A 72,089-nucleotide genomic window follows, 5' to 3' on the forward strand; every position below is an offset into this window, starting at 1 on the left:
AACATCCCTCCCTTCTTTTCATCAACCACACTACCTACGTTCCCATTGACACCAGGACACCTGGTACATATTCCTATACTGTATGTACTCAGATTCAGATTGCTGACAGATGTGCACACACCACCTCTGCTTGTGCAATCCGTTTACTGAAAACCCACTGCAGCAAAAGTCCCTGTCATTCCACTGTAAAACCATTCATAGTAGTTTCACAAGCTCTAAAGCCTTGTTAAAGTGTCAACCCGACAGTCAGAACGCTGGCCTGCTCTGTTATTGATATTACCAATAAGGCAAGAGTCCATAACAGGGGACAGACATAACCATTACACTATCAATTATTCATGTCCATTCTCCACATAAAAGCACTCAAGAAAAACCTACACATATTCTTAAGCCATTTCAATACACCACAGAATACATCACGATGAACAATCCTCTACTCCAAACCAATCCAGCAAAACATGCACATGATTCAAAACTCAATCTGTGAAGGAATTTCATCCAAATATGAGACTTTTTACAACCACTAGATGTCACTGAAGACACTTTCATGAGAGATTGGTTTGTCTATGTATCTATTATACAAATAGATTATAATCCATCTCAAATAAAATGTTTCTTTTAATTTAGTGTCATTGAACAATTCTACATTGAGAAACAAACTGATGGTGATGGCAATGACACTCACATTGGATGGGTGTTGTTGTTGCGCACTAACATTCTCAAACCACACTCAAACACACATTTTAAGGCAAAGGGAATTGTCAAGGCATTTCCAACAGCAATATTGCATAGCTAAGGCAGCATATAACCCCATACAGCAAATATTCACACATTTCATAATTATGTCTTGTTATATACACTATAAACACATATTTTTGCAAGTATACATATACATGTACAGTACCAGTCAAAAGTTTGGACACAGCTACTCATTCTAAGGTTTTTCTTTATTTTTTACTATTTTCTAAATTGTAGAATAATAGTGCTGACATCAAAACTATGAAATAACACATATGGAATCATGTAGTAACCAAAAAAGTTGGAAACATATATTTTATATTTGAGATTCTTCAAAGTAGCCACCCTTTGCCTTGATGAAGCTTTGCACACTCTTGGCATTCTCTTAACCAGCTTCATGAGTTATGCTTTTCCAACAGTTTTGAAGGAGTTCCCACATATGCTGAGGACTTGTTGGCTGCTTTTCCTTCACTCTGCTGTCCAACTCATCCCAAACCATCTCAATTGGATTGAGCTCAAGGGAATATGGAGGCCAGGTCATCTGATGAAGCACTCCATCACTCTCCTTGGTCAAATAGCCCTTACACAGTCTGGAGGTGTGTTTTGGGTCATTTTCCTGTTGAAAAACAAATGATAGTCCCACTAAGCGCAAACCAGATGCGGTTGGCGTATGGCTGCATAATGCTGTGGTAGCCATGCTGGTTAAGTGTACCTTGAATTCTAAATAAATCAACGGCAGTGTCACCAGCAAAGCACCCCCACACCATCACACCTCCTCCTCCATGCTTCATGGTGGGAACCACACATGCGGAGATCATCGTCTCACAAAGACACGGTGGCTGGAACCAAAAATCTCAAATTTGGACTCATCAGACCAAAGGACAGATTTCCACCGGTCTAATGCCCATTTCTCGTGTTTCTTGGCCCAAGCAAGTCTCTTCTTCTTATTGGTGTCCTTTAGTAGTGGTTTCTTTGCAGCAATTCGACAATGAAGGCCTGATTCACGCAGTCTCCTCTGATCAGTTGATGATGAGATGTGTCTGTTACTTGAACTCTGAAGCATTTATTTGGGTTGCAATTTCTGAGGCTGGTAACTCTACTGAACTTATCCTCTGCAGCAGAGGTAACTCTGGGTTTTCCTTTCCTGTGGCGGTCATCATGAGAGCCAGTTTCATCATAGCGCTTAATGGTTTTTGCGACTGCATTTGAAGAAACGTTCAAAGTTCTTGAAATGTCTGTATTGACTGACCTTCATGTCTTAAAGTAATGATGGACTGGGCGTTTCTCTTTGCTTATTTAAGCTGTTCTTGCCATAATATGGACTTGGTATTTTACCAAATAGGGCTATCTTCTGTATACCACCCCACCTTGTCACAACACAACTGATTGGCTCAAATGCATTAAGGAAAGAAATTCCACAAATTAACTTTTAACAAGGCACACCTGTTAATTGAAATGCATTCCAGGTGACTACCTCATGAAGCTGGTTGAAAGAAGAGTGTGCAAAGCTGTCATCAAGGCAAAGGGTGACTACTTCAAAGAATTTTAAATATAAAATATATTTTGATTTGTTCAACACTTTTTTGGTTACTACATGATTCCATATGTGTTATTTCATAGTTTTGATGTCTTCACTATTATTCTACAATGTAGAAAATAGTACAAATAAAGAAAAACCCTGGAATGAGTAGATGTGTCCAAACTTTTAACTGGCACTGTATATACACATGTACATATATATACACATTCATCCACTTAACGTAGTCTTTTGTACACATATTTTAGTGTTGATTTTCAAGTTGAGATAACTCTTGATCATTGGAAGTATGTTTCAGTGACAATGACATATGATCTTACTCTTGCCCCAGACTGCAGTTAACACATAAAACATAATGTGAAAAATACTACTTTGTATATTTCCACAATAAAAGCTCAAAAACTAATCAGAAGACATCACTCAATCACGGCCATGTGGATTGGCAGTGAGAAAGTGACATCATACATGTATGGCAATGAACAAGTCAGGATGCAGAGGGTTGGTGGGGGAAGGTGAGTAGCAGTGCACATATGGAATACGAAGTGTGTATAAAGCCCAAAGGACTGTTAGATGTGAACATTGTACAGTAAAGTATTGTAGAGTATTGTATTTATATATAAGTCCAATACAGATTAGATCTGTAAAGATGTCCACAGAAGGTGGGTGAGAAGCAGAGGGTGAGTGGCAGTATGGAGAATGAGAGAAAGTATCTGTTACAGCATGCTCTCTACACCAATATTTTGACAATCAAAGCAGACAGAGATGCTGTGGCATACACTGTCCACTAGAGGGAGCCAGTCCAGTTGACTTGATGATGATGCTAGTGATTCACTGCTCCTGCCTGGGGTTCTTTCCTCCCCCTCAGCCCTGGCACTTCTTCAGCGATGCATATAGCATGGGGCTTTCAAGACAGTGCCTGCTTTGTATTAGACACTTTATGATTGAACAAAGCATCCCCATATAATGACAATAAAAGCATTCAACTTAAACAATAGTTTTCGATTCGGGATCGATCCTTTGGTAATAAATAATTAGGCTTAGAGTGCAAAGAATAGAATTGGATTCTGAAACCCTGACCGTTATAGGTAGGAAACGGCCTGACTGCATGACAAAATGAGGGAGTGTGCGACATGCTCTATAAAAAAATAGTCTGTAGCCCGGTCTCCAGTCTATTTTAGACAGTAGTCAGTTTTCATTTGACAACAGACTCTTCTATATCAGCATCATCAGGATTAGTTAGTTGTGTGTTATATCCAGGCCTCAGTGTCCAAGCCGCTCTCTGACTCCACAGAGTAGGAGCGGTCCCTGTTACCCATGGCGGGGGAGCGGGACTGGGGGTGGATCAGGTCGGCAAAGGCCTGGTGCATAGCCTTGCGTGAGGGTGAATGGCCGTTGGAATGGGAGCTCTGAGGGGACTGTGGCGGGGTGGGCGTCTGGTGGGGAGTATGGTTGCCCCTGGCCTGAAGGTCTCTGTAGCTGACTGGGGTGGGGATACGTGACGGGCTGTTCCCTGGCCGGTTGTCTGTACGGGGTCTGATCCTGGGCCTCAGCTTGAGCTTGTAGATGGAGGGCACCCTGTCAGCCTTCTTCCCTGCCCTCTTGGGCCGGAAGACTACACCCCCATCAACAGCATCCTCATTGGCCAGGGGAGGTGGTGGGGGAGAGTACTCTGAGCGTGATTCACTCAGGCTGAAGCACATGGAGGAGCTCTCACTGGAGGAGTCTTCCTGGAAGGAGCAGTCCTCCGAGGGGGGCAGGGGGATGGGCGAGGGACAAGACTCTGGGGGAGGGAGGTCATCGTTGGGGTCTCCATCCTCCAGGTTGTAGGGGAAGCTTGGTTGGTGATCCTCCAGAGGGACATCTCCCTCAGGCCCTGAGCCCCAGCCCAGCTGACCCTGCTGGCTCTCCATCAGCACCTCTACGAGAGCACCACTGACATGGCCCCCCCCCATTCATGCTCCTGCGGTGGAAAGGAAGTTGTAAGGGGGCATGGCTGAGAGATATGCCCAGCTCCGAGTCTCTCCGGCCGGGCAAGGAGGACAGAAGCTCCCCTTCCTCTATGGAACTGGAGATGGCAGGGAGCTTCCTGAGACCTCCAACTCGCCCGCCCCAGTGCTCTGGTTCTGCGTGCCCACCGTTGGATAGTCCGCCAGGACTATGGCCATGCAGTGGGGCCAGGGTATCCTCCAGGCCTCCACAGGAACGTGGGTTAGTTCTTTTGGACTCCCGGAGGTCAGGCAGAACTCCTACCTTACCCCCCACGTTGAGTGAGGAGTTGGAGGAGTTGGAGGAGGAGTAGGCCGAGTCAGTGATGTTAGGGTCAGAAGAGGCAGGCGTGGGCAGGGTTTGGGGCCCAACCCCCTGCTGTGGGTGTGAAGAGGTGGGAAGCTGAAGGGTTCCCCCCCCTGTGGGTCTACTAGGCCCCCCTCTGCACTGCCCTGTGTTAGCCAGGAACTCAGCCTCGAAGCTGCGGTACAGGTCCTGCTCTTTCTGGGGGTCCAGGTTGGGCAGGATCTGGAAGTTATAGCCTAGCCCCTCCTCCTCAGGTTCCTGTCGCTCAGAGCTGGCCCACCCCCTGTGGCCATGCCCATTGGAGCGAGGGCCGTGGGAGGTTCGAGGGGAGCGGAGTCCATGCCCATGGTGGTGAGGGGAGCGGGGGGAGGAGGAGTGAGGAGACCGCCGGCCTGCCTGGGTGACTGTGGGCAGCAGCCTACTCCTCCCCACCGAGGGGGAGCGTGGAGCGGGGGGCCTGGGAGCCACTATAGTCTTCTTACTGAGGCTGCTGCTCTGAAGCCCTTTGATAGGTGAATTAGAGCAGGAGGACGATTGTCTCCTGGAGAAACCTCCATTGATTCTGGGGGAGGCGGGGGGCAGTTGTTTGGTCCTCAGCTCCTCTCGTCTGTCAGAGGATGGGGGCTGCGAGGCCCCGTGACGGGGAGAGGGTCCAGGGCTGGGATCGCTGGTCCGACTCCGGCTGGGCATCTTCCCCTGGCTGTGGGAGCGCAGGGCCTGGAGCCTGCGGGGACTTTCGGGCCCGAGAGAGCGGCCCCTCTCCCCACGGGTGCTCCTGAGTCCGTCAGAGGGGCCCTGTGGGGGGCTGGGTTTGAGGATGGAGGCAGGGGCAGGGCGATCCCGGGAGTGGCTGCGTGTGCGGGGCATTGGGGGGCGCAGAGATGGGACCTGTCCGCCTTCTCCAGGCCTATCGATTATATGCTTTCCCTCCTTCCTGTTAACCAGCAGCACCACCTCCTCTCCGGAGCGGCGGGTGCCCCCCAGAGAAAAGCGGCCTCCCCCTGTCCCTCCTCCTCCTCCCTTAGAGGAGGCTGTAGAGGAGTCGCTGTCCCCTGATAGACGGCGGGTCACTGGCAACAATGACGAGTCCTTAGACCTGCAGAACACAGAGGAAGACAGACAAGGAGTTAATTATAGTTGCAGTATCTTTGATTTATTTCTGGCCTGAAATTGTATCATTGGAATAAAATAAATATAACATTATATATTTTTTTACATTCATACTAGTTTGAGAAAAACAACTTGCTCAGACCCCATTCTCCAACCCAGCACACCATAGTGCCTATGCCTCACCCCACTCCCCTGGCCCAGAAAGGTTTATAGTAAACACCATCCACCTCCAGTCCATGATGGGATCTGTGACCTCCAGGGATCATGAGGAACCTCCCTGCAGGCTTCTGCTGCTGCCTACCCTGACGGACACACGTAGGGCCGGGTGCTTCTCAGAACATTGGGCTGGATCAGGCTCAGGGATTACAGGGAAGATGAGAGCAAGTGGGGGCAGGATTATAGGCCCTGTGGATTTACTGACCCCACACACATCCGCAGAGAGAGCTGCCTGCCCTGCTTTCCCAGAGCTCACCACACCACTCCACTGACACGCACCAGTGGGGCCCCTCAGGACAACATACCATCCAAGACAGGATACAACTAATGACTTACAGCAAGATAGAACACAATCAGTAGAGCTCTGTATCAGTGGCCAAAACAACAACCTGATAGACATGCCTTTCAGAATCATGTGCTCTCTGGTAATATCCTGTAAGAAGAATTAACTATATCCGCTTTCTTTACTGACATTCTTTATGTAACCACTTCTATAATGCTCTGTGAAACCAGAACAAACAATCAAGAAAAGATTATTGTACGTTATATAAACAGGGCAAAATAAATGAGTGACAAGGTTGAAATGTTAATCAAATATTGCCTTTTAATATAATGACGTAGGCAAACCAATATTGACTTAGGATGACTGCATTCTGACGGCTTGACATAACGAAGCACATGGTTTTTTCCCTCCCAGGTTAGCCCACCTGTGACCTACTTCCTAGGGGGAGCAGCAGGGCCTAGGGGTGCAACAGTTGTCAGTCAGATTAACCCTTATCTAGTCTGGTGCACTTGGAGGTGTCGACCTTGAAGGGGTTAACCTGTCCCGAGGCCTGTTGCCGTGACGCCGGGCCTGAGCCATCACTCACTCCGGATACTGAGCCACTCATTGGCCGGGAGCCAAAGTAAACGAGCCCACAGCCCTTAATTGTGTTGAACAATGCCTTCTCCACACACTGATGTATGAGGGAGGTATGTGAGACCAACTCAACGGGACCTTATGTGGAGAGCTGAGGGAATGCATTCTCTTTACTATCCAGAAAATAGTTTTATAGCCGATGAAATCCAGTACTCTGACTGTCATGCCACTTCAGTGAGAGACATCAGCAGAAAAAAAGGAGAGGCATGTTTTTCCTCTAGTATAGTCGACATGTAGACTAATTCAATCCATCAGCTCCGGGCCTTGGAGAGAGAACAGAAACATCACCAACAGCAACACTGTTGGATGTTGAATCCCATCCGAATTCAGACAGTCATTAGTGTAATTAACAGAACCACAGGAGAGGAAGGAGGAGAGGGGGAAGAGGGGGGCAGGGGAAGTGAAAGTGAGGGGGAGGGAAGGAGGACAGGGGAAGAGGGGGAGTGAGGCGACAGCAGCAATCAAGGTGTGTGCCCAGTCTAGCCACCAGGAGGCAGAGTGGAACGGCCGGGATGGCAGGACAGTGTCAGCGCAATGTTTCATTGGAATGTCACCTGAGATTAGGAAAATCCCTCTGCCTTGTATAATCTGTTGCTTCCCAGTTTTTTGTGCTGTGTTGTGCTGTGCTGTGCTGTGCTTGTGCTGTGCTGTGCTGTGCTATGCGTGTGTATATATGTGGTTAAAAGTGGATCAGTGCTGGTGATGCAGACAAAGACGAAGTGTCATTAGCACAACACACACACACAGTCACTCACTCACCTGACAGGGTTGAAGTGGCGGGGTTCTGAGCGTTCCCGCGGTGGTCGTGGTAACAGGGGGGTGCGTCCTGCGTTTGAGTCGAGCTCTGTGGGGAGGGAGGGGTGGTGGGAGCGGCCAGGCCTGGTGGAGGAGGAGGGGGTACATGATGAAGGCTCCAGGCCCTGGGTGCGTCTGTCAGGGGGCTTATATGGGGCAATGCCCTCGTTACGCCAGTGTGGGCCTGGGCTGGTGGAGCGGGAGGAGTGGGCGCTGGAGGACTTGCTGTGGGCACCCTGCCCGCTGGCTTTGGCCTGGTGGTACCGGTGAGCTGCAGGGAACAAGCACAGGAAACCACAATATTAGTAGAGGCATAGGTTATATACCATGGAGAACCAGAACAACTGTGCAGATGACTCTGGCATCAGACAGACAAGTCAGTATAGAAATAGAATAGATCCAGGGTGGATCCAAGGATCAACATAGCAGAGCACACATTGCAACAGCCCCTCACAACTGGTGGCAGTCACAGCGCATATGCATGTCTTATGACTGCAGGAGATGAAGCAACTGATGCAATCAGATGAATGATTTAAGGCATGATCTTGACTTTGGTGTAGGGTAGGCCTACAGCTCATAAAAACCTGGAGACCTGTAAAAACCCTTTCATACGAGTTCATGGGTTAGAAATGCAACACCAAGCATTAATTCAGCCCCAGTCAGTTGTCCAGACACAAGGCCACTGACATCATTGGTCTGGCAGCAGTGTGGACTCATGGAGAAAGAAGAGCTCTTCTACCCACAGCACAGAGTAACACCAGCCCCAGGCCTGGCTATCACACACGAGGGTAAACATTAACTGATATGAATGGTTATAGCCGCCGTCATGTCATGTTTATGACAGCGTGATGAGGGCTTTATGAGTGAAGTGTAGTGTTGTCTGAAAGGACCATTGACATGATATTGAATGAGGTAGCACTATGGTTGCACTGTGGTAGCACTATGGTAACACTATGATAGCATTATGGTATGACTATGATAACACTGTGATAGCACTGTGGTTGCATTGTGTAAGCACTGTGGTAGCACTATGGTAACATTATTATGGCATTATGGTAGCAATATGATAACACTGTGGTAGCACTGTGATAGCATTGTGGAAGCACATTTATTTTTTAGATTTTTTTGAAATTCACCTTTATTTAACCAGGTAGGCTAGTTGAGAACAAGTTCTCATTTACAACTGTGACCTGGCCAAGATAAAGCAAAGCATTGCGAAAAACAACAACATAGAGTTACACATGGATTAAACAAAACATACGGTCAATAACACAATACAAAAAAAGTGTATATACAGTGTGTGTAACTTAGGTAAGATAAGGAAGGTAAGGCAATAAATAGGCCATAGTGGTGAAATAATTACAATTTAGCAATTAAACATTCTAGTGATAGATGTGCAGAAGATGAATGTGCAAGTAGAAATACTGGGGTGCAAAGGAGCAAACAATATATATAAATAACAACAGTATGGGGATGAGGTAGTTGGATTGGCTATTTACAGATGGGCAATGTACAGGTGCAGTGATCTGTGAGCTGCTCTGACAGCTGGTGCTTAAAGTTAGTGAGAGAGATATGAGTCTCCAGCTTCTGTGATTTTTGCAATTCGTTCCAGTCATTGGTAGCAGAGAACTGGAAGGAAAGGCAGCCAAAGGAGGAATTGGCTTTGAGGGTGACCAGTGAAATATAGCTGCTGGAGCACATGCTACTGGTGGGTGCTGCTATGGTGACCAGTGAGCTGAGATAAGGCAGTGCTTTATCTAGCAAAAAATTGCACTGTGGTAGCACTATGGTCACAAGACGCTACGGTCACAAGACGCAGGCCTCCTAATTGTCCCTATAATTTCTAAGCAAACAGCTGGAGGCAGGGCTTTCTCCTATAGAGCTCAATTTTTATGGAATGGTCTGCCTACCCATGTGAGAGACGCAGACTCGGTCTCAACCTTTAAGTCTTTATTGAAGACTCATATTTTCAGTAGGTCCTATGATTGAGTGTAGTCTGGCCCAGGAGTGTGAAGGTGAACGGAAAGGTACTGGAGCAACAAACCGCCCTTGCTGTCTCTGCCTAGCCGGTTCCCCTCTCTCCACTGGGATTCTTTGCCTCTAACCCTATTACAGGGGCTGAGTCACTGGCTTACTGGTGCTCTTCCATGCCGTCCCTAGGAGGGGTGCGTCACTTGAGTGGGTTGAGTCACTGACATGGTCTTCCTGTCTTGGTTGGCGCCCCCCTTGGGTTGTGCCGTGGCGGAGATCTTTGTGGGCTATACTCGGCCTTGTCTCAAGATGGTAAGTTGGTGGTTGAAGATATCCCTCTAGTGGTGTGGGGGCTGTGCTTTGGCAAAGTGGGTGGGGTTATATCCTGCCTGTTTGGCCCTGTCTGGGGGTATCATCGGATGGGGCCACAGTGTCTCCTGACCCCTCCTGTCTCAGCCTCCAGTATTTATGCTGCAGTAGTTTATGTGTCGGGGGGCTAGGGGGCTAGTTTCTCCTAGCCACCGTGCTTCTACACCTGCATTGCTTGCTGTTTGGGGGTTTAGGCTGGGTTTCTGTACAGCACTTTGATATATCAGCTGATGTAAGAAGGGCTATATAAATACATTTGATTTGATTTATAGATGACCTGGAGCCAGTGGGTTTGGCGACGAATATGAAGCGAGGGCCAGCCAACGAGAGCATACAGGTCGCAGTGGTGGGTAGTATATGGGGCTTTGGTGACAAACCGATGGCACTGTGATAGACTGCATCCAATTTGCTGAGTAGAGTGTTGGAGGCTATTTTGTAAATTACATCGCCGAAGTCAAGGATCGGTAGGATAGTCAGTTTTACGAGGGTATGTTTGGCAGCATGAGTGAAGGATGCTTTGTTGCGAAATAGGAAGCCGATTCTAGATTTAATTTTGGATTGGAGATGCTGTCACAACTTCCACCAAAGTCGGTTCCTCTCCTTGTTCGGGCGGCGTTCGGCGGTCGGCGTCACCGGTCTTCTAGCCATCGTCGATCCACTTTTCATTTTCCATTTGTTCTGTCTTGTTTTCCTACACACCTGGTTCTCATTTCCCTCCTTAAGTGTTGTGTATTTAACCCTCTGTTCCCCCCATGTCTTTGTTTGGAATTGTTTGTTTGTAAGTGCTTGTGCACATGTTTACTGGTGCGCATCGGGTTTATTACCCATGTCGATTATTTCTTTATGCCGTTGGTTTTGAAATTAAACTGCTCCGACAATTACCTAGTTCTGCTCTCCTGCGTCTGTGTCACGACTACTGCCGAGGGTGGTTCCTCTCCCTGTTCGGGTGGCGCTTGGCGGTCGTCGTCACCGGCCTACTAGCTGCCATCGATCCCCGTTTCGTATTTCTGTTAGTTATGTCTTTATTAGTTGCACCTGTGTTCTATTAGGTAATTAGTGGTGTTATTTAAGGCCGCCTCTCCACCTGTTCTGTGTGCGGGCTAGTTACGTGTTTTCACTGTGTTTGTGTAGTGGATCGTGTTGTTGGACTTTGGGTTTTGTTTCGCCCTTTTGTGTTTGGGCATATTTTCTCTTCTGTGGTACTTATTAAATATATTGTACCAAACATTTTTCTGCCTCCTGCGCCTGACTCCACAGCCACGACGTCCAAGCGTTAGTCTGACTTCACTGCCACCAGTTACGCACCCCTTTCAGATGCTTAATGTGAGTCTGGAAGGAGAGTTTACAGTTTAACCAGACACCTAGGTATTTGTAGATGTCCACATATTCTAAGTCAGAACAAACCAGAGTAGTGATGCTGGACGGGCGGGCAGGTGCTGGTAGCAATCGGGTGAAGAGCATGCATTTAGTATTACTTGCATTTAAGAGCAGTTGGAGGCCACGGAAGGAGAGTTGTATGGCATTGAAGCTCGTCTGGATGTTAGTTAACACAGTGTCCAAAGGGCCAGAAGTATACAGAATGGCATCGTCTGCGTAGAGGTGGATCAGAGAATCACCAGCAGCAAGTGTGACATAATTGATGTATACAGAGAAAAGAGTCGGCCGGGAATTGAACCCTGTGGCACCCCCATAGAGACTGCCAGAGGTCCGGACAACAGGCCCTCCGATTTGACACACTGAACTCTATCTGAGAAGTAGTTGGTGAATGAGGTGAGGCAGTCATTTCAGAAACCAAGGCTGTTGAGTCTGCCGATAAGAATGTGGTGATTGACAGAGTCGAAAGCCTTGGCCAGGTCTATGAATACAGCTGCACAGTATTGTCTCTTATCGATGGAGGTTATGATATCGTTTAGGACCTTGAGCGTGGCTGAGGTGCACCTATGACCAGCTCGGAAACCAGATTGCATAGCGGAGAAGGTACAGTGGGATTCGAAATGGTCGGTGATCTGTTTGTTAACTTGGCTTTCGAAGACCTTAGAAAGGCAGGGTAGGATAGATATAGGTCTGTAGCAGTTTGGGTCTAGAGTGTCTCCCCCTTTGAAGAGGGGGATGACCGCTGCAGCTTTCCAATCTTTGGGGATCTCAGATGATACAAAAGAGAGGTTGAACAGGCTAGTAATAGGGGTTGCAACAATTTCGGCTGATCATTTTAGAAAGAGAGGGTCCAGAGTGTCTAGTCTTGTGATTTGTAGGGGTCCAGATTTTGCAGCTCTTTCAGAACATCAGCTATCTGGATTTGGGTGAAGGAGAAATGGGGGAGGCTTGGGCCTGTGGGGGGGGGGGGTGCAGGGCTGTTGACCAGGGTAGGGGTGGCCAGGTGGAAAGCATGGCCAGCCGTAGAAAAATGCTTATTGAAATTCTTGATTGTCGTAGATTTATTGGTGGTGACAGTGTTTCCTAGCCTCTGTGCAGTGAGCAGCTGGGAGGAGGTGCTCTTATTCGCCATAGACTTTACAGTGTCCTAGAACTTTTTGGAGTTTGTGCTGCAGGATGCACATTTCTGTTTGAAAAAGCTAGCCTTTGCTTTCCTGACTGCCTGTGTATATTGGTTCCTAACTTCCCTGAAAAATTGCATATCGCGGGGGCTATTCGATTCTAATGCAGTAGGCCACAGGATATTTTTGTGCTGGTCAAGGGCAGTCAGGTCTGGAGTGAACCACGGGCTATATCTGTTCCTGGTTCTACATTTTTTGAATGGGACATGCTTATTTAAGATGGTGAGGAAAGCACTTTTAAAGAATAACCAGGCATCTTCTACTGACGGAATGTGGTCAATATCCTTCCAGGATACCCGGGCCAGGTCGATTAGAAAGGCCTGCTCACTGAAGTGTTTTAGGGAGCATTTGACAGTGATGAGGAGTGGTTGTTTGACCGCAGACCCATTCCGGACGCAAGCAATGAGGCAGTGATCGCTGAGATCCTGGTTGAAGACAGCAGAGGTATATTTGGAGGGCAGGTTGGTTAGGATGATATCTATGAGGGTGCCTGTGTTTACGGATTTGGGGTTGTACCTGTGGTGGCACTAGTTTGGTTACAAGCTTTGGTTACTAGCTAGCAACCTTTTGAGTTTGGATCCCGTGATGCGGTTGGCATCAGTTGCTGGGACCACTGCTATCTGTCCAGGGTTCCTGCCGACCAAGGGTCTGGTGAGCTGCTTGGCGTAGCAGCTAGCCTAGCTGCCACTGTTAGCTGCCTATCAAGCTAGCAGGGTTTCCTTTAGGGCTTGAACGCAGCCCATGACACAGTTAGCCCTTGTGGCTGGGATCGCGGATTGTCCCAGGGTTGTGTCTGTCTAGATCCCTGCTGTTTTCTTCTGTTTCCATCTTCCCTGCAACCTGCCCTGTTTGGAACTGCAAGGAGTAACAGCGTAGCCTACATTGCTACCATGACAAAGACCAAGGCCGGTGAGGGTACCATTGAGGATAATGGTGTCTCTCTATCACAGGTGAAGGATCTTTTAAACAAACAAAAATAGTTCTACAAGCAGCTGTTACAACAACAAGAAAATTGTGTCCAAATACTGGTGGAGTCAACTAATAAAATAATGGACAACCTGACCAGAGAGGTCCAGGACCTGAAGAACAATTTGCAGTTCTCCCAGGGTCAGCTCGATAAGTTTAAACATGAAAATGGCAAGATGACAGCAATCTGTAAGTCATTGAGAGAGGACATCCGTTCTGTATATGAATCCATGATAACAATTACGGAGAAATCAGATTATCTCAAGGGACAAACAAGGCAGAACAAAATTGTTCGGAATTGCAGAATCTCCGCATGAGACCTGGACGGAGTCTGAGGACAAAGTGAGGGAAATTATTTCGGAGCAACTGAAGATGGACCACAGGAAGATTGATGTAGAGCATGCCCACAGGACTGGAAAAACCACCACTGGCCCAGTTGACAGGCCCAGGCCGATAGTGGTCAAGTTCCTGAGGTTCAAGGACAAGGTAGCTGTTCTGGAAAGAGCCAAGAACTTGAGAGGAACATACATCTTCTTCAACGAGGACTATCCTGAAGCTGTACACCAAGTGCTGCAAAAAAAGGCCTAGTTAAGCAAGAACAGAGTGGCACATCTTGCTCTTCATTGTAATCAGAGAGCTAATATAAATACTATGCATGCTAGTCTCTCTTGGCTAAGGGTAAAGGAGAGACTGACTGCATCACTTATTTTTATAAGATACATGAATGTGTTCCAAATTGTTTGTACACTCAACTTACAGCACTGACACACATACTTACCCCACCAAACATGCCACCAGAGGTCTTTTCACAGTCACCAAATCCAGAACAAATTCAAGAAACCGTACAGTATTATATCAAGCCATTATTGTATGGAACTCCCTTCCATCTCATATTGCTCAAATGAATAGCAAACCTGGTTTCAAAAACAGCTGATGGGGATCCTAATAAAATATCAATACCACTATGGTAGCAATGTGGTAACACTATGCTAGCACTGTTGTAACACTATGGTAGCACTATGGTAGTGTAACCGATGTGAAATGGCTAGTTAGTTAGCGGTGGTGCGCGCTAATAGCATTTCAGTCAGTGACGTCACTCGCTCTGAGACTTGAAGTAGGGTTTCCCCTTGCGTTGCAAGGGCCGCGGCTTTTGTGGCGCGATGGGTAACGATGCTTCGTGGGTGTCAGTTGTTGATGTGTGCAAGGGTCCCTGGTTCGAGCCCGGGTTGACTGTGGAAACACTATGGTAAGACTGTGGTAGCACTGTGGTAAGACTATGGTAGCACTGTGGTAACACTGTGGTAAGACTATGGTAACTTTGTGGTAACACTATGGTAACACTATGGTAACACTGTGGTAAGACTATGGTAGCACTGTGGTAACACTGTGGTAAGACTATGGTAACTTTGTGGTAACACTATGGTACCACAGTGTGAGCTGTATAACTCCTGACCTGAGTTGTATCAGATAAGCGGTTCAAATGGATACAATTGTAAAACAATTGTGAACCGTGCAGACTGACCAGAATTAGATACAATGCAGTACAATATAATACAATACAACTCAGTGACTATAAAGGGTAATGGGCTGGTTGTTTTGGTAGAGGTGACCTCACCGAAGGCGGCACAGCGGCAGGGGTCATGCTTGTCCAGATAGTGTTCTAATGTGTCCCATCCCCCGCCCACACGCACCATCACATGAGTACGAAGGACCTGAGGAGAGAGAGAGAGAGAGAAAGGAGACAAGGTTACAACCCTGAGAAACATGGCATCAATTCACAAATTCACTCTCATAATAAAGACTAGAGGGAGACTAAATACTATGAAGCTTAGCACACACGTACAAAGCCAGACCCTGCATACACACACACAACCGCTCGCACACACACACTGTTTAAAAAAACTAAAGTGATGTTTAAACCCAGTGACACGGTGCGATACCACACAGACTGCAGATCAAGTCAATAGATATGTAAATCCAACAAGTGGGGCAGAATGCTGAGTGCTTGGCCTGGAGTCCCTCCCCCTTCCCCAAAAATGACGTAACACTCCCATCAGATGCACCCCTGCCAGTGCCCATGCCTCCGCCTCCTCCCACATGACCCCCCAGCTGCCGCCATTATGAGCACTGTTCATCGCCATGCCAACACACAATTAAAAAGAGAGGGGAGAAGAATAAAGACTGCTATGAAAGACACTCCTTTTCTCTCCCTCTCAGCTGGCGTAACCATGCTTTTAGAGGGGGGGTGAATTAGCATTGTAACAACTCATCCTGCCCCTCCTCTCTTCTACAATTTCAGCTAGAAAAGAGGAGAGGGGGTTGAGCGAGAGAAGAGAGGGGGAAAGAAGAGAGGAGAGGGGGTTTTTCATTGAGGCAAACAGACCCAGAGCATGAAGCCCAGACAGAGTCTCTTTCTCTCTGTCTCTCTCTTTCCCCTGCAGGCAGATGCATTCCTCACAGCAGGGAGAGAGAGGCTGTATATTTAGCTTGATGTGAAAGTCCTGTGGATGCAGCCTTGCCAGCCTGCCTCCTCTCTGGGTTGTGTAGTCACTGCTGCCAGCCACATGTTTCATTCAGGGGCTGGGCCCGTGTCTCTGTGGCCAAGCCAGGCAGGGTGAGCTGGATATTGCGGGGAGCCATACTGCACTAAATCACGTGGCCATGCAAGGCCTCCCACACTAACTCAGGACAGGACACAGCCCACAGTGATCTGGTCCCAACACTGCTCCTGATCTTCCACCTGTCCTTTGCTGCTCTTCAACATGCAAAACAGCTGTCCTCTGCCTTCCTTCTTTTCTAGCTCTAGTCCTTTACTGCTGCCACTCTACTCCTGAAACTTTTGGTCTTGTTCCCAGCAGAGAGGCTATGTGTTGGTAAACTGTTGGCCTATTGTCTATTGTCTGGTCCACTAGTGGTGTCCCACTATGCCTGACCCAACCTCTGTGCATTATACGGATTAGTTGATTCCCTGGAACCAGTGATGCTCCAGCCCTCTGCCTCAGCAGCCACTCCATCAGTGATGGGGTATCCCACACGCCACAACTCCATAGAGCCAACCCCTGTTTCTATGCCAACGGCGAACAGAGACTCCTTGTAATCACGATGGAAGTGGAATAAACCAATTCCCTCCCAAATCAGGCTTGAAGTTTTAAGCTCATGGCCAGCTGACACTGTACTACAACCCCAAGCACCCTTCTCTTGAACATGGACGACCTCCCTGGGGGAGTCCGCCCCAGTCACTCTCCTCCATTTATTTATCCCCCTTTTTCCCCTCACTTCCTCCCTCTCTCCTACCCCTCATCTTCTAGCCTGCACTCTTAGTCAGGCTTTGGCAGCTGAATGGGGCCTGTTGGCTTTGATGGTGGCAGCCAGCAGGCTAGCTTCCTCCCTGCAGATAAATATGGAAGCGTGTTGGCTGGGCTGCACTAGTGGCTGCTGGGGGATATGTATAATCACATCACTGTCCTCCTCAGTGAGTGTAGGAGAATGCGGAGACAGTTCTCTGTTAATCTGACAGAGAAATGGATCCTACATACAATCTCCAGACAGGCTTTACACTAAGATGTGTGACACGCTTCAACTACTACACTTGAGTTTAACACTTTACCTGCTTCAAAAGCCACTACACTTTAGTTTTAACACTTTACCTGCTTCAAAAGCCACTACACTTTAGTTTTAACCCTTTATTTGCTTCCAACAAAGCCACGGCACTAAAGTTAACACTTTTACGTTATCTGCTTCCAAAACAGCCACTACACTATAACATACTGTACAAGTAAGACCCTACTAAAACTGGCACTCCACTACATACCATACAGCCAAACACACAGTCAGTCATCCAATCTTTAAGAAACTTTTAACAGAAACATCTCACTGAGGTGTCAAAGCATACCACAGATCCGAACATACACACTGTGCTTTTAACTGACCTACATGACTAGCCATTTTAAACTCGGGGAAAGTTTGAGCTGCTCAAAAGAAGAGTGGAAATTTTGAGAGCATTGGGAAGTAAGGCAGACATCCTGGAAATGCATACGATTTGGACTGGCATCCGCTGAGTCCATTAATTGGGCGGAGGTACATGGGAAGTAAGAAACAGAATCGATCTATCTGGCAGGCAGCCTTCCTGCAGGCAGAGGCCCGGAGGGCAAGATAAAGTTGCAGTGGCGACACCAGGCAGAGCCCAGACTGAGGCACAGCCTAGCAGAAGCAAGTAGCAGAACAGGCCAGATAAGGGCCCGTACAGGAAATGACCCAAGATTCTATTTGTGTCTGGCTGGGCCAGCGTGTATGGGAGTTGGGAGGTCTGGGCCAGCGTGTATGGAGTTGGGAGGTCTGGGCCAGCCAGTACGGAGGTACCAAGAGGCAGAGCAGTGCACTGGGAATAGGTCAGATCAGTGCAGATTATAAACAATATGCAGCCTGGACTGGGGAGAGTGAGATCACTGTAATACTGTCGTTCAGGGGACATTGATTATATCTACAGAATAGTTGGTTTGTTTGGCCCTGTTCTGGTTTTCCTTGCAGCAACAAATTTAGCTAAATATACACACTGCATGCCTCCATTGTAATACTGTGTAAGCAGTCATCACAACAGCAGCATATGAAAATTTGACAATCTAATTTCTCCTGGGCATAATATTTGCATTTATTCAAAATATTAACTGTAGCCTACTATTAAACTGCAATGCAATCTAAGTGATATTAGAGTAATCCAAAGTCACGTCCATGAGCTGTGAAAAAGACAAAGAACCTATTTATGTACTCTTGGACTGTGTAAAGGTGCAATGGTTAACCTGGTTGGTTAACCTGGTTACTAATGCATCCACAGGTTTAAGACGTACTCACACATGCATGCACACACGCAGACACACACACACTACACTCAAGGCCGATTGTTGACTATTCTTATGGTCTGGTTTAGTGGATGGGGTTGATGTTGATGGTCGGTTCATACCCGTATGAAGATCAGAGCGCTGGAGTCTCCCACTTTGTATTTCCCTTCAGACACCTTTGTCATGGGGAACTGGGCGGGGCAGGAGCAGTGGCCCAGGATCTCCCGCACCTACAGAGACATAACAGAACCCTGGTTACCACCCACAGCCAACGAAACATGACACTGCACATTCACATAGCTACAGAAAGGAACAACAGGCATAAACTGTTCATTCTCTGTTCAACCTTCCGTCATTTCAACTCTTCCTATGACATCATGCTTACTCATATCCATGACAAAATCCCCTCTGGTCCTGAGCTCTCTGTGTGTGTGTGTCAACAGTACAGTGATTATATTACATCAGGGTGAGACATGGCTAGCCCTGGCTGTCTGTGCAGAGCAGAGGTCCCTCTGAGTACCTGTGTAATGGAGGGCCCATCTCTCCCTGCCTCACCAAATATTTCCTCATCTGCCTGGAACGCTTAGTCCAGCTCATTGCTGCGGTGCAAAAAGTCATAAAAGGCACACAAATAAACATTACAGCACGCACACGCACAAACACACACAAACACACACACACTGCTGTGAAGACCTCCGGACTGCAGCAATAAGGTGAGGCCCTAACTAAAGCCAGAGGGATGACGTTCATTTGAGTCTGTGGTTCCAGATGCGTTTTGGGTTGAGAGAGACACGCTCCGGTACTGTACTGTGCAGTTGGGGTTGCTTATTTAGCACATTGGAGTCAGACAGAACTCTAGGGTGGGGCGAGAGAGGCCTGTGTTGTGTGGGCTCTCTCTCTCGCCTGGGATTGGCCAGCTTTGATGATATTCTTGGCAGCTCTCTCAGACAAAGGCGTGTGCACACTTGTCGACCGAGAGAAAGAGAGACAAACAACATCACAGAGGACAAAAATAGGCGAGCTGAGCAAGGACAAAGAAACAGGGACTCCTGTACTCCATATGTACTGTATATACATCAGCAAATCAATTAAATCAAATGTTATTCGTCACATGCTTCGTAAACAACAGATGTAGACTACTTACAGTCCCAACAATGCAGAGAAAGCACATGTACAGTACAAACACAAACACAGTGAAACAAGGGAAAGGCTCTCAGTAGTCTCCCAAGGAATTAATCACATTAAGAACATAAATCAGATGAAGAGAGATTGAATTAGATCAAAATAGATGAAATGTGAGACTGCCAGGTATCGATTGAAGACAGTTACCATCCATGTACAGGATATATTTAGCTGGAGGCAGTAACAATGTTGCAGGCAATGTTCCTTCTAAACAGTGTTCCCTCTAAACTGTGTGCATGCGTGGGTGTGCAGTAGCCCAGAGACTGCTGCGCAGCTCCCCAGGACTGCCACGCAGAGCGCAGAAGAAATATCAGCCCATGGAAAGAAGCAAGAGATTGAACTTCAGTCAACTTTCTAGAGTTTTCCCTGTTAGTTAACACTATCAACGTTTCCCTTTACTGTGGGAATTGTGATCGAATCAACGCAATACTAGCCACTTTCAATGCAACATACCGAAACAAAAACTACGCAAGAGATTTTGTTGTAGGCAGAACGCATGCTATCTCTTCTGCTCCAGCCCTGTGGTCATAGCTAGGCTCACCCAAAATCATTTATGGGGTGCTGTACAGCTCCCACCAGACTATTGTAGCTCTCTACCCTTACTGTGTATTGTGGTAGCTGTTCTATACAGTCTCCGGTTACTAGTATATTAGTTCATTTGATGAATCCGTAATTAGCATAAGAAATATTTTATATTTATTTGTTTTATACATTTTCTTCACATTCTGAGCTGAGAGAACACCGCATCACCATGATGCTGGGCATGCATGACTTCTCCTCTTGTGGAGCTGAACTACAAGTAGAAGATGGTCATGACCTGTGCCCCACCTGCCTAGGTGTTGGCCACCTGCGTGAAGCCCTTTCTGACCCCTGCATTAACTGCGCCATCCTGCCTGTGAAGGTGAGGGAAGCGTGGCTAGCCAGAGTTGAGGGCCTGGTTATCAAATATAATTTACCAGCGTCAGACATTGTTTGCCAGGACCCACCCAGGTCTACCGAAAGAGGGAAACCCCACAAAGCCGATGGCGCCCCCCTTGTAAAAACATAAGAGCTTCACTCGTGAAGGTCGATTCCTTATCCTCTGAGATAGAGCAGCTAAAAACACTTTTGCGTTCCTTCAAGCCCCCTGAGTCGGGGCCCTCTAGCACTTCCTTCAGACATGGGGGACGCAACAGAGGACTCAGATAGCCGTGATGATGACCTGCTACCCACTCAGGCAGCCAACCGGCACTTTAGTGACCAGGATGATGACACACCCAACATGGTGAAGGAGGTGCCAACCAGTGTTGTGGACCCCTTCAGTCTGAATGCTAAAGATGGGTCAGAGGAGTCCTTCCGAGGCTCTGATCACACAGAGTCAGAAGAAAGCTATGCCTCACTACGCGCTGTCCTACGTGCGGCCTTTGCTAGGCTAGAGCTTGATGACCCTCAAGCCACAGCCCCTGCAACTAACCCGTTCTTAAAGAAGGCCCCGGCAGCTAACCCATTCTTAAAGAAGGCCCCGGCAGCTAACCCGTTCTTAAAGAAGGCCCCGGCAGCTAACCCGTTCTTAAAGAAGGCCCCGGCAGCTAACCCGTTCTTTAAGGCGGCCCCTGCAGCTAACCCGTTCTTTAAGGCTGCCCCTGCAGCTAACCCGTTCTTTAAGGCTGCCCCTGCAGCTAACCCGTTCTTTAAGGCTGCCCCTGCAGCTAACCCGTTCTTTAAGGCGGCCCCGGCAGCTAACCCGTTCTTTAAGGCGGCCCCGGCAGCAAACCCGTTCTTTAACTTCTCTAGGGTAGGGGGCAGTATTTTGACGTCCGGATGAAGAAGGTGCCCTGAGTAAACTGCCTGCTACTCAGTCCCAGAAGCTAAGATATGCATCTCATTAGTAGATTTTGATAGAAAACACTCTGAAGTTTCTAAAACTGTTTGAATGATGTCTGTGAGTATAACAGAAGTCATATGGCAGGCAAAACCTGAGAAAAAATCCAACCAGGAAGTGTGGAAATCTGAGGTTTGTAGTTTTTCAAGTGATTGCCTATCCAGTATACAGTGTCTGTGGGGTCATTTTGCACTTCCTAAGGCTTCCACTAGATGCCAACAGTCTTTACGTTCGATGAGCGTTGTTTCATGCTTCTACTGTGAATGGGGAGAGAATAAGAGCATATGGAGTCAGATGACTGAGAAAATGACATGAGCTCAATCACGCGTTAGCTGTGTTCCTTTTCTTTTTTGAAGACAAAGGAATCGTCTGGTTGGAATATTATGGAAGATTTATGATGAAAACATCCTAAAGATTGATTCTATACATCGTTTGACATGTTTCTACAAACTGTAGTATAACGTTTTTGACTTTTCGTCTGGACTTAGTAAGCGTGTGCCTTGCATTTGGAATAGTGAACCTAACGCGCAAACAACATTTACATTTACATTTAAGTCATTTAGCAGACGCTCTTATCCAGAGCGACTTACAAATTGGTGCATTCACCTATAATATACAGTAGAACAACCACTTTACAATAGTGCATCTAAATCTTTTAAGGGGGGGGGGGTTAGAAGGATTACTTTATCCTATCCCAGGTATTCCTTAAAGAGGTGGGGTTTCAGGTGTCTCCGGAAGGTGGTGATTGACTCCGCTGTCCTGGCATCGTGAGGGAGCCAGGACAAAACAAAATTGAGGTATTTGGACATAAAGGTGAACTTTATCGAACAAAACAAACATTTATCCTGGGAGTGCATTCTGATGAAGATCATCAAAGGTAGGTGAATATTTATAATGTAAATTTTGTCATTTCTGTTGACTCCAAAATGGCGGGTATCTGTATGGCTTGTTTTGATATCTGAGCGCTGTACTCAGATTATTGCAAAATTTGCTTTCGCCGTAAAGCTTTTTTGAAATCTGACACAGCGGTTGCATTAAGGAGGAGTGTATCTATAATTCTTTGAAAAACAGTTGAATATTTTATCAACATTTATGATGAGTATTTCTGTAAATTGATGTGCTCATTCACCGGAAGTTTTGGGAGGCAAAACATTTCTGAACATTACACGCCAATGTAATTTTTTTTATATATATAAATATGAACTTTATCGAGCAAAACATACATGTATTGTGTAACATGAAGTCCTATGAGTGCCATCTGATGAAGATCATCAAAGGTTAATGATTAGTTTTAGCTGTATTTCTGGTTTTTGTGACGCCTCTCCTTGCTTGGAAAATGGCTGTGTGGTTTTTCTTGTCCTAACATAATCTAATGTTATGCTTTCGCCGTAAAGCCTTTTTGAAATCGGACAATGTGGTTGGATTAACGAGAAGTGTATCTTTAAAATGGGATATAATTGTTGTATGTTTGAGAAATTTGAATTATGAGATTTTTGTTGTTTTGAATTTGGCGCCCTGTTATTTCACTGGCTGTTGGCGAGTGTGTCCCACATACCCCAGAGAGGTTAAGAAGGCCCTGGCAGCTACACTGTTCAGTGTGCCACTTTCACCGGCTTTTCTTACGGAGCTTCAGAGATGCTAGGCCGACCCGCAGGCTCTCGCCCACCATGGCAAGGACAATGGGACGATATCTGCCATGCGCGACGCAAAACAATACGGGCTGAACCATATGCCTAAGGTAGATGAATGCATAGCAGAGCCGATGCTCTCCCCAGATGAAGCCCTGAAGGATGATGCCCGCTGCCCCAGACCTCAGATGTGCTACTGTCACGGGCCTATGACACAGCAGCCCGTATAACCCGCATTGGGAACTCTCTCTCAGTGCTCATGCTAGCACAGAACAGGATGCTCCAGCCGGACCACCCAGACCTGGACCTCTGCAAACTGACTGACTCATCTCTTCAAGCGTTTGCGTTCATTACCAGAGAGCTAGGCAGACTGATGTCCACCCTTGTTGTGACTGGTCGCAAGGTCTGGCTCGCCCAAACCCCAATGTCTGATGACTCCAGACGGACGCTGAGAATGCTCCCAGTGGTCCCTGGACTGCTCTTCGCCCCCCTGGCTGAGCGGGCTCATCGAACGTAGAAAACAGCTGAGTCAGGCTACACCGCTGTGGAACCCAAAGCCCAGAAACCAGGCATCAAAGAGTCGTGGCAGAGGGAGGATTGACACGCGTGAACCTCGCCGCTCTCACTCGGCCCTGCCCTACACACGCCCTTGGTCCTACCACCAGCCTAACACAGGTGCTCGCCAGCCCCAGACGGCGATGCAGCCACCCCCCAAACACCCAAAAGGCCGGGGCCGTGGTCAGCACCCCCCCCCCAACCTCACAAACAGGCGTGGAGGGCAGAAACTGAATGGCGGGGGTTGGCCGTTGACCAATTTACCCAGCAGCACCTGACCTACTGGGCATCCCACTCCTCAGACCCATGTGTGGTGATAACCCGCTCACAATGGTACAGGCTGCAGTTCCGATGCCGGCCCCCACCATTCTCATGGATCAGAATGACTTCAGTCACAGAACCCCTGAAAGCTTGCACCCTCAACCAGGAGATTACATCTCTTCTGGAGAAGGCCACAATCACGAGTAAAAGCATCAGAACAGCAAGATGGCTTTTACTCAACCTATTCCCTGGATCCGAAGAAAGACGGAGGCTTTCATCCAGTTCTGGATTTAAAATGGTTCAATGTTTTCCTAAAAGTTCTCCCCTTTCACATGTTGCAGATGGTTGACATTCTCCAGACAGTAGCCGTAGGGGAATGGTTCATGTAAAGGATGCTTACTTTCACGTTCCTGTGTTACCGGAACACAGGCGTTTTCTACGGTTCACCTTCCAGGGCCATGCATACCAGTTTGCGGTATTACCCTTTGGTCTCTCCCTGGATCCTTGCGTCTTTGCAAGATGCGTGAGCGCAGCCCTGAGCTCCTTCCACCTACAGGGGATCAAGATCCTTCCTTAAATCGGCGACTGGCTCATCTGCACCTCCTCTTGCGAGTGTGCGGCCCAGAGCACAGTGCTGACACTGACCCATGTCACCGCACTGGGTCTTCCCGTGAACAACGAAAAGAGCAACTTCAAACCAAGCCAAAAGGTCACCTTTATTGGCATGGCTCTGTACTCCCGCACTATGAGGGCACGTATAACACCTCTGCACGTTGACAGTATTCTTCTTCTGCAACAATTCCAGTTGAATGCATTGGTGAAGGTACAAACTTTCCAACAACTGATGGCCGGCTCGCGGTGGCCTCCACGGTGATACCATTAGGTCTGCTGTCTTTAAGGCCATTACAAGTGTGATTCAACGACCTCCGTTTGGACCCCCAGCAGAACAGAAACACCAAAATACAGGTGACAAGGGTGTGCTACTCTACTCTGCGGCCGTGGAGGAAGACAGGTGTCCATCTCAGATCAATTATGGCTAGGCTAGGCGGGAAGTAGTGATGACCGACACTTCACTAACAGGCTGGGGAGCAGTGTGGCAACACAGGTCTGTACGGGGAGAGTGGTGCCCCTGCTGGAGGAAAGAGCACATCAATGTACTAGAACTTCAGACAGTTTACCTAGTGCTGAATCACTTTCTGCCGGTTTTCAACCACAAACATTCCCTGATACGATCAGACAATACATAGATAGTGTTCCACATCAACCATCAAGGGGGAACGAGGTCTGTACGGTCCATACAGGTGGCCCAACAACTCTTGATGGAGACTTCACCCACAAGTAGTGAAGATAATATGGCAGCGGTTCGGAACAGCACATGTGGACCTGTTCGCCTCAGAGCAAAAATCCCACTGGTTCTCTCTGGCAGAGTCCAAGAGGCCCCTGGGCATGGACGCCTTAGCCCACACATGGCCAGAGGGCTTACTGTATGCTTTCCCTCCGACCCCCCTGATCTTAGCAACGCTGCAAAGGGTCTCTCAGGCTCAGCACAGACTGCTGCTTGTAGCCCCAAGATGGCCAGCGAGACCCTTGTTTCCAACCCTCCTTTTGGAGGGAGAGCCATGGCAGCTCCCTAACAGACAGGATCTGCTCTCACAGTTGTACGGCAGGATATGGCATCCCAGCCCAGACTAACTACAGCTATAGGTGTGGCCTCAGAAGAGCGATCCTGCTATTATTGAGACATTACATAACGCCAGAGCCTCATCGACCATGATGATGAATGCTGGTCGCTGGAAGCTGTTTCCCGAATGGTGCTCTACCAGGGCAGAGGAACCGGTGTCCTGCTTTGTACCTGTTATACTGAGCATCCTTCAGAAACTATTGGACTCCGGTCGCTCTGCCTCTACCTTGAAGGTGTACGCCTCAGCCATATTGGCTAACCATTTACGCATCGTTGGAAAATTGTCAGGGGCCCACTCGCTCATCTGACAATTCTTACAAGTTGTCCGCCGGCTGCATCCCCCTAGGGCCGTCTAGTATTGGAGGCTTTGACAAAACCTCCTTTCGAGCATACGGAGGAGCCGGACATAAAATGGTTCTCTCTGAAAACGGCTTTCCTCTTAGCTACGAAACGTGTGAGTGAGCTCCACGTGCTCTCTATGAGCCCTGTCTGACTACGATGGAAGGCAGACAACCTAGACGTGACTTTATGGCCCAATCCAGCCTTTTTGCCTAAGATTTCATCACCCCTTCACATCAATCAAGCCATCGAACTGGCGGCCTACTGCCCCCCTCCTTTCCAGAATACGGAGGAAGAGCGAGAAAATCTCCTGTGTCCAGTCCATTCCCTCAAACGCTATATGCAAGCCTCGGAGCACAACAGGAAGTTAGAACGAGATATGCGCAGCTGCTACCTGGTCGTCGCCCCGCATGTTCTCAAGATTTTACAAGGATAACGTCGCATCCTGACACACCATGGGCTCTGCCATTTTTCCAGTGGCACTGTTTAATCAGAGGTTAGTAGTGCTATTCCTCATGACCTTGTTGGTATGAGTCATCCATACTTTCAACCGTACTGACGGTCTGAAAGGTATGAAGTATAATGGAAGTTACAACTGTAACTATGGTTCTACGAATAACTGGATGAGCGTCAGTACTTTCCTGTCACTCGGAACCTTCTGGGCGATAAGATTCTCAGAGACAGGAGGGTGGTCTAACTTACGATTTTATATAAACCGCAGGGGACGTTCTCACACGCTGTCACATCACTGGCATGACTTTGTTGCTATTATTACTCGACCTGCGCGGAGCATGAGGGATTTAATCCATACTTTCAACAGGTATTCGTAACTTCAGATGCACTTGTTTTGAGATCAAAGCAAGAGCTGGATGTAGCCACGTCTGCACATTTTGTTCATATCTTTTGCTAGTTAGTGAGTTATTAGCCTAGTTATAGATAATTTGTAGTTGGCAGTAAAGGAGTGATTGATTCCTACAAGAGCACAAAACTTTTACATTTCTAAACACCTTTGAAAAGCTAGTCAGGTAAAGAGCTTTTTTTGTCTTAAAGGGGCAGTGTTGTATTTTGAGACAGGCTTGAATAAGTTAAGTAGCCAATAGACAGAGGGTAGCATAATTTGTATGATTCTCTATAATAATGGAATAATAATGCATTTTATTTTGTAAAGTGGTGTCTTGCATCAAACAACACAAGAACATTTTCAGTCACTTTCAGTCTTGTCTGAAGGACAAGTGGATTTTCACGCCCTGACCATAGAGAGCCCTTGGTTCTCTATGGTGTTGTAGGTCAGGGCGTGACTAGGGGGTGTTCTAGTCGATTATTTCTAGGTTTGGGTTTGAGTATGGTTCCCAATTAGAGGCAGCTGATTATCGTTGTCTCTAATTGGGAATCATACTTAAGGTGTCCCTGTTCCCACCTGCATTTGTGGGATATTGTTTTGTGTGAGTGCATTCAGCACCACGGTCGTTGTATGTTTATTGTTTTTTTGTTTAAGTTTTCACTGCAAATAAAGATGTGGAACTCAACACACGCTGCGCCTTGGTCTGTCCATTATCACGACCGTGACATGGATAAACAGTCATGTCAAGCCCTGCATGTTTTTTTTCAAAAGTCTCATGGAATGCAGGCCTATAATGAACACCACACATTAGCTGCTACTGTAGGCTGAATGATAGCTGTTCTATTTCCATGTTAAAATGTTACGGGATGCATTTTCTCCATTGTTTTTTTATGGTAGGCCACCCTGGCAGGCCTACATTATGGTCAAATAGCCACAGTAGCCTACTTGGCCATTGTTAAAACCTCTCTGGGGTATGTGGGACGCTAGCGTCCCACCTGCGGGACACACTCGCCAATAGCCAGTGAAATAACAGGGCGCCAAATTCAAAACAACAAAAATCTCATAATTCAAATTTCTCAAACACAACTATTATATCCCATTTTAAAGATACAATTCTTGTTAATCCAACCACACTGTCCGATTTCAAAAAGGCTTTACGATGAAAGCATAACATTAGATTATGTTAGGACAGCGCCGAGACAAGAAAAACCACACAGCCATTTTCCAATCAAGGAGAGGCGTCACAAAAACCAGAAATACAGCTAAAATTAATCACTAATATATATTTATATATAAAAAAAAATGTTTTACATTGGCGTGTAATGTTCAGAAATGTATTGCCTCCCAAAACTTCCGGTGAATGAGCACATCAATTTACAGAAATACTCATCATAAACGTTGATAAAATATTCAACTGTTACTCAAAGAATTATAGATACACTCCTCCTTAATGCAACCGCTGTGTCAAATTTCAAAAAAGCTTTACGGCGAAAGCAAATTTTGCAATAATCTGAGTACAGCGCTCAGACATCAAAACAAGCCATACAGACACCCGCCATTTTGGAGTCAACAGTCACAAATAACATTATAAATATTCACTTACCTTTGATGATCTTCATCGGAATGCACTCCCAGGAATCCCAGTTCCAGAATAAAATGTTTGTTTTGTTCGATAAAGTTCATCTTTATGTCCAAATACCTCCATTTTGTTCCCGCGTTCAGTGGAGTAATCCAAATGCACTGTGCTCGCGCAGTAAGTTCAGATGAAAAGTTTAAAAAAAAAGTTATATTACAGTTCGTAGAAACATGTCAAACGATGTACAGAATCAATCTTTAGGATGTTTTTATCATAAATCTTCCATAATATTCCAACCGGACGATTCCTTTGTCTTCAGAAATGAAAAGGAACACAGCTAACTCTCACGGGAGCGCGCGAGATTGAGCTCATGTCATTTTCTCAGTCATCTGACTCCATATGCTCTTATTCTCCCCCCATTCACAGTAGAAGCATGAAACAACGTTCTAAAGACTGTTGACATCTAGTGGAAGCCTTGGGAAGTGCAAAATGACCCCACAGACACTGTGTATTAGATAGGAAATCACTTGAAAAACTACAAACCTCAGATTTCCACACTTCCTGGTTGGATTTTTTCTCAGGTTTTTGCCTGCCATATTAGTTCTGTTATACTCACAGACATCATTCAAACAGTGTTAGAAACTTCAGAGTGTTTTCTATCCAAATCTACTAATGATATGCATATCCTACCTTCTGGGCCTGAGTAGCAGGCAGTTTACTACGGGCATGCTTTTCAGCCAGACATCAAAATACTGCCCCCTACCCAAGAGAGGTTAAAACTAACTGTAGACAGTAAACGCATGCTGGAAGTTACACAGAATTTTCACAATGTTCAAGTTTGCGCTCAGCAGACCTGAAATTTGCTCAGTGCCAAAAAACATTAGAGGGAACATTGGTTGCAGGTTATAACTGGCCACCGGTGGGGCTGTGCTCAGTGCTGAAAGTGGTGAATGGCTCATTTTCCAGATTATGGTTTATTCAGGAGATTTGGGAGATTTTTTTTCTTCCTAAAATAGCTATCTTTATTCCTCATACTAATTAAAGTGATGGTGGAATCAGTGCTAAGTCTACACATCTCACCTGCCTCCAAAGAAATACATGCTAAATCATTATCATTAGTCTCCCAGTCTTCCCGCTCTCTCTACTGTAGTCTCTTTCCAGTTTTCGTTCTCCCACTCTCCTTCTCCATTTGCCAGTCTATCAGTCCCTCTTCATCTCATTCTATCATTCGTCCTCAGTCTCTCACCGAGTCCCTCTTTCTTTCTCTAAGTCGTTTTTCACTAGGTAGACAAGCCCTCTTTGGAAAACCCCCATCCAGTGAGTTAATAGAAATATCAACCAGGTTACACACAGCCTTACAGTTTTTTATTTTTTATTTATTTTGTACAGCCTTTCAACTGTCTCTCCTTACTGCACCAGACAACACCTCCCATAACCCCTTTGGGCTTGTTTGCCTTCAGAGAAGGAGAAGAGGTTAGTGAGTTGAGATTTGTAAATATACAGTGAACATAACAACCCTGTTACAAAAAGATCATTCAAAGACACATGGTCTAAGACATTCCTCACTGTACTTGTTAACTCAATCAATGACACCATTGAGCTTTTTTGGTTAAATATTAGTTAACATAATTTAATATGCATTTCTGTGACAGCTGTGTTTCAGCAAAATCAAAAACGAACCTTGTACAACACAACAAGCTCAAAGATTCACTAAAACACACACTGTACACACACAAAAGTTTAAGATATTGAACAGTGCTGGGGGACACAAGGTCACACAGGAAGCTTGTGGAAATGGAACTGGAGTGATGTGTGACAGCTAGTGGATGAATTATGGAGATGAATTATGGAAAGAGAGAGAGAGAAAGAGAGAAAACCAATGCCCTACATCTGCAGCAAGAATCAGACAGCCCCACAGTACACCCCTATACTATGAAGGAATTCTGTAATCATCTCAAGCTGGAGAATGTTCATTATCTGGAGGGATGTTACGTAAACACAACAATCTGCTTTGTTCAGTCATGAACAACTAGAGAAAGTGTTGTGAAATTCAGATTAATTAGTGTTCCCTGGTTTGCCTTCGAACAGGGAGTATTTGCAGGATATATTTCCCCCCCTTTGATAATTGAGTCCACACACCATATCTGTGGTTTCTTATACTCCGCCTCCAACAGAGATTGAGGTAATCGACTCTTTATTGCCTTCCTTCCTGTCCTACATAGGGACGGAGGAAAGCGCAAGGTAGGCCATGGAGGAGATAAGGTGAGGGGTGAGGCTCGTCTAACCCCCAGAGACACACCATAGACATACGTAATTGGGACACAGAGGAAATGGGAGTGGGGGTGAGAGAGTGATTTGTGTATGTCAAAGTTCACTCTTCGGGTAATATTTTCAACAGTTTGGAATGTAGCAGTTATTGGCATGTGAAAGAAACTTTGACAGTTAATGACTGTCTAGCTGAGTTTTTAAATAAGAGTAATTGATTGTTCCTTTAGCCACAAAGCTTTGCAGTAGTTTGGTACATTGTGATTGACCACAGACGTGCTAATCTGCTTTTGCTTGTTTTTATGTTCAATAAAGGGATGACTGTGATGACTGTGTCCCAGCCTCAACAACAATCCAACTGAGTGATGTAACACCTTACACCATGGGATTTTATGTTTCAGGCATTTTCAGGGTTTGATTTCTGGCCCAGAAAGATAAAATCCTTGTGGAAATGGGAGAGTGAATAGATTATTTAACATAATGAGCAGCTCTGTAATAAATGGCATAAAAAAGAAGAACAGGAGGGACATTGTGTTAATCTGCTTCCTGCTGGGGGTCTCTAGAAATGACTGGACACGTCCCAACACAAACCATACAATCAGATGAGTAATGGAATCTTCTTCGAGTTGAATCTAGGCCACAGGGGGTTCTTGGCAGGGAGGAGCATATTTGGAACTTCAGGGAGGATTACTCTTTTAGCCTCTCACGTAACTCTGGACTAAAAACACTGGACACAGAAACCAGAACTTCTTATGCAATCCACTTTTCTCAAAAGACAAACAGTTGTGAGTGCAATCAAAGTACATTTAATTGGCCTTCTCAGCCAGCCATTTTTCTCCAATTGAGCCTAAATTATGCTGGACAGGTTAAGAAAAAATGTGCTCATCTAAATAGAAAGGACTAACCAAATGTTTGTGTTTACGGTGACGAAAGTGTGCTGTTGAACCAATACCCGGGGGGAAGCAGCACTGTTGGAGTGATCATGTACACCAAAAGGCTCCTCAACAGCTTCTACCACCAAGCCATAAGACTGCTGAACAATTCATAAAATTGCCACCGGACAATTTACATTGACCTCCCCCCCTTTTGTACACTGCTGCTACTCGCTGTTCGTTTATTATCTAGTCACTTCACCCCCACCTACATGTGCAGATTGCCTCAACTAGCATGTACCCCCACACACTGACTCGGTACCGATGCCCCCTGTATATAGCCTTGTTATTCTTATTCTTATTGTGTTACTTTTATTATTACTTTTTATTTTAGTCAACTTGGTAAATATTTTCTTCTTCTTGAATTGCACTGTTGGTTAAGGGCTTGTAAGTAAGCATTTCACGGTAAAGTGTACACTTGTTGTACTCGGCGCATGTGACAAAGTTTGATTTGATGTGGGTACTTGTAAGAACACTATTCCCTACTGTATGCTACACCAACAGACTAGACCAGCTGAGGATGGTGAGAACAGGGACTAAAAATGTCAACTAAAACCAAGAACATTTAGTTAAGGACTATGGAAAGAATGGCAACGCGGTTACTTAGAAATGAAGTGTACAATTATAATTTTCTTTATTTAGCTTCTTGGTCGATGCTGCAACCTTTATAAAAGCGATCATTCACAACAATAAACAGCTCTGTATTTTAGTAAGGTGAATTGTATTAGTAACGTTGCTTAATTAAGGGGGACGACCTACCTAGAATTTCAAGATAGGTTTCCCGAAAAAACCTATCTTTTGACCACATGCCAGCCCTTCTGCTTAGCGCTGTGTGACAAAATAAAAAACAAGTGTCTGGGGGAGGGGTTGAAACCAGGTGTCATAACAACACTGCACTGCCTCCATCTTAACACATCACATTGCCATGCAGAGGACACAGTGACAGACCTAGTATTACTGTATGTAACTGGATACTTTACAATTCAAACAGAAAAATGTTTATTCCTTGTTTATTCCTTGTGCAGAAATAGGAATGTGTATCTGACTTTAGGAGAAACTGACCATTTCAGAAACAGGGTTGGAGTAATTTCCAGTTCAAAATCAAATAAAGGAGGGATGCTTGAACTGGTTAGTTGTTCTGATCACCATCGAGGAGCCAGACCACTCTAATCTCAGTCCATAGCTTACTATGGAACAGTGCTTTATTATTTTGTCATCAGACTAGACTGTTGTCTGTTGTCAGCCAATGTTATACGAGTGACTGGCAATAGAAAGTGATTGGTGATTCTGACAGTCTACACCTGAGACTCCAGGCAAGGCTCAGCTGGGGGAGGTGCATCAAAACAAGACTACTCACCCAAACAAAAACACACATGAATGTTAAGCACGTGCACAAGTACACAGTTTCAACTGTAAATGTATCTAAACACTGCAATATTGACATATAACCAACACCAATCAGTGAAGTCAGCCCTTTGGTCTGTGTCCTGTCACATGATGGAGAGCAGAAGAGACAGAGGTCTGTTCTGTATTAGAGTCAGCTGAACGAATAAATCACCATAAAATGATAAAACACTTCGGGCCCAGTCAGTCTGCACACTGATCTCATGTAGAAAAGTATCCCAAGAAGTGTGTGTGTGTGTGTGACGCTGCAAACAGAAACAGAGACATGCTCTCCCAGCAAAGCCCATGAGCCTGACACACTGCAAGCCATGATGACCTACTTTTCCTCTTTCTCACCCTCCCTCTATCTTTCCCTGTGTGTAAAATTCATTAGTCGGGTGTAGCAGAGTGTACAGTAAAGACACTCCAGGCATACTATCTGTTGTTGTGTTTCTCCCGGTTTTCTGAATGCATGAACTGTACCATAAGTGGTTATACAGCAGCCCCCTCCCCCCCAGTGCCTGCTCCTCTTCCTGTGTCTACTCCCAGACCATCAGGGCCCATCAGACCATCTCAGTGTGAGATGACCGCCATAGATTACAGCGTTGGCATCACTGGAAGTCTCTTCCCTTCTCCTCTCCCCTGCCACCAACAAAGCATACTGTTTGTTGCCTTATCGTCTCCAAGGGAAGAAGTTGGGGGATGGGGGCTGTGGGGGGTAATTGTGTGTTTATGAAATAAACCAGAGGCCGAGTGTTGAAGCCTGAGGGTGAGGAGTAGAGACAAACAATTTTGCAGAAACAACGAGAGAGAGAGAGAGAGAGAGAGAGAGAGAGAGAGAGAGAGAGAGAGAGAGAGAGAGAGAGAGAGAGAGAGGGAGAAAGAAGCACAAAGGCATCCTTTTAAAACACAGGCAGAGCTCCCAGCGTCTGCCATTATTGTCCTTGAGGGTGCATGCTGGCCAGCAAAATGTATGTGTCGGTATGTGTGTGTAAAACCTGAATGTAGTAAGTGAATGTGCACCCCTAAGGTCTAAGGGCACTAAACTACTTCTATATATACTCTCATATTTGTTTTACTGGTACCGGGCTACCTTCAGATGAGTCTTGTGGGTGTCCGAGAACAAATAAAACGACATGTAGCTTACTATCGATGGTGGCTCATATTAGTGTGTAGCCCAAACTGTTTGGACGCTGCAGACAGAAGTTGGCAGATCGGCTGTACCGACTTCAGTCCCGTGACGCTTGTGGGGGTCGTAGAGCAAAACGGAAAACACCATCATGTTGGTGATGTTTCCATACAGGGGTCATATTAGTTTGTAGGCTAAACCGTTGAGAAGCTACCAATGTTTTCATGAGAAAACCAATTTTCAGGATGTCTCCTGGTCTGACAAACATCGATGTAGCTCTGCCACCTTCCACCGCAGATGTGGAAGGCTGACATCGGATTGAGACGCAGCCTATGCAAAAAACAGATTTCTATATTCAGATTTTGACGGTCATTTTTTTATTATGCTAATTTGATTTACGCGGGGACCGTTTTAATGGCTGTGTAAGTGCATTAGTGGCCAAGTATGTTTTATGTATGTGTTATTGTATATGAGCCTGTATTAGAGTTCTATGTTGGCCAATAACTCCAGGGCCAAAGTGCTTTCCAAGCCCACAGCTGAGAGAACAACACACTGCAGGTAGGCCTGTGACGGTAATTGAATAACTGTGTAACTGACAGTTATGAAAATAAAATAAGTGTCAAAACCGTTTAAATAGGCCTACATTCATTTTAGGATTTTTATTGTATTAACTTTATTTTCATGTAGATTAAATTTACCTAATAGTGGGAGTGTTTACTAATGATTATAAGAAATTGTTTAGCTAACTTAATCTGTCTATTAAACATTCTACATCTCCTCTTCAAAGTGTTCTTTGATGCAGGAACAGCTAATCTGCCAGATAGATGTGCAGGGGTGTAGAGCGCTATAGGCTAAGGCACTTCAGTAAAAAAAAAATGAATGTGTGGACTTTCTTTTATACAAATGCACATTTTCATTGCTTGCTAGTAAATAAATAGGTATTTAAAAAAAGTTTGGACTATTCATAAATTATTCAACAGCAGTCGACAAGTTTGTTATGGCTCTGAGGCTAATGTTCTGTCAAATGGACAATGCCCCAATCCTCTCCAACCTGGCATGGTATAATTTGATACTGAATCTTTTCTTAATTTATAGACTAATCAACGCTGATCAGGCACTGTCCTGGTCGATATGCCACCCTAGACAAGACAAAAAAAAATGACATCCTCCTATCCATGCAAAGTAGAATGAATAGCCTAGGCTATGTTAGCCCGCAATGCAATTTTATGAATGCCCATGTGGTAGCCTACCTTTTGAAAAACAGGCTATTTACCGTCAATCCCTGCCATTTGGTTACATTCATTTCTGTTAATGCATGTATTAAAGTGGATATATAGCCTCTAACATCCGTTCAATTGGCGAACTGGATGAGCTCCGTTCGAGACTATCCAATCAACGTGATCTGAAAAACTGTAACATCCTGTTTCTCAGAGTCGTGGCTTAAATATAACTCCGTTTTTTTTATATATCGGCAGGCAGGACAAAACCGCAGTGTCGGGGAAGCTCAGGGGAGGAGCTGTTGTTAACAACAGTTGGTGCGTGATTGCTAATATTAAGCAAATCTTGAGCTTCTGCTCGCCTGAGTTAGAATACCTCATGATTCTATACTATTTACCAAGAGCGTTTCATCTATATTTTTCGTAGCTGTCTGTTTACCACCAGAAACTGATATTTGCAGTAAAACCGCACTCAACATGCTGTATAGGTCCATAAGCAAACAAGTGGTGACTTAATGCAGGAAAACTGAAATCCGTTTTACCTCATTTCTACTAGCATGTCACCTGTGCACCAAGAGGTGAAAGCTCTAGATCACCTTTACACACAGAGATGCATACAAAGCTCTCCCTCACCCTCGACTTGGGAAATATGACCATAACTCCATCTTCCGGATTCCTGCTTACAAGCATAAACTCAAACAGGAAGTACCAGTAATGCGCTTAATACGGAAGTGGTCCAATTAAGTGCTTGCTAAGCTACAGAACTATTTCGCTAGCACAGACTGGAACATGCTCCGGGATTCAGCCCATGGCATTGAGGAGTTTACCACATCAGTCACCAGCTTCATTAATAAGTACATTGACGACATTGACCATATATACATATCCCAACCAGAAGCCATGGAATACAGACAACATCTGCACTGAGCTAAAGGATAGAGCTGCAGTTTCAAGGAGCGGGACACTAATCCGGATGCTTATGAGAAATCCTGCTATGCCCTTAGACAAACCATCAAACAGGCAAAGCGTCAATACAGGACCAAGATCGAATCCTACTACACCGGCCCTGATGCTCGTCGGATGTGGCAGGGCTTGCAAACTATCATGGATTACAAAGGGACGCAAGCCTACCAGACGAGCTAAATACTGAACCATGCATGAGAGCACCAGCTGTTCCGGACGACTGTGTGATCACGCTCTCCGTAGCCGATGTGAGTAAGACCTTTAAACAGGTTAACATTCACAAGGCCGCAGGGCCAGACGGATTACCAGGACGTGTAGTCAGAGAATGCGCTGACCAGCTGGCATGTGTCTTTACTGACATTTTCAACCTCTCCCTGACTCAGTCTGTAATACATAAATGTTTCAAGCAGACCACCATAGTCTCTGTGCCCAAGAACACCAGCGTAACCTGTCTAAATGGACTATCGCCCTGTAGCACTCACATCTGAAGCCATAAAATGCTTTGAAAGACTGGTCATGGCTCACATCATCATCATTCCAGACACCCTGGACCCACTCCAATTCATATACCATTCCAACAGATCCACAGATGGAATCTCTATTGCACTCCACACTGTCCTTTCCCAGCTTGACAAAAGGAACACCTACGTGAGAATGCTGTTCATTGATTACTGCTCTGTGGTCAACGCCATAGTGCCCTCCAAGCTAATCACTAAACTAAGGACCTGGGATTAAAAACCTCCCTCTACAACTGGATCATGGACTTCTTGATGGGCCGTCCCCAGGTACTATGGGCTAGCCAACAACAAATCCCCCACGCTAACTCTCAACACAGGAGCCATTCAGGGGTGCCTGCTTAGTCCCCTCCTGTACTCCCAGTTCACCCACTATTGTGTGGACGTGCATGACTCCAACACCATCATTAAGTTTGCAGACGACACGATAGTGTTAGGCCTGATAACCAATGAGAAAGTCTACACTGAGGTCAGAGACCTGGCAGTGTGGTGCCAGGACAACAACCGCTCCCTCAACGTCAGCAAGACAAAGGAGCTGATAGTGAACTACAGGAAACGGAGGGCCGAGCACGCATCCATCCATATCGACAGGGCTGTAATGGAGCAGGTCGAGAGCTTCAAGTTCCTCGGTGTCCACCTCACTAAGGAATTATCATGGTCCACGTCACTAAGGAATTATCATGGTCCACACACACACCAACACAGTCGTAAAGAGGACACGACAACACCTCTTCCCCCTCAGGAGGCTGAAAAGATTTGGCATGGGCCCTCAGATCCTCAAAAAGTTCTAAAGCTGCACCATTGAGAGCATCTTGACTAGCTGCATCACCACTTGGTTTGGCAACTGCTTGGCATCCAACTGCAAGGTGCTACAGAGTGCGTGAGGCCCAGCACATCACTGGGGCCTAGCTCCCTGCCATCCAGGACCTCTATACCAGGTGGTGTCAGAGGAAGACCCTAACAATTGTCAAAGACTCCAGCCACCCAAGTCATAGACTGTTCCCTTTGCTACCGCACGGCAAGCGGTACCGATGCACCAAGTCTGTAACCAACAGGACCCTGAACAGCTTCTACCCCCAAGCCATAAGACTGCTAAATAGTTAGTTAAATTGTTAGCCTGGGTAGCTATTGGTTATCTGATTTGACCCTTTTTGCACTAACTCTTTTGACTCATCAAATGCGCTGCTGTTACTTTTAAATGTCTATCCTGTTGCCTAGTCACTTTATCCCTATCTATATATACACATACATCATCTACTTCAATTACCTTGTACCCCTGCACATCGACTCGGGACTGGTACACCGTGTACAGTGCCGTGAAAAAGGATATGCCCCCTTTGTGATTTTCTCTATTTTTGCATATTTTTGATACTGAACATTATCCGATCTTCAACCAAAACCTAATATTAGATAAAGGGAATCTGAGTTTACAAACAACAACAAAAATATACTCATTTTATTTATTTAATTAACAAAGTTATGCAACACCCAATTCCCCTGTTTGAAAAACAAATTGACCCCTTACACTCAATAATTGGTTGTGCCACCTTTAGCTGCAATGACTCCAACCAAATGCATGAACTGCTTGTTTCAAGTCCTACCACAACATCTCAATTGGGATTAGGTTTGGACTTTGACTAGGCCATTCCAATACTTCAAATGTGTTGCTTTTTATCCATTTTCATGTAGACTTAATTGTGCGTTTTGGATCATTGTCTTGCTGCATGACCCTTCTGCACTTCAGCTCAGACGGATTGCCTGACATTCTCCAGTAGAATTCTCTGATACAGAGCAGAATTCATGGTTCCTTCTATAAGGCAAGTCGATCAGGTCCTGAGGCAGCAAAGCATCCCCAAACCATCACATTACCACCACCATGCTTGACCGTTGGTATGAGGTTCTTACTGTGCAGTATTTCGTTTTCGCCAGGCATAATGGGACACGTCGTCCAAAAAGTTGACTCAAGTTTGCCAAAAAGTACCTGGAAGCACCTGGATTATCATCAAGACTCTTAGAAGAATGTTCTATGGACAGATGAGTACAAATTTGAACTTTTTGGATGACATAGGTCCCATTATTCCTGATGGGGACAGCTATGCTATAATATGAAGACGAAAACGACAATCATTAAAATAGAAACAAATACATGCAACATGTCCATAGCCTATTTATCAGTGACGCTGAAACAGGAAAGGGCCTTCCCCAAACTGTCTAGAATGTCATTGTATGCTGTAGCATTAAGATCTCCCCTCACTGGAACTAAGGGGCCTAGCCCGAACCATGAAAAACAGACCCAGACCAATATTCCTCCTCCACCAAACTTTACAGTTGGCACTATGCATTGGGGCAGGTAGCGTATCCCTGGCATCCGCCAAACCCAGATCTGACCATCAGATGTTGAAGCGTGACCCATCATCCCAGAAAACGCATTTCCACTGCTCCAGAGTCCATTGGCGGCAAGCTTTACACCACTCCAGCCGACATTTGTCATTGCGCATGGTGATCTTAGGCTTGTGCGTGCCTGCTTGGCCATGGAAACCCATTTCATTAAGCTCCCGACTTACAGTTCCTGTGCTGACATTGCTTCCAGAGGCAGTTTGGAACTCAGTAGTAAGTGTTGCAACCGAGGACAGACCATTTTTACATGTTACGCACTTCAGCATTTGCCGGTCCCGTTCTGTGAGCTTGTGAGGCCTACCACTTCGCGGCTGAGCCGTTGTTGCTCCTAGACATTTTCACTTCATAATAACAGCACTTACAGTTGACCGGGGCAGCTCTAGCAGGGCAGAAATTTGACGAACTGACTTGTTGGAAAGGTGGCATCCTGAGCTCTTCAGTAAGGCCATTCCACTGCCAATATTTGTCTATGGAGATTGCATGGCTGTGTGCTCTATTTTATACACCTGTCAGCAACGGTGTGGCTGAAATAGCCAAATCCACAAATTGGAAGGAGTGTCCACATACTTTGTATATATAGTGTATCTTCACTTTTACTTAAGTATGACAATTGGGTACTTTTTCCACCACAAAGGGGAGGGTCAGCACAAAAAATATGGGGGGGGAGGGTGATGCACAACAGGGGGACCCAAGGCCACCCCCACTCACCAGAGTCATCATAATCACACTCTGACCACCAACAGAGGGAGGAAAAGAGAGACGTGTCATGGGTACATCAAATACAGCCTACAATAGGTCACAGTGCTACACAGTGTTGGACTTTAGCAATGTTACCAGGATTAGAAGTGTCTGTTGTGTCCTCTCTCTACAATCTCCCCCTAGTAGCCTCCAGTAGCTCCTCCTCCTCACAGCTCTCTGTTTCTCAGAGTTGGCCTCGCCCCATCTCCCTCTGGTCCGGTCCCAGCCGGCTGTCCGTCAGCCCCACCTCATCCCCCACCCCCTTCATTGGAACTAAGGAGCTTAGCCCGGATCATGAAAAACAGCCCCAGACCATTATTCTTCGTCCACCAAACTTGACAGTTGGCACTACGCATTCGGGCAGGTAGCATTCTCCTGACATCCGCCAAAACCTGATTTGTCCGTCTGACTGCCAGATGGTGAAGTGTGAATAATCACTCCAGAGAATGCTTTTCCACTGCTCCAGAGTCCAATGGCGGCGAGCTTTACATGACTCCAGCCGACGCTTGGCATTGCGCATGGTGATCTTAGGCTTGTGTGTGGCTGCTTGGCAATGGAAACTCATGTCATGAAGCTCCCAACAAACAGTTATTGTGCTGACGTTGCTTCCAGAGGCACTTTTGTACATACAGCACCAGTCAAATGTTTGGACACACCTACTCATTCAAGGGTTTTTCTTTATTTTTACCATCTTCTACATTGTAGAATAATAGTGAAGACATCAACATCATGAAATAACATATGGAATCATGTAGTAAAAAAAGTGTCAAACAAATCAAAATATATTTTATATCTGAGATTCTTCAAAGTAGCCACTCTTTGCCTTGATGACAGCTTTGCATTCTCTCAACCAGCTTCATGAGGTAGTCACATGGAATGCTCTTCCAACAGTCTTGAAGGAGTTCCACATATGCTGAGCACTTGTTGGCTGCTTTTTCTTCACTCTGCTTTTCCAACTCATCCCAAACAGTCTCAATTGGGTTGAGGTCGGGTGATTGTGGAGGCCAGGTCATCTGATGCAGCACTCCATCACCCTCCTTCTTGGTCAAATAGCCGTTACACAGCTTGGACGTGTGTTTTGGGTCATTGTCCTGTTAAAAAACAAATGATAGTCCCACTAAGCGCAAACCAGATGGGATGGCATATCACTGCAGAATGTTGTGGTAGCCATGCTGGTTAAGTATGCCTTGAATTCTAAATAAATTACAGATAGTTTCACCAGCAAAGCACCCCCACACCATCACACCTCCATGCTTCACAGTGGGAACCACACATGCGGAGATCATCCATTCACCTACTCTGCATCTCACAAAGACACGGCAGTTGGAACCAAAAATCTCAAATTTGGATTGCCCACCGGGCTAATGCCCATTGCTCGTGTTTCTTTGTCCAAGCAAGTCTCTTCTTATTGGTGTCCTTTAGTAGTGGTTTCTTTGCAGAAATTCGACCATGAAGGCCTGATTCACCCAGTTTCTTCTGAACAGTTGATGTTGCGATGTGTCAGTTACTTGAACACTGTGAGTTGCAATCTGAGGTGCAGTTAATTGCCGATTTCTGAAGCTGGTAACTCTAATTTCTATTTATTTATTTAATTTAACTAGGCAAGTCAATTAAGAACAAATTCGTATTTACAATGATGGCCTACCCCCGGCCATTCCCGGACCATGCTGGGCCAATTGTACGCCGCCCTATGGGACTCCCAATCACGGCCGAATGTGACACAGACTGGATTCGAACCAGGGACTGTAGTAAAACCTCTTGCAAGGAGATGCTGTGCCTTAGACCGCTGCATCACTCAATGAACTTATCCTCTGCAGCAAAGGTAACTCTGGGTCTAGGAAAGAAATTCCACAAGGCACACCTGTTAATTGAAATGCATTCCAGGTGACTACCTCATGAAGTTGGTTGAGAGAATACCAAGAGTATGCAAAGCTGTCAGCAAGGCAAAGGATGGCTACTTTGAAGAATTTCAAATATAAAATATATTTTGATTTCTTTAACACTTTTTTGGTTACTACATGATTCCATGTGTTATTTCATAGCTGTGATGTCTTCACTATTTTTCTACAATGTAAAAAATAGTCTAAATAAAGAAAAATCTTGTGTCCCCAAACTTTTGACTGGTACTGTATAGTGTATTTTTATTTTGACCCATTAATGTTGTGTCAATACGAAAATGCGACTGATCCTCTCCAACTTTGCCTTTCTTCATATGTTGATTAAGTAATAACCTGAATAATAATGAAATGCCATGATAATAAGGAAGTGTAATGGCTCGTTTCAAATAGGTTTTATTAAGAAGCATATCCATGTAAATAAGTGTACAAACAGAATTGTGACGTCCGTTTTGTTTTGCTTGACTGCACTGATCCACTGACGTCCACATCCAGGCAAGAAGCAACTTCCCAGGGAATGATCATCGTTTTCAGTCGCAATATTGATAAAATTAAGCCTGGATTGTTCTAAGGTAGTTAAGCCTAAGAGCTAGCTATGGTTCAGCTAAACGTCAGCATTCAGCTAACAGCCAGCACTGACCAAGATCAGCCGGAGAGCACACATTACACCGGTTACAATGTCTCTGCACTGGCTGCCTGTGAGTTTTAGAATACATTTGAAAGATTCTTCTATTGATTTTTAAAATCAACCCACGATTGTGCACCCCAAATACCTGTCAGACATACTTTTAAGTTCCGTACCCAGTAGGTACTTCAGGTCCTCTAGCATTGAGTTTTTGTAATTTTTTTTACCTCTTTTTCCTCCCCAATTTTGTCTCATCGCTGCAACTCCCCAACGGGCGAAGGTCGAGTCATGCGTCTGAGACATGACCCGCCAAACCGCGTTTCTTAAAACCTGCCCGCTTAACCCAGAAGCTAGCCGCACCAATGTGTCGGAGGAAACATGGTTCAACTGACGACCAAAGTCAGCCTGCAGGCGCCCAGCCCGCCACAAGGAGATGCTAGAGCGTGATGAGACAAGTAAAGCCCCCCTGACCAAACCCTCCCCTTACCCAGACCTAGCTGGGCCAATTGTGAGCCTACCTATGGGACCCCAGGTCACGGCCGGTTGTGACACAGCCTGGGATTGAACCCGGGTCTGTAGTGACGCCTCAAGCCCTGCGATGCAGTGCCTTAGACCGCTGCGCCACTCGGGAGTCCCAGTACTGATCTTTTAACTATCCCAAAGCCTAGTTATTATGCCCCGAGCCTCTGGAATAGCCTGCCAAAGAACCTGAGGGGGTCGAAACTTTCTCTTAAAAGAGATCTTCAAACATATTTGTAGCTTTGCATTTCCTTAGGGTGCTTTTTAGTCATTCAGTTGTCATTCTATTTTTTTTTTAAATCTTATGTTTGCTCTGTAGTAAATATTTCAGCTTTTATTTTCATAGTTTTTCCTGTAAAGCACATTGCGTTGCATTCCATGTCTGAAATGTGCTGTAAAAATAAACCTTGATTTGATGTGAGAAAGATGCAGAAATGATTTGGTTTATATAACGTTACCTAGCTATGTAGCCAGAAATACTTTTGAGGGGATGAGAAACACCATTGGAACCGTAATTACGCCCAATGTTTATGTTTCCCATGCGTCATCAATGGGCCGTGCGTTGCATTCTGGGTGATTCTGGGACAAGGAGAGCGCTCCTTCAACGACGTAAGTCAATTGGGTGCTAGATCAAAAACCCAACATCAGCATAAACTTTGTTAAGTACAACATTATAAAACTTTTCAAAGATGTGAGATAATTAACTTCTCAGTAATATCGTATAACTTTGGAATCGTGACATTATGTTCTTTCAAGGAAAATAGACAGGTTTATCACCTCATATACCCGGAGTTTGAGAAGGGATTGCGTGATGATTAGTTTAGCAACCGCGTGACAACGCGACAGTCTGCTGGGTGGGCGGTTATACGTTTCTCCATTCCTGCCCAATGGGATTCCTATCACCTCCTTTCTCTAACATCTCTGGTGTAGACTAGTTATATTATAATATGAATGACTGCATGATAACGTTACTGTACTTTTATATTCGTATGGGAGGGGTAAACGTTCATTATTGATATGCTAACGTAACGTGATCATGAAGAGTGTTGTTAGCTAGCTAGCAGGCGTTAGCTGTGTATTGTGCTGAGGTCTATAAAGCACTAAAGATAATAGACACTTAAAAGTATGCAGGTCCAGACAACTTAGATCCCTACCTCTTAAAGATAGCAGCTGGTATTAATACTGAACCTGTGGTTCACATTTTCAACTTGAGTCTCTTGACCAATTCCATACCCAGCATTTGGAAATCAGCTTATGTCCTCCCACTGCTAAAGGGTGGAGATCCCTCAGATGCTAATAACTATCGTCCTATGTCCAAACTCCCTATCCTGGCCAAAGTTTATGAATCCCTATGGAACTCACAGTTAGAAAACCTCTTAATTGAAAAGAAAATACTGAGCAGAGTTCAGTCTGGCTTTAGATCGGGGCACAGCACCACAACTGCAGTTATGGCAGTGGAAAATTACATAAATGCACTTCATGAAAAGCAACATTGTGCTGCTCTGTTTGTTGATTTATCAAAAGGCATTTGATTCAGTTGACCATGAATTGCTGCTAGCTAGACTCAGTAACATTGGTCTCAGTGAATGGGCAGTAAATTGGTTTAGGAACTATATACTGACAATCACAAGTCTAGCTTTCTTAAGATTAATAGAGGTGTGCCCCAGGGTTCCATTTTAGCTCCTGTGTATTAATGATTTGGGAAAGGGGATGCAACCAGCAAAGCTGCATCTATATGCAGATGATACAGTCATATATTAATGTGCTCCTTCTCTGGTTCAGGCTGTTGAAGAGCTCCAGACTGCTTTTCAATCACTATAGGCCTCCCTTTATGGTCTCAAACTGGTATTGAATGTACAAAAAAAACTAAATTCATGACCTTTACCAGACCTAGCACTCAGCTAGAGAAGGTTAGCATTGTCACATCTGGCAGCTTATCCATTAAAAAGTGTCATCCTACAAATACCTAGGTACATGGTTGGATGACATGACCTTTAAAGTTCATATGGATAATCTTGTGAGGAAGCCTAAATTTAAATTGGGGTTTTATTTTTTGTAATAAGGCTTGCTTCCCGCTTATGGCTAGAAAGAAGCTGGCTGTTCAGGATACTTTTCTCTCTGTAATTGATAATGGTGACTTGTTGTATATGCATGCAGCCTCCTCCATCTTACAGAGACTGGACTCTGTTTATCATGCATCCTTGCACTTTATTACAAATGTCAAGTCACTCACCCACCATTGCACCTTGTACCAAATGGTTGATTGTGCCTTGCTTTCATGCGCATATAAAGTTACATTGTATGTGTCCAAACACACTAAGACAGTTGTGAAGAGGGCATGACAATGCCTATTCCCCCTCAGGAGACTGAAAAGATTTGGCATGGGGCCTCTGATCCTCAACAGGTTCTACAGCTGCACCATCGAGCACATCCTGACTGGTTGCATCACTGCCTGGTATGGCAACTGCTTGGCCTCCGAACGCAAGGCACTACAGAGGGTAGTGCGTATGGCCCAGTACATCATGGGGCCAAGCTTCCTTCCATCCAGGACCTCTATACCTGGCGGTGTCACCCTAGTCATAGATTGTTCTCTCTGCTACCGCACAGCAAGCGGTACCGGAGCGCTAAGTCTAGGTCCAAAAGGCTTCTAAACAGCTTCTACCCCCAAGCCATAAGACTTCTGAACAGCTAATCAAAGGGCTACCCAGACCCCTCTTTTACGCTGCTGCTACTCTGTTTATAATTTATGCATAGTCACTAACTACATGTACATATTACCTAAATTAACCGGTGCCCCCGCACATTGACTATGTACCGGTACCCCCTGTATATAGCCTTACTTATTATTTTACTGCTGCGGTTTAATTATTTGTTACTTTTATTTTCTATTTTCCTGTTGTATTTGGCGCATGTGACATACAATTTGATTTGATTAATCTACAAAGCCCTTTTGGGTAAACTCCCTCTTTACCTCTGTAGTCTGGTCTCCGTCACCACCAGCAGTTACCATACCCGGTCTGCTAGGTGATTGCTAGGAAATGTACAGTATTAGACAAGACTGCCTTCTCATCTTGTGCACAAGAGGCATGGAATAGTCTACAATCCATGCTTAATCTAGATATTAGTGCCACTGAATGAATGAATTTAAAATATTGATGGGAGACTAACAGAGTGTAAATGCTTTTTTTAGGCTGGATCATGTTGTATGTTTTGATTCTGTAATGTATTGTTTGTTGCTGCCTTCTTGACCAGGTCTCCCTTGAAAAAGGTCTCAATGGGCTTTTCGTGGTTAAATCAATTTTAAATAAAATTAAAAATTGTCAGCTAATTTAATGTGCACAGACAAAATAAACCCTTTAATTGTCTGCGCATGCTGGTGAATTGTATTATTCAAGAGTGTAATATGGTTTGGTTGTATTATTCAATAGTGTAATATATTTTAGAAGAGAAGTTGCTTGGATTGATAAATAGTTTAATGTAATGGATGACAGTAAACACATTCTGTTATCCACAGTTTGACAGAATGGCATCATAGGAGAGATCAGGAAACTATCCCTGGGCCAGACTCCTGCTGGCACTTGAACAGTTTAGGCCTAAGTCAGTTAACCCATAGAGCAAAGCTGATCACCAGGTTAGTGAACTCCTGTCCTTAGCCGTCTGGTGGTTAATTAATAGAGCACGTTGAGTGTCATTGATTGATAATTGCTCATATGATAACCCTTTGAATCATTGTCATCAAGACAGACATTTTGCCAATAAAGTTAGTGTAAAGGAGGCTATCGGTTGTCATTAGTTACCCAAGCCAGTGATAAGTATGGCTAAACCCACCTATTTCTACAATCTCTTAAAATCAGATTTTAAACCTAACCACACCTATATCCTTATGCCTAACCTTATTTTTCTTAATTTATGTTTTCAAGAATTTTTACAATACACATTTTTGACTTTGTGGCTGTGGTAACTAGTGACAACCATTCAAAAATAGAGTTTTGATTATCACTGATTTGCCAAAAGACACTTCAAACCCAGGGGCTTGGAGCTTTAAATGAAAAGTCCCTTTATTCAAAGTACAGTGAAGGAAAAAAGTATTTGAACCCCTGCTGATTTTACGTTTGCCCACTGACAAAGAAATTATCAGTCTATAATTTTAATGGAAGGTTTATTTGAACAGTGAGAGACAGAATAACAACAAAAAAATCCAGAAAAACGCATGTCAAAAATGTCAAAATGATTTGCATTTTAATGAGGGAAATAAGTATTTGACCCCTCTGCAAAACATGACTTAGTACTTGGTGGCAAAACCCTTGTTGGCAATCACAGAGGTCAGATGTTTCTTGTAGTTGGCCACCAGGTTTGCACACATCTCAGGAGGGATTTTGTCCCACTCCTCTGCAGATCTTCTCCAAGTCATTAAGGTTTCGAGGCTGACGTTTGGCAACTCGTACCTTCAGCTCCCTCCTCAGATTTTCTATGGGATTAAGGTCTGGGGACTGGCTAGGCCACTCCAGGACCTTAACGTGCTTCTTCTTGAGCCACTCCTTTGTTGCCTTGGCCGTGTGTTTTGGGTCATTGTCATGCTGGAATACCCATCCATGACCCATTTTCAATGGCCTGGCTGAGGGAAGGAGGTTCTCACCCAAGATTTGACAGTACATGGCCCCGTCCATCGTCCCTTTGATGCGGTGAAGTTGTCCTGTCCTCTTAGCAGAAAAACACCCCCAAAGCATAATGTCTCCTCCTCCAAACACGGCAAGTTGAGTTGATGCTAAAGAGCTCCATTTTGGTCTCATCTGACCACAACACTTTCACCCAGTTGTCCTCTGAATCATTCAGATGTTCATTGGCAAACTTCAGAAAGCCATGTATATGTGCTTTCTTGAGCAGGGGGGCCTTGCAGGCGCTGCAGGATTTCAGTCCTTCACGGCGTAGTGTGTTACCAATTGTTTTCTTGGTGACTATGGTCCCAGCTGCCTTGAGATCATTGACAAGATCCTCCCGTGTAGTTCTGGGCAGTTTCCTCACCATTCTCATGATCATTGCAACTCCACGAGGTGAGATCTTGCATGGAGCCCCAGGCCGAGGGAGATTGACAGTTCTTTTGTGTTTCTTACATTTGCGAATAATTGCACCAACTGTTGTCACCTTCTCACCAAGCTGCTTGGCGATGGTCTTGTAGCCCATTCCAGCCTTGTGTAGGTCTACAATCTTGTCCCTGACATCATTGGAGAGCTCTTTGGTCTTGGCCATGGTGGAGAGTTTGGAATCTGATTGATTGATTGCTTCTGTGGACAGGTGTCTTTTATACAGGTAACAAACTGAGATTAGCAGCACTCCCTTTAAGAGTGTGCTCCTAATCTCAGCTCGTTACCTGTATAAAAGACACCTGGGAGCCAGAAATCTTTCTGATTGAGAGGGGGTCAAATACTTATTTCCCTCATTAAAATGCAAATCAATTTATAACATTTTTGACATACGTTTTTCTGGATTTTTTTTGTTATTCTGTCTCACTGTTCAAATAAACCTACCATTAAAATTATAAACTGATCATTTCTTTGTCAGTGGGCAAACGTACAAAATCAGCAGGGGATCAAATACTTTTTTCCCCTCACTGTAAAAGACTTTCGAGAGAGAGACATGAAAGAGAGACGTAAAAGAAAGAGAGTGAGGGAGAGAGAGAGAGAGGGGCAGGGCCAACCTCCTGACACGCCACAAGGCCAGCACAATGCAGGAAAACAGCCGTGGCTGCATGACTGACTGCTCTGCACACTGGAAACACGGCTGGAAACACGGCTGGTAACACGGCTGGTAACACGGCTGGTAACACGGCTGGTAACACGGCTGTGGACCGATGATAATATCACTAAGCCCTTCAACTTACTTTCTCTCCCTCCCCATCTAATCACTCATGACGTTTCTAGTAATTACACAGAGACCAATCTCCTGGGAAGCATCTATATTGGAAATACAAGAGTACGGGAAGGCCGAGGCAAGTGCAATGCAGAGAATACCGGTGACTAAGGTTATGGATGACACATGATGCCTTGCGGGTTAGTGGATACTCAGTGGCTGGCTTTGTTGACTGTTATTGGATCAAAACCCCTCCAGTTGTACAAAAGTAGGATTTCAGTTCATTTACTGGTCCATTTAGTCCGGATATGGGCCAGCATTGACTGGCCTGCCTCAATGCCACTATGATCCAGACAAGGTCAGTTCCAAAAGAGAAATCAAATACTGTATGAGCAGATCTATAGACCAAAAGGGATTTCAAAGAGCTACAATAACTGGAACAGGATGCTTTAGCACATTTACAGGATCACAGTGCAGTATAGTAATGCTATATTATTGTACTATGCAGGACTGTAACTAATAATGCTGCGTTGGTGTGTTCCCCTTTCTGTGCCCTCCTGGTTTCTTACTGTGAGAGCCTCATGTTGCTGATGCAGGCATTTTCCCTCCAGCATCCAGGCATTTTATTCAGGTAGACAAAGAGAAGCTTTCAGGGTAGCTGAAATGTATGAAGTTCACTCAGCGTGCACAGTGAGTCATACTGCCCCTTAGAAACTGGGACACAGCAAGTCAAGTGCATGTCCCTCACTATCCCTTAGTGGTGTGGGTGGGTGATGAGGTAAGACACCATGGTCTCACCCCCTTGCCCTCGCACATTCTCATTAGGAACAACAGCAGTCAATCAAGATTAAAGTTTGTAATAGTAATATCAGCGTATCCAGTTATGGTAGTGAGTGTATGTGGGCACTAGTACTAGATCAGGGGGTTGGGTTCATAGTACCTCTGTACGCCCTCAGAAGCCAGTGTTCATGGTTGTGATCAAGCAATTAGTGCTTGGCCATGTGAGAAGGACTACAGAGAACCAAGTGGGCATGAGTATTGACTGCTGACTGTCTCTCTCTCCCTCTCTCTCTGTCTACCTCCCCCTCCTATCTGTGGGGTGAAAGGATGTCATTGTCCTCACTCTGCTCATCTGCACCAAAATATGAACTCCTCCATTTGTAACCCAAGCAAACGTTCCAGAAGCTAGCCCCTGTCTGCCTGCTAGTTTCTCTGTCTCTAACAATGCCTCTCATGCTCACACATGAGACTGGATATTGAGGTGTATAAGACTGCTTTGCAGCCCAGGGGAAAACACTACACCCTATCTGCATGCAAATGGAAGAATCAAGTTATAAAGGGATAATAGATTGTGTACAACACTGATGTCAGAATGTGTCCATCTACCATAACTTACAAATAAGAAGCACATGAACAAATAAGAAGGAGCAGTAGCTCCCCTGATTGCCAACCACCTCATAGGGGCAGGGCTGAAGTGACATTTCCCTAGAGGAATCCTTAAAATGTCACTTGCTACCTACCTACATAACCTTTTAGAGCCTGTGTGCGAGAGAATGTGTGGATTAGGAGGCAAACACACAGTAAGGCAGCATGCACTCTAAACACACAGGAGAGCAGGGAGTCAACATATCAGGGAGATTAGTTTTTACGAAAGGCACAGTAATGTTTTTAACTCTGGGAGAGCATCCCTATAGGTCAGGACTGCATTCAGCTGTTCCATGGGTTGCTTTTGCACCATGAAACAACATTGAATGTGTTTTTCTCTTGGACAAGGGCTGGGGATATGTTGGTTCAGGAAATTTGATCAATTATTATTTTTGGTCAATATGGGAGAATGTATTTAAGAACGGTCTGCATCCTACATTAGAATTTTTAGTCATTTAGCAGACACACTTATCAAGAGCGACTTAAATTATCAATTAGGGTTAAGTGCCTTGCTCAAGGGCACGTCAGATTGTTCCCCTAGTCGGCTCAGGGATTTGAACCAGCGACCTTTCGGTTACTGGCCCAATGCTCTTAACAGCTAGGCATACTAAACACTTATGGAAATGTAATGTTATAGGAGGGCATTCTGTGCAGTCATTTATCCTTTCCTTTTCCCAAACTCAATTTTAGGTATATCAGTGAAACAATACACCTGAGAGGTGTTACTTACCAACTCGTCTAAGTTTCTCATGTCACACAGCACCCTCTGTTTCTGTTGCCAATGTGCATAGGGGGCAGGCTCGGGTTCATCCACCACACTCTCTTTCCGAACGAAAGCCCTGCTTATTGGAAGCAGGCTTGGGTTGGGCTCCCCCAGGTTCTCCTGGTCCCGGATCTCCTCCTCGATCTCCTCCTCCAGCTGGATCAGCATCGGGGCCAGCATGCCGATCTTGGCGCCACGCCTCGCCACCTCCAGCAGGCACAGCACAAAGTTCTTCTCGTTGCATTTCTCCACTATGTCGTTGGTCTCGAACATGAGAACATCCTTGATCCACAGTTCCTGACGACACCAGCCGATGAAATTGGACACGTTGTCCCGAGCCAAAAACGAGCCAGGAACCACGTTTCTTGACTGAAAGACCACATCCTTGGTTGGCATCCTCAATGACTGTGCAGCCTCTGGGTACTCCTGTTGAAAGTCCAGCGCTGCGCGATTCACGTTGTTGGCATGCCGACAGAGGGCACAGCCAGTCTCCAGCCCTTCCATAAAGGTGTCCGCCGTTATATCCAGGTCATACAGCGTGTTAAACCACTCGGCCAGGTCCTCTTTCATGGCATACAGGTATTCCTCGCTGGACTTGAATGGCCGGATGCTTTTGGAAGCAGCAGACTGGATGTTACTCTGATCAGCCATATTGTCGGAATATGTATCAATGCAGGCTATTTAATAATTCCAGATTCTCATTCCATAAACACAGTCCAAACCCGTATGGAGCAGAGCAAATTAACCGCGTCGACGCACCCATGACAAGCGCGCATATACGGCATCTCAATCGAGGTCCTTGAAGGAATCCTTTGTATTGTTAAAGCATATTGACATCATGCTAGAAAACCGTGGCGCGTGGATGCGTTTCCGGATGTCTGCGTGATATCAGTTTCCTATAATGATAGCATCGCTATTTCAAACCGAACTCCAACTGCGGGAGAGAGAGAGAAACCGGTATGGTTAGCTACAGATGGATACACACCCAATGCATAAAGCTTCCCGGTGCCCTAGATCCTACCCCAGTGAATATACAATGCGTTGCGATAGTCATGTTGCTGGTTTGCCTGGATGGTCCAAATCACTTCTTCGCAGTCTCCCTCAATAGAAAGACTCCACACTGACCAGTGGCAGGCTTCACAGTTCACTTGCCGAGTAACATCGTCCCCCGCTCTTTAATTGCACGGCCCATATTGCACCGCCTCCTGCTATAAACATGCTGACCGGCTCTAGTTTAGACAAGAGACAGGCAGAGCGACTCAGTGGCATATCCCATTATGAGGGATAAGCGCCGGTAGACTTAACCCTGTATCCACCGCTTGACAATAATAAAGCATAGCCCAGGGTTTATACCACTGAAAAATGGTAGCCATTCTTTTTGAAAGAAACACACCTATTGCGTAGGATATAGCCTTCAATTGCAGAGTTTACAATTGACAACCTGTCACACTGCAACATGAAGATGCGCATTAATAAGTCGGATATGATTGATGGCACATCACTTGTGGGCATTTAAGATCAAGCAGGTTGTTAGGCTACAAAGGCCTACATTATTACCTGCAGTAGCCTATAATAATGTCATATCAGTGTACTGATAAATGGGTGGAACGCATGTTTACATTAGGCTACAGCTATCATAACAGAAGATAAATAACATAAGTGTTCGCATGGTGAGAAAAAACATGACATCGAGAATTAACGGACCACGGGTAAGCGACCACCGTCTTTAAATGCACATCATAAGCCGTCAAAGAAAATACCATCATTATACTAGCTTGACAATAGGCTATTTCAATTGACACAATGACCACACTGTGGTTAATGTACATGACCAAGATTTACTAAATTATACAACTTAATTCTCAAAGCAATGAATAGAAACATTTACATTCTTTACATACCTTTGACATGTCTGCATCTTCTGTCAAGGACGACGTTTGTTGAAAGAAACAAATCGAAACCATTCCCCAGAACAAGAGCTGTAATATTGCCTACACTTTGAACGAGTTCAAAAGTGTATCATTAATGACACCCTGGTCGTTTTAAAAGACACCCTCACCATCTGCTCTTAAACTTGTTTATGTCATTGCTAAAACACCAAGTCACTTTCAACACCAGGACACCGGGCAAGAAAAAAAGAGAGAGGGAGGCGAGTCTATTTCCTCCGGCTTGAAAAGGCAGACAAAAACTGCCAAGGCAACATTAATAGCATGTCAGCAGGCAGCCTACGTCCGAAGACTGCATCAAATTCAGGCATGCCCATTTTACCATAGGACAATTTGGTCCAAATTAGTATCCAGATTACTCCAAAGGAAGCAGAAATTAATATTACAATGTAACGAGCAAGAAAAGTCTACAGTGTAGCCTTCAAAGATGATCAACACTAACTCCACTTCAGTTTGCTGTGCCTCAGAGATCTTTGGCGGGAGGCGAAAGCAATTCTATTTAGGCAGATTGTGTTGGGCTAACTATTTTAGCTGTGGTTCATTATGTAGAATTGAAAGCTGAATGTAAAACTGGGTGAGGAGGAGAAAGCAGTGTAATGGAAGTCCTCTCTACCAGTGATGTAATCCGTCCCTCAAACGAGCATGTGCATTCTGGGGAAATCAGTGAGATATCTTATTATACACACATGGACACCCCTTCAAATGAGCGGATTCGGTTATTTTAACCACACCCGTTGCTGACAAGTGTATAAAATCGAGCACACAGCCATGCAATCTCTATAGACAAACATTGGCTGTAGAATGGCCTTACTGAAGAGCTCAGTGACTTTGAATGTGGCACAGTCATAGACAGATGCCACCTTTCCATCAAATCAGGTAATCAAATTTCTGCCATGCTAGAGCTCCCCCGGTCAACTGTACATGATTTTATTGTGAAGTGGAAACCTCTAGGAGAAACAACAGCTCAGCCTCGAAGTGGTAGGCCACATAAGCTCACAGAACAGGACCGCCAAGTGCTGAAGCGCGTAAAAATCGTCTGTCCTCGGTTGCAACACTCACTACCGAGTTCAAAACTGCCTCTGGAAGCAACATCAGCACAATAACTGTTCGTCGGGAGCTTCATGAAATGGGTTTCCATGGCCAAGCAGCCGCACACAAGCCTAAGATCACCATGCGCAATGCCAAGCATCGGTTGAAGTGGTGTAAAGCTTGTTGTCATTGGACTCCGGAGCAGTGCAAACTCATTCTCTGGAGTGATGAATCACGCTTCACCATCTCGCAGTCCGACGAACTAATTTGTGTTTGGGAGATGTGAGAACACCACTACCTGCCCCAATGCATAGTGCCAACTGTAAAGTTTGGTGGAGGAGGAATAATGGTTTGGTCTAGGCCCCTTAGTTCCAGTGAAGGGAAATCAACGCTACAGCATACAATGACATTCTAGATAATTCTGTGCTTCCAACTTTGTGGCAATAGTTTGACAATGCCCCTGTGCACAAAGCGAGACCCATACAGAAATGGTTTATCGAGATTGGTGTGGAAGAACTTGACTAGCCTGCACAGAGCCTTGACCTCAACCCCATCGAACACTTTTGGGATGAATTGGAACGCCGACTGCGAACCAGGCCTAATCGACCAACATCAGTGCCCGACCTCGATTAATGCGTGTGGCTGAATGGAAGCAAGTTCCTGCAGCAATGTTCCAACATCTAGTGGAAAGCCTTCCCAGAAGAGTGGAGGCCGTTATAGCAGTAAAGAAGGACCAACTCCATATTAATGCCCTTAATTTTGGAATGAGATGTTTGTTGAGCAGGTGTCCACATACTTTTGATCATGTAGTGTAATCCTCATGGGTCAGACAAAAAAAAGTTTGGTCACCTATAGTATTGGTCACTCTGTGTCAATATGAACTAAGCCTAGTAGTTACACTTTGATACCTAGCCTGTTTATATTCAAACTTCATTTTGGATTCCCACTGCTATTCCAGTTCACAGGCAGGGCCAGACAAGCACTGTCTGAAACAACAGCTGCACCATTCATTCTCTGCACATGCTGCTCTGCTGTTGTGTGATGATTTGAATTTCAGTATGGAAAAAGGAGGGCCTTGTTTTGATTTGAAAAATACAGTTGTTTCTTTAAGAGAGAGGGAGGTGGAGGGAGGGAGAAAGAGACTGGTGGGATGAGATCATTTTCTGGGCCGGGATGAATCAGCTTTTCTGTGACACAGACAACACACACACACACCGTGCTCAGTTCCCCAGCATGAGCAACTGGCTCCCAGTCATCAGAGAGAACTCTTGTCAGCTGTGACCGGACTTCACCCACACACAAAACACGGGGCTTTGCGCTTTAACTGGAAATTAGACATTTGAGAAGTTAGGGCTGGAGCATTTAGAGCGTTCATATTTCATTTGATAACCAGGACACAGTACAATGAATGCACCCTGTCTGTGATGTCAAAAGTGATTACAGGTATACAAACAGACTGGATTATAAAAGCAGACCCAACTTAAATTTAAACAAAGCTCAATTCATTCTCATTGGGAAGTGAACTGATTATCAAAAGTGCTCAGAGAATGTCTGGACATATGCTGAACAGATGCATTAAGAAATGTGGTATAAGTCACAGCCAGGGGAGGCTGACATGTGGTTAATAACATCCATTGCCTCTTGATTTGATTGAGAGGTTTCTCAAAACGACGAAAATAACTTGCAAAGAAGTCAACGCAATTCTGTAAAAAAGCAAACGCCTGAAGGCAGTCGGTCTATTCTCACCGGCAAATGTACAATTTAGTTCTGTCATTTTTGACCAAGTACCTCTTCATTCACTAGTCATTATACAGTTCATTTGGGAAGTAGTCAGACCCCTTGACTTTTTCCACATTGTTAAAATGAGGCTAATGTAACAATGTGTAAATAGTTTTCCCCCTCAATATCCCATAATGACAAAGCAAAAACATTAAATGTTTGTGAATGTATACATTTTTGTATTCAGACCCTTTACTCAGTACTTTGTTGAAACACCTTTGGCAGCGATTACAGCCTCAAGTCCTCTTGTATGAATCTACAAGCTGGGCATACCTGTATTTGGGGAGTTTCTCCCATTCTTCTCTGCAAATCCTCTCAAGCTGTCAGGTTGGATGGGGAGCGTCGCTGCACTTCTATTTTCAGGTCACTCCAGAGATGTTCGATCAGGTTGAAGTCCGGACTCAGGCTGGCCCACTCAAGGACATTGAGACTTGTCCCGAAGTCACTCCTGTGTTGTCTTGGCTGTGTGCTTAGGGTCGTTGTCCAGTCTAAGGTCCTGAGCGCTCTGGAGCAGGTTTTAATCAAAGGTGTCTCTGTACTTTGCTCTGTTCATCTTTCCCTCGATCCTGGCTAGTCTCCCAGTCCCTGCCTCTGAAAAACATCCCCACAGCATGATGCTGCCATCACCATGCTTCACCGTAGGGATGGTGCCAGGTTTCCTCCAGATGTAATGCTTGGCATTCAGGCCAGAGTTCAATCTTGGTTTCATCAGACCTGAGAATCATGTTTCTCATGGTCTGAGTCCTTTAGGTGGCTTATGGCAAACTACAAGCGGGCTGTCATGTGCCTTTTACTGAGGAGTGGCTTGCGTCTGGCCACTCTACCATAAAGGCCTGATTGGTGGAGTGCTGCTGAGATGGGAGAACCTTCCAGAAAGACAACCATCTCCACAGAAGAACTCTGGCGCTCTGTCAGTGACCATCAGGTTCTTGGTCACCTCCCTGACCAAGGCCCTTCTCCCCCGATTGCTCAGTTTTGCCAGGCGGCCAGCTCTAGGAAGTCTTGGTGGTTCCAAACTTCTTACATTTAAGAATGGAGGCCACTGTGTTCTTGGGGACCTTCAATGCTGCAGACATTTTTTGGTACCCTTCCCCAGACCTGTGCCTCGACACAATCCTGTCTGAGGTCTACAGACAATTCCTTTGACCTAATGGTTTGGTTTTTGATCTGACAAGCAGTCAACAGTGGGACCTTATGTAGACAGGTGTGCTTTTTCAAATCATGTCGAATCTATTGAATTTACCACAGGTGGGACTCCAAGTTGTAGAAACACCTCAAGGATAATCAATGGAAACAGGATGAACCTGATCTCAATTTCAAGTCCCATACTTGAATTCTTATGTAAATAAGGATTTGTTTATTTGTAATAAGTTAGCATTTTCTATAAATCTTTTTTTGCTTTGTCCTTATGGGTTATTGGTATTCTGTACAGATAATTTTTTTATTTAATCCATTTTAGAATAAGTCTGTTACGTCATAAATATGGAGAAAGGAAAGGGGTCCAAATACTTTCCGAATGCACTGTATATGATTACAAACGTAACATGAAGTGTCACAGACCACAGTTATATCCTTTGTGGCTTAGAGAAGTCCTCTATATCTTTAGCAAAGTTCTTGGGAAAATGCATCATGCTGGTATTGCTGCAGACTACATAGTGCCTCCTTGTGGAGAATTCATTAAGAGAAACCTGCCAATTATTGTATATAGTTCCTAGTTTTCCTACCATTCGAGAACAGAGTTAACTCTAAATGCAAACAGTCAACCAATCACGATGCCTCATAACAGCAATGGATCTGAACTTCTCTTAGCATCAAATAGGAGTGGAAATTTTATTTTCAAAATTGTTCATTACACAACTGTGGGAAGGAAAAGCAATTACAATTTTTAAAAAAGAAACGTGTCATGTTTTACAATACACTGTCCAAAAAAATCAGTCTGTACATCTAAGAAATGCAAAAATAAACGTGCACAAGTCAAAATAACTGAACCAAGGGTAAACAAAACTAAAAAACATAAAACGTTTAACTAGGAGTTGAATGAAACCGCAGAGTATTTCAAAAGCAGTTCTATAACCATTTATAATATGGAATCATAAATTAAAATTTTCATTTTAAAAATCTAATCCTGCGTCAGATGGAACATTTTAATTGCTTTATTTTAGTAGGGTCGGTCTCTGCGTTCCTGGCGATGGTCCCTATGAGAGGAAAAAACAATTTAGTGTCTAACAAACATGCATTAAGTAAGCAAATAATACACTGCTCAAAAAAATAAAGGGAACACTAAAATAACACATCCTAGATCTGAATGAATGAAATAATCTTAAATACTTTTCTTTACATAGTTGAATGTGCTGACAACAAAAATCACAAAAATAATCAATGGAAATCCAATTTATCAACCCATGGAGGTCTGGATTTGGAGTCACTCAAAATTAAAGTGGAAAACCACACTACAGGCTGATCCAACTTTGATGTAATGTCCTTAAAACAAGTCAAAATGAGGCTCAGTAGTGTGTGTGGCCTCCACGTGCCTGTATGACCTCCCTACAACGCCTGGGCATGCTCCTGATGAGGTGGCTCCTGGACAGTCTGTGGTGCAACGTGGCATTGGTGGATGGAGCGAGACATGATGTCCCAGATGTGCTCAATTGGATTCAGGTCTGGGGAACGGGCGGGCCAGTCCATAGCATCAATGCCTTCCTCTTGCAGGAACTGCTGACACACTCCAGCCACATGAGGTCTAGCATTGTCTTGCATTAGGAGGAACCCAGGGCCAACCGCACCAGCATATGGTCTCACAAGGGGTCTGAGGATCTCATCTCGGTACCTAATGGCAGTCAGGCTACCTCTGGCGAGCACATGGAGCTGTGCGGCCCCCCAATGAAATGCCACCCCACACCATGACTGACCCACCGCCAAACCAGTCATGCTGGAGGATGTTGCAGGCAGCAGAACGTTCTCCACGGCGTCTCCAGACTCTGTCACGTCTGTCACATGTGCTCAGTGTGAACCTGCTTTCATCTGTGAAGAGCACAGGGCACCAGTGGCGAATTTGCCAATCTTGGTGTTCTCTGGCAAATGCCAAACGTCCTGCACGGTGTTGGGCTGTAAGCACAACCCCCACCTGTGGATGTCGGGCCCTCATACCACCCTCACGGAGTCTGTTTCTGACTGTTTGAGCAGACACATGCACATTTGTGGCCTGCTGGAGGTCATTTTGCAGGGCTCTGGCAGTGCTCCTCCTTGCACAAAGGCGGAGGTAGCGGTCCTGCTGCTGGGTTGTTGCCCTCCTACGGCCTCCTCCACGTCTCCTGATGTACTGGCCTGTCTCTTGGTAGCGCCTCCATGCTCTGGATACTACGCTGACAGACACAGCAAACCTTCTTGCCACAGCTCGCATTGATGTGCCATCCTGGATGAGCTGCACTACCTGAGCCACTTGTGTGGGTTGTAGACTCCGTCTCATGCTACCACTAGAGTGAAAGCACCGCCAGCATTCAAAAGTGACCAAAACATCAGCCAGGAAGCATAGGAACTGAGAAGTGGTCTGTGGTCACCACCTGCAGAACCACTCCTTTATTGTGAGTGTCTTGCTAATTGCCTATAATTTCCACCTGTTGTCTATTCCATTTGCACAACAGCATGTGAAATTTATTGTCAATCAGTGTTGCTTCCTAAGTGGACAGTTTGATTTCACATAAGTGTGATTGACTTGGAGTTACATTGTGTTGTTTAAGTGTTCCCTTTATTTTTCTCAACAGTATATTTGAGTATGATGAAAGCAGTCCAACATATCCCCTTACCTCATATCCATCTTGCCTGGGGGCCCCCCCATTCCTCCTCTCCCCATTCCTCTTCCTCTGTCCATCGGTGGTCCTCCCCTGCTACCCCCTCGGAATCCCCCTCGGTCCATTCCACCTCGCCCTCTGAAGCCACCGCCACGGTCACCTCCCCATCCTCCACGGAAGCCGCCAGGACCACCGGGCCCTCCTGGTCCGCCACGGTCCATCCCTCTGCCCCCACGCATCCCCATGCCACCCCTGCCTCGCTCACCACCTGAACAAAACCACACAAGGCCCAGTTTAGCTTGCCACCACAGACTATTGTAGACATACATTGTATGCTACACAGTGTAGATCGCTGTTGATATAATTTAGGCTGCTGGTAATGATATAGTACCAGGAAATTCCAAACGTCCAAAGACGACTGAACTTCATATCACGGAGTACTTCACAGGGAGGGAAATATGACTAAACATAAGTGGCATTCCAAGTGAACACAGAACAAGCCCTCCAATGCCAAAGCGTTTCATTACAGTAAGTTGACTGCTGCACATGGATGATTTCATGTTTCCCCAGAGTTGACACTAATCAAGTACAACCGCTAAGCATGGACCCCGAAGTCAAGGTGATAAAACCGGTTTGATTTGGCTGTTTACATTTCAAGCATTAAGATATGAAATAGGGAAGGTAAATCAGCCCTTGTTGCTCAAATAACACTTAATGATTCCTGTCTAGTTATGAATCAGGCCCTGACAATAGCGCTGCTGTGCCGGTGAGAGCCGTACCTGAAGGGGGCCCAAAGCCCTCTGGTTTGGGAGCTTTGCACTGGTTACACTCCATCCTCCAGGAAAAGTTCTGGTTGCCACAGCCCCTGAGAAAGACAACCATTCAGTCAGTACACATTATACACAAAACTATGCGTTTAAAAAAGGTGAAAGGGAAAATACATTTTTCTTGAGGTACTTACTGGCTGGGGCACTCCCAGTCTCCAGCTCTCTGCTGTATGTTGCCACCTGGGCCCCCTGGCCCACCTCTGCCCATGCCACGTGGTCCTCCTCGTGGGACAAAACCTCCACGCTCCCCTCCACGGCCCATCATGCCTAACACCACACACCAGAGGTCGTTTCAGTATTTCACTTAATGGTCATGGCAACGTGGGACAATACCTTCTTGTTCAAACCTGAAAATGTAAGTCTCACAAAAGAAAGTTGTACATTTACCTCCAGGTCCTCCACGGCCCATCATGTCACCCCTCATGGGCATGCCCCCTCTCATCCCACCCATCATGGGCTTACGGCGAGCCATGGACACCTTCAGCCTCTTGCCCTGGTACTCTTTCCCTGTGGAGATCATGAAAAGAAAGAAACAGGAATAAATAGAAATGGAGAGGCTTGAGTTACTGGTAATTTCTTGTATTCTAAAGTACATTTATGCATTCATCTGGACAGTTCAAGGGTAGCATCAGAGAGTAGGCTGATGTAGGTTTAACAGGGCCAGTGAGACCAACCATCGAAGTACTCCACAGCAGCTTTGGCACAGAGGGGCTCCTCGTAGGACAGAGTGGCGTCTCCCTTAGGCTTCCCTGAATCATTGTCTGTGTAGATGTTGATGGCAGGCTTGCCCAACCTCCGGTTCATCTGAACAATAAGAGGGGAATGAATCACTCAAAAGTCAAACCACACCATTGACAGCTATCTGCAGTTGTATTTATTTTTTATTTTTTATATCATTTCTAAACTGTTCAATCCTCCAATTAAAATGAGAACAATACAAGAGATTAGCAGTGGCCATATATAAAAGCATTATTTGGGAAAGACTAAAGGAATGCAGTGTTTCCCCTATTTATTTATGCCGTGGTGGCAACGGTCGCGAAAGGGGGAGGGCACAGCTTGAATCTGTCCGGAATTGGCAGCCGAGAGAAATGTGCCTTTTCTCAGACAATTTCCTGCAGTTCTATACATTTCTCCATGGAGCTGAGAATTCTGTAGTGCGACAGCTAATTTCCTACAATTCTATGCATTTTGCTTAAATATTATAAAACATCCAATGGGGACCCCAATCTGACTTTACATGTACCTTGCGTCAGTAATCGTAATATTAGTTTACACTAAGTGTTTTTCCATCCCAAATGATGTCTTTCATAAAAAAAGTGGTTTTGATTTATTAGGATCCATTTGCGACATCTAGTCTTACTGGGGTCTGAACACACAATGAAAAGACATTAGACAGAAGAATTTACAAACATTTAAAAACATTAACATGTAGTGTGTACATACTGTACTTACACACAACAAGTATGGGAGAGAGGCATTTTGCGGCGTTGCTCCATTTGTTTTTTGAAACCAGGTTTGCTGTTCACTTGCGATATATAAGCTGGAAAACAATTCTATGTACTCATGGCTCTGTATAATACTATACATTTCATTGAATTTGTTCTGGACCTGGGGACTGAAAAGACCCCTGGTGGCATGTCTGGTGGGGTAAGTGTGTGTATAAGTTGACTATACGAACAATTTTGAATTTGAAAAATACATTTTTGTGGCAACAATTTAGCAGTTGCGGTACACCGCTGCTAGATGAATACAGGGGAACAAATGGAATGTATGAGACCTAATACAGGTTTAAATTGTAATTATTTCGTTTCAGAGCATATCCTCACCCTTATAGGTCCAGGGTGTTTGAAGAAAACAGCCATCTCCTCTAGAGTTGCGCTTTCCGTGAGTCCTGTGATGTAGATGGTGCTGTTCTCAGAGTCATCCTGCTCCTCAGGGCGCCCTGAACAGACAGAACTTCTGTTTAAAACAAGCCTGAAAACACTGCCACTAAACTGTCCTTCATGTCAGATTCATAGCATACGCCATTAAGCAAAGACACTTCAAGATGAACGCAACAAAGGCTTTCAGGTGGATGCAATACTGCCAAATGAGTAAGATAAAACGCTGAAAGTTTGATGGTCAGTTGGTGTCTACTTACCCATGTCACGCTCTGCCCCGTTGTTCATGGGTCCTGTTGTCCACCAGGCAAGGTAGAGAGAAAAGGCAAAGAAAAGTCAGTTTGTGCCACCCAAGTCCACTGCTGAAGAGAATTAAGTGACAACCCAGACACACTCCTCCAAAAACAAAGGTGTCAGACATTTGGGAAAATTGAAAATGGTACTGTGGTAAACCATGTTTCCCTCTTAAGTGGAAGACACTCAGTAACCAGTATATTAGGAGTCCACCCCATTCACAAAAATGGTTCGCTCCTACAGACAGTGAGTCACGTGGCTGTAGCTTGCTATATAAAGCAGACAGGCAAAGAGGAATTCAGTTTCTGCTTGATTGAACATTAGAAATGGGCAAAACGAGTAACCTAAGAGACTGACCGTGGTATGATCGTAGGTGCCAGGTGCACCGGTATCTCAGAAATGGCCGGCATATTGGCCTTTTCACGCACGACTGTCTAGGGTTTACCGAGAATGGTACGACAAATTAAAAACATTGGCGGCAGTCACGTGAGCGAAAACAGCTCGTTGAGGTCGAAGGAGAATGGCAAGAATCATGCAAGCTGACAGGCATGCCACAAACAGGCAAATAACAACGAAGTACAACAGTGGTGTGCAGAACGGCATCTTGGAACACACAACTAGTGAGTCCTTGTCATGGCTGGGCTATAGCAGCACACGACCACACATTGCCAGGTCTGACCAAACCCAGTTCCTGCTGCATCATGCTATCGGCAGTCAGGATTTTGTGTAATCAACATGAGTCCATGGCCCCAGCCTGCCTGTTGTCAACAGTACATGCTTGTGCCAGTTGTCGTGAATGTTTTCCTGGCACACATTAGGTCCCTTGATACTGAGCAATGTTTCCCTGCCCCGAAGAATTCAGGCATTTCTGGAGGCAAAGGGGGGTCCGTACTAGATGGGTGTACCTAATAAACTGGCAACTGAGTGTATATTGATGATGTAAAATAAAACCTCAGACCCTTCCGTATAAAAATGTGTGCCATAAGAAAAGTTCTTATGCCACCACAGTCCCAAAAAATACCAGGAGTTTGCTCCATGAAATTGTAAATGCAAAACCATTTTTCAAAACCCGACACGTTTCTTAGCAGCAGGCATTTGTCATTAACTTGTCATTGTAAAATAAGTACCTTGTTTTTAAAGGTTACCTTAAGCAGTGAGTGATAAACCAAAATTAGTTAAAAGTACCCTTTTCCAAACAGATGTCTCAGAGATTTTAAACTGGATCCCCCTCTATTTCCATCCATCCTAATAGCCACCTATATAGATATTTGGCTACCCAAAAAACGCTACACACACACACACCAATGTAATGTAAGGGCCTAGGTAAATGCTCAGAGCGTACATGCTCTAGTAGGTAAAGGTCTGGAGTGGACTAGCCAGTGTAATACTCGTTAACTTACCACCAGGCTTATTGAAGCCACCTCTGTCTCCGGCGACGCTATGGGGGAATAAATGGAGATATGAAGGCGATTTCCCTTTTAACAGCCACTTCCATGTCTGGAGCCTCGTGGCTCGTTTGGGGAGGTTGACGGACACAGTTCTGACTAGCTCATTTAACAACCCCCCAACATGCCTATACAGTCTATGCAATCCAGTTAATTGGGAATTAAGGTATTAACAGCAACTACGTGGCATGATTCCTTTACTAAATGGCTTCTTAATGACAGCATTCAATAGCAGATACTGGCTAGTTTGGAGGTAGCCATGGGGTGCTAAATCTGTTATGTTTGGGAAATATGGGACAGAATCCCAGGTATTTGTTACAAAGGAAAACGATTTCAGATGCATTCCATATGTAGACAAATAAAGGCTAAATGTCTAGCCTGGAAATAATACAATGCTTAGGAGAGAACTTACATTTACAGTTAAATATGTGGATTATGCATTATGTCCACTTTACAGTTGAAGCAACCAGCTATACAAGTAAAAAAAAAAAAGATTTATTTCAGTTGTCAAATGCAATGGATCTGAAATATTACAAACAGGTGATAGCCACCTTTTGGGGGAGAAAATAAAAATAAATAAACATCCATGTACATTTTACAAAGATGATTTGAAGTTACACAATTCTAATAAATACAGAATTTAATTTGACCAAGTTACAATGTTAAGATGTAAAAGTAATAAGTTACATTTGTATAGAACAATTATAATTTGAGTTTCCCAGCACTCTTTAGACAGCACCATCCTCATCTCTTGGATTTAAGGCAGAACCCAAATCTCTGTGGTTTAACCCCCTTTGCTGTTTAAGATGCTGGCTCTTTAGTGAGTACAGGCACTTTATAGAATATAGCTGGGTTTACATGGCTCTCACTGTGTTACCTGTAGCGTAAATGTGACAAAGCATGTTAAAAAAGGTGTTCATTTGATTAAACAAAACATTTGTAATCCAAAACACATTTCAAAAACACACATAAGGGGGTGGCTTTCCAGACAGATTAAGCCTAGTCCAAAGGCTAAAAAGCATTCTCAGCATTCTTTTCAGGAGACTAGGCTGAATCTGAGTCTGGGAAACCGGACCCAAAACATTTTGAACAAAAAACTATCCTGTATGAAAGTAAATGAATGAGTAACATATGGATGACAAACGCTACATTTCTAGACTACTTTAACCAACGTCAGCTGAGAGCTAGGGTTGTGATATATACTTTCAACTTTAAAATAGGACTAATTCAATAACATCTAATTGAGGTAAAAAATGTGACATGTAATTAATCAAATATTGTGCTGTTGGCAGAGCAGTATTATTCACTTTGATTATCCTTTTAGGGCACACAGCCATGTACTGAATAACCTATTAATGTAATATAAGCCTAGGGCAAAACACAACTGAACACGATAGGAGTCTGGTGTGACCTAGTGATCGTGGTTTTTTGTTACAGGAATATTACCTTGAGCTGTCTAATACTCAATGGAATCAACATCGACTCAAACTCTCGAGGTCCTATTATAATGCCGAGAAAGCTTTAACCAAACATGAAAGGCTACAGGTGGCAAGTACGGTACCAACAACCTATAAGGGGGATAACTTTAGTTCTGCATGGATGTGCCCTGAAGAAATGTTTTTATCGGTTTTCACAACAACAAAAAAACTCAATGTGCATTGACCTCAACTTAATATGCAAAAAAAATCATTAGAATAAGCAACCAATGCATCTTGCTTATTAAACAAAGTTATTTTAAAAGACCTTCCCCGCAGGTCATGAGCCAAAAATCATCCCTTAAATGGCCAGAAATGTTGTCCAGAAATTACCTCATTGGACAGAAAGGGGCACACCTCCCAACACCAATGTAAAAAAAGATTGTATTTTATTGCAAAGGTTTGCTAGCTTAAAGATAAGAACTTTGTGGTTTGAAGAAGCAAGTCATAGATTAATGTGAAATAATACCTTTATATAAACAATAGTCAACACAAGCCAAAACCTAAAATTATCAGTTAATTTAACTCAACTTCCATAGTACATACTCCGAAATACTGTACCTTCTGGATCAGCTTTTTAAAAGGAAAACCAGAGGATGGATTAAATACCCCTGAAAATGATACCTTCTTAAACCATCTTAAAATGTATTTAACATCAAAGCAATAATTTTAGACGGTGAGGTGTGCCCACAGCAGTGACCCTGTGAAGCCTTGTGAATAGATTTACCATAATCAATGCTATGGATGATATGCTGCGGTACCGCAACAAAGGATATGCGATTGAATAGTTTACGAGTCCAGCTCTCTGTTCACACGTCAGTCCCAACTCTTTGATTCATTAAAACATATTCCCTTCTTACCTTTGGCCACTATGGCAGGGCTGAGAGTTAGCACCCATTTATGGAGGGTCCCTTCATCTAACTTTCTGTATGCATTAAATCTTTAATTTTACACAAAGGTGAACAGTTTTGACTTTCCCCACTAATAGATTTGTTGTCTGTCATCCTTTTATAGGGTTATATCTCGGGGGCCCACTTATGTTTTAGGGCACTTCAGACTCAGCCCTGCTCAGCCTTGACACAGCACTTGTAAGAGTGGATGAAGGTTAAGTTAAGCAATAAGGAGAGTCACTTACCCCATGCCTCCACGGCCCATGCCCCCACGGCCCCGGCCACCGTGCATCATGCCGCCCCTGTCATAGCCATCCCTGGGAGGCCCACGGCTCTCCCCTGACCCTGGGAACCCAGCAGGCTCAGAGCCAGAGTAGCCAGAGCTGCCTCTGCCCTCCTGCCCATAGTTATCTACAGAATAGCATAACAAGGTTAGGGGAAAAGGAGGGGACATCACATGACTATGACAGTAAATAGCAGGTAGGCATATTGCAATGATGGTGTGGGTGTTGAAATAGCAGGAGACTGATGCTCTTACTGTAATGGCTTGACTGGTTGTAACCACTTTGAGGTCCACTCTGTTGTCCATACTGGCTGGCTGCAGGCTGCCCATAGGAGCCCGAGGCCTGAGGGGGATAGCCCGCAGCAGGAGCCTGTTGCTGCGGTGGGGGCTGCTGCTGCTGGTATCCACTCTGCTGCTGCCCATAGCCTCCCTGCTGGGCCTGGTACCCACTCTGCGGTGCGGCATATCCCCCTGGCTGAGAGTAGCTGCTCTGACTGTAGCCAGCGGGCTGGCTGCTGGCACTGTAACTAAAGTGATTAGGGACAGGCAGGGATCGAACGGGTCAAAGAGCGCTACATAACTATCTCTACACAGTAGATGGTTCTTATAGGTTGACAGCTGCAACTTGTCTTCTACTGTGAACAATCATTAACAAAATATTGTGTAACATCCACTGGACAACGACCTCCATTACACCCAGATGGATATACTACAAAGCAAAATCAATGCGTTAGCCAGCAAACTTTGATAAGCAACCAGAAATAACTACTGATTTTATGATGAATTAAAATAGCTAAACTTAGATGTCTTTTAGTTTGTTCAATCAATTAGACCATGCCCATTTCAAACGCAACTTTTTTTATTTTACATAAGTTAAGAATATTTGGGCAAGTTAGATGGCTAACTCCTTGATCCTGCTTTGTAGTATACCCTCAGGTCTTAATATAACACTAGTTAGCCTACCTCTGAGGTGCAGTGGAGGCAGGCTGCTGGCTGTAGCCAGCGTAGGCAGACTGGGCTGCATAGCCTGGCTGGGATGCATAGGTTGGCTGAGAGGCAGCGGGAGCAGCAGCAGCAGCGCTCTCATATCCACTGGCTCCATAGCCCGCGGCGGGCTGGGAGTAGCCATGGGCACTGGGCTGGGCAGCAGGGTACCCAGCTGTGGACAAAGAGGAGATAGTTTAACTAAAACCAAAATGCTTTAGATCGATAATTCCAGGTACACACCGTTGGGATTTTAGACCAGAGGCTGAACTACCCAAATGAATGAAGCAATCTGTTGCTTATTTGGATCACTCTATACTCAGGACTTCAAAAACAAAAGTGCCCGTGAGGCAAACTGACAAAGAATATTATGGCACAGAAGAATACCATTGTTTGATTAAGAGTATTAGAATAAGTGTTAGATAATAATATTATGAAGGGACTATCGTCTTGTATCACTAACATGTCTGTCACAATCATGATTCAGGATGAGTACATACAATGTCAAAGAAATCTAGCATGTCCAGGGTTCATCTAGTCTACTCACAATACTATAGTCTACTACATATGATTCTAAATACAGTATATTATATGGATCACTCCATCAAGGCATTGAAGACTTAGCCTAAATGCCATGAAATGGATGGAGATGCATGAAAGGGAATCTGTGTCAAACCTGTTTTACTCCCAGCTGGAACGTGATAGCAATAGAGGAGAAAATGTTCACATTACATGAGGTCAATGGTTAGAGGCATTTGATGGACAATTCTCACTCCCGTCCCCCAAAAAAATACAGTTGACCAAACATTTTGGTCTCTCTGGAACTGACCTGATGCTGGTTGCCCATAGGAGGAACCATACTGCTGCTGTGTATAGCCGCCAGCAGAGGGTGCTGCCTGAGGGTAACCAGTCTCAGCTGCAGCTGGTTGGGCATAGGACCCATATGCTTGCTGGCTATAACCCTGCTGAAATAGAAAAGGCCATAAGCTATTAGTCTATAAAATAATAAGTCTGCTTTCCCAAGGTACAAGTTTTCCTGCGCTTTAGATCAAGCTGTATGAAAACATGTCATGAGATCTGGGCATAATGTGGGTCAGTGACCATTATTCCAGTTTGAATAATTTATAAATGACTTCTAATAAAACTCACCTGGGCAGACTGTCCATAGGCCTGTGAGGGCTGAGCAGCATAGGATCCATACCTGCAGGGACACAAGATCATTCAGTACCCATCTCTGATGTTGGTGTCTTAATAAATCATAATGAATTTACCTAATTACACAAAACACCCATCCCACTGCATTGATTTGAATAGTCATATCCTGGTAGCACAATACCCATGTAGAAAGACTTACCCCTGCTGGGCACTGGCCTGGTTGTAGGAACTGTAATCTTTAAAAGAAAATAACAAAATAAATGACAAGCCTAGGCCTAACTTTCAGCAACAGTCCTAGTATCAAATTCAGTTTGGGACTCGTGAGATGGAACTGCTCGACAATAATATTGTGTAAACATTTTTCATTGCCAACAACGGCACACAATGGAAAGTATTTCAAATTCAACGGACCTTGAAAATAGGCAAAGCACAACTGCTATTCCCTCTATGCAAGGTCCGACTAGAGGCCGTTTGCCGGCGTTGTGTAGTGGAGGACATCCCGCCTTTGCTTGTATAACTTCGGTAGCTAACGTTAGCAAACTTTTGTTTTTTTAAAACTAGCCACACGTTTCAATTGGCAGACAAAGAAACGACGTGCGGCTAGATTAGCAAGGCCGCATGACCAACGGAATTGCATACGCACAGGCACGAATTAACAAAGCAGATAAACGTGTGTGGTGAATTTGTTCCCTTCGCCCGGCATCGTGGCTAGTTAGGGCCTACTGCCCTAGATTCTACCTAAGCTAGCTACAGTAGTAAACTGGTCAATTCACCAAACTGGTCAATTCGGCTGGCTAACTACTAACGTTAGCTAGCTTAGTAGCTAGCTACCGACTAGTGTACAGATTTAAACGTTCGCATTAGATTTCAATGTTGGATAATACAATTGATGTAACTATGCAGAATTACATACAACTTTCTTTCGATATGCAACAATAAGTAATGCATTTGTGCAAAATTAGAAAATAAAAGACTGTTAACGAAACCCACCAGGAGCTGACGCCATCTTCGTTTATTCGTTTAGTCAGATAATGGCGCATGCGCGTAAAAGTAGACGAGCCTCTCTGGCAAAGATGTTCGGTAAGCGCTATCCTGGATACTACGGATGTCCCTACCCTAAACCCTAATCTTAACAATAACCCTTACCTAACCTTAACCGTTACTTTAAAAACGCACTATGTGGTTGCTAAAATTCTATTAGTTCGCCCTCAACGTGATCAAGACAAAGGAGATGATCGTGGATTGCATCACTACAGTTCCTGGTTCGAATCCAGGCTGAATCGCATCCGGCCGTGATTGGGAGTCCCATAGGGCGGCCCACAATTGGCCCAGCATCATCCAGGTTTGGTCGGGGTATGCCATCATTGTAAATAAGAATTTGTTCTTAACTGACTTGCCTAGTTAAATAAAGGTAACATTTTAAAAAAAGAGGGCCAAGCATTTCCCCATTCTCATTGATGGGGCTGTAGTGGAGCAGGTTGAGAGCTTCAAGTTCCTTGGTGTCTACATCACCAACAAATTGTCATGGTCCAAACACACTAAGACAGTCGTGAAGAGGGCACGACAAAGCCTATTTCCCCTCAGGAGACTGAAAAGATTTGGCATGGGTCCTCAGATCCTCAAAAGGTTCTACAGCTGCGCCATTGGGAGCATTGTGACTGGTTGCATCACTGCCTGGTATGGCAACTGCTCGGCCTCCGACCGCAAGGCACTACATCCCAGTACATCACTGGGGCCAAGCTTCCTGCCATCAAGGACCTCTATACCAGGGGGTGTCAGAGGAAGGCACTAAAAATTGCCAAAGACTCCAGTCACCCTAGTCATAGACTGTTCCCTCTGCTACCGCATGGCAAGTGGTACCAGAGTCTAGGTCCAAAAGGCTTCTTACAGCTTTTACCCCCAAGCCATAAGACACCTGAACAGCTAATCAAAGGGCTACCCAGACCGCTCTTTTACGCTGCTGCTACTCTCTGTTTATTATCTGTGCATAGTCACTTTAACTCTACCTACATGTACATATTACCTCAATTACCTTGACTAACCGGTGCCCCCGCACATTGACTCTGTACCTGTTATTTTACTGCTGCTGTTTAATTATTTGTTACTTTTATTTTCTATTTTTTACTTAACTTTACTTTTACTCATTTAAATTCAAACTTTAAAAAAAAATGTTTTAATTTAAATTGTACCTTTATTTAACTAGGCAAGTCAGTTAACTAGGCAAGTCAGCTTTGTCGTGCCCTCTTCACGACTGTCTTAGTGTGTATGGACCATGATAATTTGTTGGTGATGTGGACACCAAGGAACTTGAAGCTCTCAACCTGCTCCATTTCAGCCCCGTCGATGAGTATGGGGGCGTGCTCGGTCCTCCTTTTCCCGTAGTCCACAATCATCTCTTTTGTCTTGATCACGTTGTGGAAGAGGTTGTTGTCCTGGCACCACACGGCCAGGTCTCTGACCTCCTCCCTATAGGCTGTCTCATCGTTGTTGGTGATCAGGCCTACCACTGTTGTGTCATCGGCAAACTTGATGATGGTGTTGGAGTCGTGCCTGGCCATGCAGTCATGAGTGAACAGAGAGTACAGGAGGGGACTGAGCATGCACCCCTGAGGGGCCCCCGTGTTGAGGATCAGCGTGATGGATGTGTTGTTACCTACCCTTACCACCCTAGGGGAGGCCCGTCAGGAAGTCCAGGATCCAGTTGCAGAGGGAGGTGTTTAGTCCCAGGGTCCTTAACTGAGTGATGAGCTTTGAGGGCACTATGGAGTTGAACGTTGAGCTGTAGTCAATGAATAGCATTCTCACATAGGTTTTCCTTTTGTCCAGGTGGGAAAGGGCAGTTTTGAGTGCAATAGAGATTGCATCATCTGTGGATCTGTTGGGGCAGTATGCAAATTGGAATGGGTCTAGGGTTTCTGGGATAATGGTGTTGATGTGAGCCATGACCAGCCTTTCACAGCACTTCATTGCTACAGACGTGAGTGCTACGGGTCGGTAGTCATTTAGGGAGGTTACCTTTGTGTTCTTGGGCACAGGGACTATGGTGGTCTGCTTGAAACATGTTGATATTACAGACTCAGTCAGGGAGAGGTTGAAAATATCAGTGAAGACACTTGCCAGTTGGTCAGCGCATGCTCGGAGTACAGGTCCTGGTAATCCGTCTGACCCTGCGGCCTTGTGAATGTTGACCTGTTTAAAGGTCTTACTCATATCGGCTTTGGAGAGCGTGATCACACAGTCATCTGCAACAGCTGATGCTCTCATGCATGTTTCAGTGTTACTTGCCTCGAAGCGAGCATATAAGTAATTTAGCTCATCTGGTAAGCTCATGTCACTGGGCAGCTCGCAGCAGGGAAGCCCTTTGTAGTCTGTAATAGTTTTCAAGCCCTGCCACATCCGAAGAGCGTCGGAGCCGGTGTAGTACAATTCAATCTTAGTCCTATTTTGACGCTTTGCCTGTTTGATGGTTCATCG

The 72,089-nt window shown here is 45.0% G+C and overlaps 2 protein-coding genes across 8 annotated transcripts; both read right to left on the reverse strand.

The window, feature by feature from the left end:
• Window positions 1-4,054: 4,054 nt before the first annotated feature.
• On the reverse strand, window positions 4,055-53,008 carry LOC115200195 (GAS2-like protein 1). Of its 3 annotated transcripts, none has more exons than XM_029763040.1 (6): window positions 52,742-53,008; window positions 50,808-51,774; window positions 18,426-18,533; window positions 15,084-15,180; window positions 7,572-7,878; window positions 4,055-5,663 (listed from the first exon to the last, which is right to left on the reverse strand). In XM_029763040.1, the coding sequence occupies exons 2-6, from the start codon at window positions 51,489-51,491 to the stop codon at window positions 4,142-4,144; spliced, it is 2,718 nt and encodes a 905-aa protein (XP_029618900.1). In that variant the 5' UTR covers window positions 51,492-51,774; window positions 52,742-53,008; the 3' UTR covers window positions 4,055-4,141. The 3 variants fall into 3 exon arrangements, with proteins under 3 accessions (XP_029618900.1, XP_029618901.1, XP_029618899.1); XM_029763041.1 differs by lacking the exon at window positions 52,742-53,008 and adding an exon at window positions 51,862-52,059; XM_029763039.1 differs by lacking the exon at window positions 52,742-53,008 and having other exon boundaries at window positions 50,808-52,059.
• A 4,386-nt stretch (window positions 53,009-57,394) lies between these two features.
• LOC115200196 (RNA-binding protein EWS) lies at window positions 57,395-69,671 on the reverse strand. 5 transcript variants are annotated; one of them, XM_029763044.1, is made up of 17 exons: window positions 69,606-69,671; window positions 68,815-68,851; window positions 68,610-68,661; window positions 68,290-68,422; window positions 68,137-68,151; window positions 67,440-67,635; window positions 66,732-67,003; window positions 66,439-66,604; window positions 63,784-63,821; window positions 62,350-62,382; window positions 62,036-62,151; window positions 60,884-61,013; window positions 60,597-60,716; window positions 60,344-60,476; window positions 60,162-60,247; window positions 59,398-59,650; window positions 57,395-57,789 (listed from the first exon to the last, which is right to left on the reverse strand). In XM_029763044.1, exons 1-17 carry the CDS (start codon window positions 69,619-69,621, stop codon window positions 57,753-57,755), a joined length of 1,833 nt encoding a protein of 610 aa, XP_029618904.1. In that variant the 5' UTR covers window positions 69,622-69,671; the 3' UTR covers window positions 57,395-57,752. The 5 variants fall into 5 exon arrangements, with proteins under 5 accessions (XP_029618904.1, XP_029618905.1, XP_029618903.1 ...); XM_029763045.1 differs by having other exon boundaries at window positions 66,732-66,997; window positions 68,290-68,425; XM_029763043.1 differs by having other exon boundaries at window positions 68,290-68,425.
• Window positions 69,672-72,089: the final 2,418 nt, after the last annotated feature.

Source organism: Salmo trutta, chromosome 9 (genome assembly GCF_901001165.1).
Source record: "Salmo trutta chromosome 9, fSalTru1.1, whole genome shotgun sequence".
Lineage (NCBI taxonomy): Eukaryota > Metazoa > Chordata > Actinopteri > Salmoniformes > Salmonidae > Salmo > Salmo trutta.

Bases quoted from the DNA above. Each gene is read 5' to 3' on its own strand.
- LOC115200195 (XM_029763040.1), bottom strand. From the start codon at position 51,491: ATGGCTGATCAGAGTAACATCCAGTCTGCTGCTTCCAAAAGCATCCGG. The intron at 18,534-50,807 runs GTAAGTAACACC...ATGTCTCTGTAG, and splicing joins TGAGAAACTTAGACGAGTTG to GTGCGGGAGATCCTGGGCCA. The intron at 15,181-18,425 runs GTATGAACCGAC...CTCTCTCCTCAG, and splicing joins GCGCTCTGATCTTCATACGG to GTCCTTCGTACTCATGTGAT.
- LOC115200196 (XM_029763043.1), bottom strand. The intron at 68,426-68,609 runs GTGAGTTTTATT...TTTCTATTTCAG, and splicing joins CCTATGGACAGTCTGCCCAG to CAGGGTTATAGCCAGCAAGC. The intron at 59,651-60,161 runs GTACGGCTCTCA...GGTTTTGTTCAG, and splicing joins GGGCTTTGGGCCCCCTTCAG to GTGGTGAGCGAGGCAGGGGT.